Source organism: Sapajus apella, unplaced genomic scaffold (assembly GCF_009761245.1).
Source record: "Sapajus apella isolate SASKATOON/1434 unplaced genomic scaffold, GSC_monkey_1.0 scaffold23, whole genome shotgun sequence".
Lineage (NCBI taxonomy): Eukaryota > Metazoa > Chordata > Mammalia > Primates > Cebidae > Sapajus > Sapajus apella.
In genome coordinates, this window is record NW_022436963.1 from 30,065,174 (window position 1) to 30,137,262 (window position 72,089).

The following is a 72,089-nucleotide window of genomic DNA, read 5'->3' on the forward strand; positions in this document are numbered from 1 at the left end:
ACCCATAGGGACACAGCTCATAAATTACAGGGCTGGGATTTAAAACACTGTTGGCCTGGCTTCGAAATTCATATATTGGTCCCTGACTCATAGCATTCTCACAAAGTCTCTTCCAAAACCTGGAGGCTGTTCTAGATTTTGCCTCCTAGGAGCAGCTGTCACCATCATTAATTGCTCCAAATGCTCCTCTAAGACCTCTCTGTAAAGCTCCTCCTTGAATCTCATCTCTCTTCCACTCCCAGGAAGACAGGCTGGAAACCTAATGGAGACTCCCTAAGAAACCTCCATTCTATCTTTCCCTGACCATTCAAGTTCTGTGCTTCTACCAGAGGCCACCTTCTGTCAGACAAACTCCATGCTGTCTGCATGCTAACTCCACGGATAATCTGCATGAAAAGCGGGGAAAGAGACAAAATCATGTTACAAAACTTGGGTAAGGGTCTAGACTCAACTTGCTTTGAAAGGTCTTAAATCTTATTCATTTGTAGACAGCAGAGGGCTTTTTTCTCTAGCTGTTCCTCTGGTTTGCACGATGTTCTAGCCCAAGTGCTAATATCATCTTTTCTTATAGCCTTCTAAAACACAATGTGACCATTGATGTCTGCATAACACAATTTCAGGATAGCAAAGTATGTGAACACATAAGGACATCAAACGTTTATCAGACCTATGCGAGACGCCAATAAATGTTAGAACGATCAAGAATATGATTACTGACATTGAATTTATCCCGTGGCTTAGAAGAATCCAAAAGATTATTCTCTAGTAATATATCCTTCCAAATACTCCAGAAGTTTTAAGCTTAGACATCATAATGAAATGTCAGCACAATCCTTTCCCCAAAGTGGTTCCGTACTGAGGGTCTAATGATACTTTCGCTTAAAGCACATTCCCCCAGTAAAGAGTGCCAAGGCTTCTCCGGAGTCCTGCTCTGTGCTTGCTGGCGACTTTGAAATTGAGACGCCGGTTCACGTGCAGTTTCCGAAGACCCATTCCCTCCCGACCCTCCACTTAGGACTGCGTTCTCAGTCCTCTGCCGCCTATTTAAACACAACTTGTACACCTAACTAATCAGAAAGCTATAATTTCAAAGTTTCAGAAACGTTTTCAGAAAGCCTCCTCAAATGGGGAGCGGCTTTGCCACTGAGGTAAGCTTCCGAATCCTCCTTCCCGTGGCAAGGGCACCAGCCGGGCCAGGTCCGCGGAGGACGTCCCTGGGCGCGCACACACAGCGGAGGACGCGCCCTATATTTTCAGACGCAGGATCGGATTTCACCCGGAAACTTGGCTGTCACAATCCTGGGCCGAACTGTGTCTGCTTCTCAGCCCCGGAGCCCAACTTCTGCGTTGCACAGATATGTGGCCCCATTGTGCCTAGCTGGCCTCCTAGCATAGACGTTTTTTTCCTCTTGGTCTGTCTTTTGCTAAGAAACAGCAATGCGCCTCGCCTCCCTACCCAGACGCAGCCTGCTGTCCCCTAGACAAAAAGCGGCGGCCGGCTGCTCCCTGCACTGGCGACCGCGGCGGTGCAGCGCGGCCAGACCACCCGAGGCCAGCAGCGCTGCGCCTTTGTTGGCCGGGCTACAGATGGTGCCCAGCACGGGGCTACGCCGAGGGCGGGGGCGGGGGCGGGGGCGGGAGGGGGAGTCAGGGAAGGGGGTCGGGCGGGAGGGGAGGAGACGGCAGAGCAGCCAATCCGCGCGCGGCCCATCAGCTGACCGCCTTTGCTTACACCAGGTGCACGCCGGCTGCGGGGAGCACAAAGCGGGGCGCACCGAGGGCGCCGGCAGCGAGCCGGGGAGCGAAGCGAGCCCGTGCGCCCGCGGCTGCAAACGCCCGCCGGGTGGGGAGAGGGCCGGCGGCGTCAGCCCGGGCGATAGCCAGCGCGCAGCGGCATCCCTACGCGCCTGGGGCGCCTTCCTCCGGACCTGGCAGCTCGCTGCCCCGCCCTCTGCACCCCACTTCTCCGACACTCTTTCCCAATCCTGCCTGCCCCTGCCCTGGCCTCCAAGAGCCGACTGAGCCCAGCCCCGTGCAGCAGCTGTTGCTTGTGTCGCCGCCTCGCCTCCTGTCTTGGTGCTCTGCCGGGGGTCCCCCGAGGAGCCAGTGCGCGCTGCGGGCTGGGAAGGAGGCGCCGCTCAGCCTGTCCTCCTCCTCCTCCTCGTCGTCGTTCTCCTCCTCCTGCTGCTGCTGCTGCTGCCGCCGCCGCCGCCGCCGCCACGGGTGCCGGGTCCGTGCGCACCCCGACACCCCAACCAGCTGGGCCTGGGGGTAAGTGCCCTGGCCAGCCGGGCCGCGGCGGGAGGTGTGGGAGGCAACGAGGGGAAGTCGAGCCAAACTTGGTGGCGTGGGGGACCCTGCAGGGTCTGGGGAACCGCAGGGTAAGATCGCGGGCCTAAGGGGGACCAGGGGGCGCGGCTCATGGAGCTGGGGAAAATGACGAAGTGAGGAAACGGGAATATAGTGCCCGGTCTCCCCCTGTTTCCCCCCACCAAAAAGAAAAAACCAGGGTATGGGAGAGCGACAGTTGGGGAGGAAGGCTGGATAGAAACAGGCAAAAGGCAGTGGCTGGAGCCGAGCCCGCTGGATTTCAGGGGCCGACCAGGGGAGGGTGGTGCCCGGGACTGGGAGGGAGGAGGGCAACCGGGATGTGAACTGGGGAAGGCAGCTGGGGCTGGAGGAAAGCGCGGAAAGGGAGCCAGCTCAGGGAGTTGGAAAGACGGCCAAGAGGAGGGAAAGGAAGGTGGCGGATTATGGGGAGAGAAAAGAAAAAGGGTGTCTTGCCGGTGGCCTTGGTAAGAGAACGGGGCAGAGGGCATAATTGACAAGGCATTGAATGTACTGAAGTCAGAGCCTTGGGAGGAATCTACCTAACTATCGGCGGTCCACGCGGGGATAGACGTCAGCTTGTGAGCTTTGAGCCCGGAAGGAGTGGCAGCCTCAGGACGCTTGCCAGACAGCCCAAAATGTTAGGGAAGCCTCATCCCCGCCAGGAACCGAGCTGGCGCTGAGTTCTCGGCTCGGCCTGGGTCAGAAGCGAGGAAAGTTTGCCAGCGAGTGTCCTTTGTGCTGTGTGGAGAGGGGTGTGGGCAGCCGCCGACTCGGCGCTTCCCCGCCTCCCGCGGCGCCCGCGTCCCGCCCAGGGAGTCCCTGCCTGGCTGGCCGGGGCGGGGGGAGCGGAAAGTCCAGAGCGGGAAGGCCGCAAGTCCCGGGACGGCTCCGGGGGGAGCCCGCGCGGTTACGCGGACCGGGCGATTCGGCGGGATGTCTGCTCCAGGAGAAGGGGACCTTGCCTGCCGTGTTCACCGCTGTAGCCCCAACGCCAAGAACAGAGCCTGGCCGTGGGTGAATGACCAGCCGGGGTGCAAATGGTTTTGAAGCACTTGAACCTCAAAGGCAAAGGCAAAGGCTAAGAGTCTAAATCCCATCCCGCCGTAAGTATTTTCATTCCCAAACCTAAATCGTAAAGGAAGAGTAGAATTCTAATTGGGTGAGGGAACAGGTACTGCTGACTCGGGCTTTTGCGTGTAGGATTTTCTAAAAGACAACATGTTTTGTATTGTTTTGCCATGACAGTCCAAGTAATATTAGCGGAATAGACTCATTACTTCATTTGTAAAAGCTAGGGCTGGAGGAGTGGAAAGTTCAGGAAGGCACTTTGATCAGTATAAATCTAGAGTAAAAGTGTTATTGGCTCCAGGGCCATATGTGTCCTGAAGTCTCTGATTTGCATGCAAATGTGAGCGGATCCTGGCAGATGTCTGGCCTCATCCATTCACATGAAGGAATTTGAAAAGACAAGGAGTCTTCAGTTAACAATAGACCTTAAGAAAATAGAATAAAGAAGCAGTATGAGTTGTTCTGTTTGGGAATTCCATGGCTTGCTGACACCTTTATTCAAGAGCCAAATTCTTTAACTGCTATTGTATTGAAAGTTCAAAGTGCTGTTTGCTCTTTACCTGGCTGTATATATTCGTGCAATATTCAAGCTGGGTATTGTGAGCCAGTTAGGAAAAGGTTTATGTGAGGCTAACAGTAACTTTAATCCACTTCTGGCGACTTGAAGTGATTTCTGAATTGACCCCTCAACTTCTTGAGTTTTCTTTTAATAATTTGACTCTTGCTCAAATTTGGTCTTCATAGTCAGAGCTATTCATGATAGTTGAAGATCATTGTCATTGACTGACATAAAGATCTCGTGAGAATGTCCACTGTCTAGTCAAAGTCATTTCGGTTCTTAAGATGCCAAACTTGTAGAACTGCAGGTGATGCAGGTGTCCCATCCCGTTACCCGAGTAGTTTTCAGGTCACAGAACAGTGAATGGGGAGGCAGTCATGCAGTAGACTCTGGAGCAAGGGCCTTTCTGCCCTGTCTAACGTTAGCCTAGTGACCACACTGCACTGTTCACCTCTTGGCGTTGTGTGACAGCCGAACAAAAGGCCAAACGTGAGGCAGGCGATTATATTAATACCTAGGACTAACCAGCCCCAGTGGCCTCTTCTTTTGTCAACCTCAAACACTGCTGAAGGGAAAAAAAAACCTATTCACCGAACAGCATTTGCCCCTGTATTCTATATAGTCACTGAAAGGGACATTAAAATACAACACCCCCCACTCCCACCAGAAAAAAAGACAACATTGTTTTGGAGGACTCAGTGTTTGGGGGAGGGGTAGACAACAGATGTTAGTCTGCTATTTTACATGTTCCCTTAAGTTACTTTTTGCTGGTTCAGTGCCTTTTAATACATAAGGCAATATTTTCCCAGGAGGGGAAAAATGAATTGAATCAAATTTAAGTAAGAAAGTGTGATAGCCAAGTTTGCATTTTCTGTCTTAGAGCTATACAGAAGTCAGAAAGTAACAAATTATTGTAATAAGCTCTTAATTTGACTCTTCACACCTGGGATTCTGTCTCCCTGATAGAGTTGAAGGGTCACTTAAACTTGACATTTCTAGACTATAAAGTGGTTTGTTGTAAAGTTATCATCTGTGTATTTTTGAAACCTGGTAACTTAAAAATGACCCTCACATTGTGAAAACTTATCTTTGGCAATTAACCTCCCTGTGTGTAATCTTTATTCTGCAAGTCTCATGAAAGAAAAGATTGGAACACATTTCTTGGTAAATAAAAGTAATAAAGTGTTTAATTATTAGAAAAGGATCATTCTGCTATCTCAAGACCAGATCCACCTGCAGACTGTGGTTCTAAAAAATAACCTCAGCTAGCACTGGTTAATGTCTGAAATTCTGAAAAAGCAAGGAAAAAATCAACCATTGATCTCTCTCTGGTCAGCCTGTGCTAAGGCCTCCTTCTTGACCTGAACTGCTAGTGCTATTACCACGTATTCTAAAGCAGTGACACTCAGGGGAATATGCTAGGTACTAAAGAAAATCTGTCTCTACACAGTTATATTGCTACTTCTCAAGCCAGTGGAATAAAAATAATGATGACAAATAATCAGAATGGTGGGCTTTTTACACCAGCAGAAGTAGGCCATAAGTCATAAATAAAATATGGTAAATTATAGGATGCAGATGTCATTTTTATGAGATTTTCACAATGCTTACTTAAAATTTATTTTTAAGTTACAAAATAATAGTGCTCTGAATGATTCATTTCAGCACTAATGTCAGGTTATTCAAACATTGTATTTAATTTTTAAAAATTATGTTGAACATCTATTTTGGGTTAAGCTACTCTGGAGATAAAGCAAATTCCATTTTAGAATCATATGATCATTTAGAATCATGTTTCTGAGAACAATGAAAGTATCTTTACCTCATGAATAGAGCTCTGATTAATATTTAATTCAGGATGAAATTATATTTATACAGATGAAGTCAGAGAAACATTTATTCTCTCTTGTTTTGGCTCAAAGTACAGAATAGAGACAAAACTTAAACCATATCTGTAAAATTCAATACTTTAGTGACCAAGGGATCTATTTGTTCTACAAGTCTTTTTAAGTGAAGTTTGCTTTTTAATTTTTTGTTTTAGCATGTTACCATTCACCTACTTTATAGATTACAGAAAGTAGCTTTCCAAGTTTTGAAATATAGACAAATGCATGATAAATGGTTTATTGACATTGCATTATAATCCATGATAAAATGATAAAAGTTTCCAGACTTTACAGGCACCCTGTAGAACTGTGAAGTATAATCAAAATACATACTATTTTATGTTACAGTTTTTTAAAAGAAACAATATGCAAGCTTACTACTATTATATTTTTTACTTTTCGAATGTTTTCAAAGCTCTAGGCAAATGTCGAGCTTTATTAATAATTTTATCAGTTGATTGGTTGGTTAACAAGCTATTACCCAGTCATAGCTGGATGATCTTGGATCAGTTGTTTAACTCCATACCAACCCTCACTTTTGTCATGTGTAACATAATAGAGTTGCGAGAATAAGGCTGGAAGGACTAACTGCCATAATCAGTGAGATTACCAAAATGTTTATGTAAGCCATGCTTCCAGTACCAAAACGAAACATTTAACTTATAAGGAACCATTGTACCTAATAAACTGAAAATCATCCCTGAGATGCAAAGAAGCCAGGAGTGAACTTGGAATAATACATTCCCAAGTTCTTGTCCACTCTGCCTTCAGAGTACCTTCTAAAGATGCTGCTGTATCAGCTTAAGACACTTAGTTTTAAAATCTGTAGAGTGCAAACTGCTTTTAGAGTGGCTTATTGCTTTCCATTTACACTCTTTATTGCTCAGAGGTTGAGTGTTACTTGAAAGCTCTGATTAATATAAATGAATTGTAATTTTCCAACCCAGGCTGTCGTAGCTCACATCTATTATACCACTGGCAGACATGTGGACTCCACAGCTGTCCCCTCATTTGTGTATGAAACAGACACATTGGTGGCATTTTTTGGTTACCATAGTTACATTAACAATATACATGTGACATGACATCCTTCTATGTGAAAGGTTTCTGTGGCAGATATTTTGTAGACCTGGGAGTAAAGGACAACTATTTAAAGTTTGGGGAACACATAAATTAGTCTGCCATTGTATTCTGGAGCCACCATTTCAACCCAGGAAAGAGAGCCATCCTACAGTGGTATCTGGGAAAGGGCAATCTTGGAAAAAGATTTTCAAGGTAGGCACTTCCAGCAATGCCTAACCTCCTCAGGAGATTGTCCGTTGAATATTCATTTCAAAATATTTGCTCTTCCTATTTATGACTGCCCTTTGTGAGATAACATATTAGCATAGCCATATCAATTTGTGGGGGGACAATGGACAGCACCAATATTAGCATCTATCTCAGTAAGACCTAGGAAACAAAAAATGAGTTTGCACTATTAAGCAGGAAGCCGCAGTGAGAATCATCATTTAGAAAAACTAAAAAAGCTTTAAAAGAAAGAAAGGTAGCTTAATTGGTTTCATGCCTATGATTTTCCCCTCTAGAAAAAAAATGTTAGCATGGCAATAAAGAATTCATTAACCTGCATTGTTATTTCACGATAGTGATGTCTTAATTTTCATCCATAATAATCAGTGTAATCAAGTACTGTACAGAGAATCAGGAAGGCGCAGGCTCAATTTCCAGCATTGACACTAATGACTCAATGTCTGCCCTTCTGGATGTCCTGCAACCCTCCTGGTACTTCATGGCCCTGTGAGAGTTGTACACTAAAGGATCCAGGAACACTGGTAAATGATTTAAATATTACCAGGACAAATAATTTGATTTCTGCCCTAAGTGCTTAAATTAAATGGAGAGCTAATGGTCTGGGTACAGCCCCACCTTTCTGCAAGGTGATGTTTCTGGTCCCTAATCCCATAGCTAAGATATTTTGTTGTTCTTTTTAAAATTTTCTCTCCCTATGATTGACAGTTCCTCACCACCTCACCTGGGCCCTCTTGAAGGGAAAAATTTTGCCAGGGGTACAAGAAGCCATTTACAATCATTAAACATTTGTTCACCCCACAAGTATATATTGAGCACCTGCTGTATGCCAGGCATTACAGAAGGCAATAAAACCAAAAGAAGTTAGCTTGATTTCTCTGCAGCTTGTACATTGGAGCATTTTGTTTCCATCAACCTATGCATTCTCCTACAAATATTGAGTGCTCTGTACAAAAAAGGAACTCTGCACAGAGGATTTCAACCAAGGGTGATTTTTGCCTCTGAGGGGACATTTGGCAATATTTGGAGACCTTTTTGGTCAGTTGCTGTCACAAGCAAGGGTGGGGACAAGGGTGGTATACTGGCATCTTATGTGTAGAAGCCAGGGATGCTGTTAAATAGCCTAAAATGCACAGCACAGGACAGCCCCTATAACAAAGAATTATCGGGTCCAAATGTCAGTAGTGCCAAGGATCCTGCCTCTGCCCTCAGTGAGCTTCAGTTTAGTTGGGTTTATAGAAAGGAGACTGACAAGTGCAGCATGGTATGCTATGATGGCAACAGTGCAGGCTACAGACAAACAGAAGCAGCAGCCTTAATTCGGATGTCAGCTGCCAGCAAAGGCTTTAAGAAACATACTGGTTAATTCACACAACAGGCTTTCACCTGCCACACAAGTGCTCAGCAGGAGACGATTTTCGATCTAGCCTCATTGAACATAAGTGGGTTGGATGGTTGCTTGAGAGAGGGTAGACTCCTTAAGTTTGTCGAGAACTTTAAACTGGAGATGAAGTTGTTAATTCCTTGCAGCACTTGGTCAGAATTCAGTGTGTCCTGAGTAAACAGGAGAGGAGGCTGGAAACAGAAAGTCGATAGCAACAAACATAGGACAGCACAAGCTGCATGAAGAGAAGATGCAGCTGGGCTGACAAAGCTGACACTGCCTCATATTTTAGAGCTTTAAACTTTGCCGAATCCTTAAATATGTGTCTCATTTGACCTGTAACATCCTGAGATGCCAAATCTGATTGTTCTTTCTCCTTTTCCCCAATAACTGAGAGACCAGAGTCATGGAGAGGTTCATTGTGACTGTGGACAAGTCACTCGATCAAGTTTATCTGTAAAAAAAAGAGGTTTTGCAAGGCTCCTCTTCCTAACACTAGTTGAATTTGTCTAGGGTCACGCATCTAGGGAAAGACAGAGGTGGGATGAGACCTGAGACTCCCTGCCTATCTCAGACCTAGTGTCTTCCACTCAGATGGTAGCTGCTTCCTGGACTGTAGAGTCCAAACAGGTAACAATATGACAATGACTCAGGATTCTATCTAACTCTTGGGTTACCAAAGAAAGCAAGGACCTGTGATGCATCAATTAGAAAGTATCAAGCAGAGAAACTTAAGCTGGGATTCCCCTATACCTAAGGATTAACCACGCCCTCTCCCTAATGGCTTATCTTAAGCTGACCTTAGCCACTTAAAAAAATACTTGTGACATTCTGGGAAGAAAGGTTCATAAGAGAGTACAGCTAGAGTTAGAAAATGAGATGGAAAATGGCATAACCCAGAACATGTGGGAAGAATGGAGGATGTTCTGCCTAGAAAAGGTGTTATAGTGGTATCATTTTCCCTTTTTGTTGACTTTTGTTTTTTCTTTAGTAGGAGCATTTTAACTTTCCTATCAGAATAATGACCAATGTATGCAGATATGCACACATACATGCACACACGTCACACATATAGAGCAGGGGAGACAGATTTCATACAAGTTTGTTTGTTTGTTGTTTGTTTAGAAAGACTTGCCCATCAAAATGAGTTTTGGAGAGAGCCTTCCTTCAAGGTCTTAAAAGTATACTGAGTTCTGGTTTCTCTGGGAGAGTGTAAGGTTTCCTATGAGAAGTAAGACTGAGAAGCCACGTGACTACTCAAGGTTCTTTTCATTCTCTGTGGTTTCCAAGATCAGAGTTAAGTCAGACTTCAGCCATATCTGGAGAGTTTCCAGGACATATGTGGAATCTATATAAACTCATCAGACCATCAGAGAACCATGAGGACAGTGGAATAGCAATGACTGGCTTTTTCCAGATCATTATTCCAGCTCACTATGGTTCTGTGCAGTGAAGGACCAGTTAGCTTTGCTGTGTTATACAGGTACATAGCCAGCCTCCTCACATACTCAGAAACTCATCCTTTTTCAACAGGAGGCCACTTGAAAAACGTAGGTCACTTCAAAGCCATCTGAAGGCAAAACACAAAATATGTGGGCAAATGCTGGTGGAATAGTTTTCTCTTGCATTCATTCACAATGTCAAATTGGATTCCTGGTGAAGTTCCCAAATGGCATCACTACCAGGATTGGGCACTGGAGTGAGAGGTTAGTTCTATGCAAATGAGATGCTTTAGTGATTGAGAGGAAAATATTACATAGGAGCCCCAAATTCTATCCCCATAACCCACCATTTTTCCTAACATAGCATATAGTAGTAGCAGTAGAACAATGATATCCTACACTGTGCCTTTCCAATGTGTTGGGAGCCATCACCAACACATTATGTGGATTAGCTCCTTTTAATCTTGCAACAATTCTGTAATGTAGGCACCCACCTTATAGCTCAGGAAACTAAGGCAGACCACAACTAAGTAACTTGCCCAAGGTCAAACAACTGGTGTGTATGTAATAAATATTTGTCAACTGAATGAATGGATACACATCTGTTTTAGAGGAGAGAATCCTTTATTTGAATTCTCAGGTTATGGCATTCCTGCTGTCCAGGCAGGGCATTTTCAAGAACTGCCTCTGTGACTTGGGAATGATAGGAGGAGAGCTGCTCATTAGAGAAGCAGGGATTGAACTTGGGTCTGTCTGACTCTAAACCTGTACTGTTAAAGTGCTTAGCTATGTTTCTTCCTCTTTAATTGCAGCTATAAAACAAGAGGACTAGACTACGTTAGCTCTCTTAGCCCATGCTGCTCAAAATATTATATAATTCCATGTTAATGTCTATCTAAAATCACTTTTTTAAAAACTACTTTTAATTTTGAAATCGAGTTTGGTATGCTTATTTAACCAATCATTGAATTATCTTTTAAGATATTACAGTTATTAACAGAACATATTTATAAACCCTCTTTCAATCATTTTAAATGGATGAGAATGTATAGTTACAGATTACATTCTCCTAACCATTACCATCTCACTGCCTATTAAGTTATATCATCATTGTCTAAATGTAGAAGGTTTCTAAAATTTCAAAAGCATCTTTCTGTTACACAGGGAAAAGATAGGTAAAGTTATTAATTTTGAAAAAAATTACTGCCAATATTTGCCAAAATAAGTAGGTTGCTGACTCTAATGAATAGTACTGAATGATTTTCTTTAATATGGAGCCTTGTTTCTGTCGCCCAGGCTGGAGTGCAGGGGCGCGATATTGGTTCACTGCAGCCTCTGCCTCCAGGGTTCAAGCGATTACTGTGCCTCAGCCTTCTGAATAGCTGGGACCATAGGTGCCTGCCATTATGCCCAGCTAATTTTGTAATTTTTTTTCTTTTGAGGTGGAGTTTCGCTGTTGTTGCCCAGGCTGGAGGGCAATAGCTCTGTCTCAGCTCACTGCAACCTCCACCTCCTGGGTTCAGGCAAGTCTCGTACCTCCTAAGTAGCTGGGACTACAGGTGCATGCCACCATGCCCAACTAATTTTTGTATTTTTAGTAGAGATGGGGTTTCATTATGTTAGCCATGCTGGTCTCAAACTCCTGACCTCAAGAGATCCACCCACCTCAGCCTCCCAAAGTGCTGGGATTGCAGGCGTGAGCCCCCGTGCCCGCCCATGAAAAGCAGTGAATGATTTTTATGAGCTTCAAACTGCTAGTAATATTAAAAACTACTACTCGAGATTCACTTCTAAAGATTGTTTTGCTGTAAGGTATCCTTCTGACATGCAAGTGAAGCATCAGAACAATGTGTCAGTCATTGCCATAGTGTTACAGGACGTGTAGCCCAAGGCAGGGGAAAGAGTAAGTAACGAGGCATGTCCTAGATTTGGAAAGAATTAGTTTCAAAACTGCTTCTCAGCTCTGATCTATGGTGATTTCATGGAACCTCAGTATCTATATCTGCAAAATGGAAATAATAATAGAACCTGCCTCATAGAATCATTAAATGAGAACATGCATATAAAGTTCTTAGCACAGTTCCTGTTCCAAGGTACATGCTTAGTATACAATATCAATGAGTAGAAGTGATATTATTATGTTGACATCCGACATTTCTAACTGCTACAAGGTCTGCAATCTGAGGATGCTAATTCCAAGGCAAGCGGAGAGATTTTAAGGAACAGGAAGATTCAGACTAGATATTTTATGAAGTCAGTAGTTCACATGGTTGTCACCTTTTGTGGTGGACCCCTAGAGTACTTTATATTTGTCCAGACATGGGAAATTGGGATTCCACTCATGTGCTTTGAAAGAACTGGCAAACAGGTGAATACATTGGAGGCTTTTTTGTTTGTCTCTAGATTCTCTTCTGTATCCAACTCTCTCTTCTCTCTGAAAATATTATAATGCCCCTAAATAGTAATTCATGGAATCACATTTTCTAACTAAAAAGAGTAAGTTAGGTTCAGAGCTATCATTCCACCAAGAGGAGCTGAATTTAAGACATTTTAATGAATAAACGCAAAAGCTTCACCTCTCTGCATCCATTGTGATATGAAATTTGTTGGCTATGTAAAACTCAAAGTGGCTTAGAATAATGCTGAGCATCTTGTAAGTGGTTCATAGGCAATGCAGCTACCATTGTTATTGTTAATTGTTAGTATCATCATCATCACACAACATCGTCATCTTGTCTGACCAAACCACAAAGCTTCTGGTTAGGACCAGACTAGAACAGTGCAGTTTAACCACACATCTTTCTGGAAGCAAGAGAAAGTCACCAGCCATACCGAGCATGGTGGTGCACACCTGTAGTCCCAATTACTTGGGAGGCTGAGGCAGGAGGGTCACCTGAACCCAGGAGGTCCAGGCAGCAATGATCCCTGATTGTACCACATCACTCTAGCCTGGGTGACAAAGCAAGATGTTGTCTCTTAAAAAAAAAAAAGGAAAGAAAAGAAAAAGAGAAAGTCACCAGGCAAGCCAAATCAGGTGTGGCCCTTAGAGAGATTCCTGGTGAACCCACAGAGGCCAGTTGCTATGAGTTGTTCTCTCTGACACCTCCTCTGCTTCAGCTAGCTGATTTTCACTTGCACATAAAGGGAAGAGTTGAGAATACCATTAACCTGATATTCTTCGAATTCTTTGTGAGATGGAAATAACAATTGCAGAGAACTCCATATTCATTGTCTTGTATAATCCTCATTATCAGTGCTTCCCAATTGCTGTGACCACATTTACAGGTAATTGTAGATATTCTTACTCTTAGCTCTGGGGGAAAGCCAGTACCACACAGCTAGTCACCTGGGTACCCTTGCAGGCCAGTAAATGGAGTTTTCTAAGTGTGCTGAGAGGAACACATATCAATTCTGGGAGTTGTGTATTATCCCCATTTTAAAGATGTAGGAAAAAACCTCAGATAAGGATCTTGCCCAGTATCTTAAGCTAGTAAGAAGTATGCGTAGAAACAGTAATTCTGGTTTTCCTCCAGACTGAGTTAGTCACACTGTCCTTGATTTTCCCACATCTCCTTGTCCTCACTCAAGTCTAGCATGTGTTATCTTAATTTAGGAGCATTTATTTACATTCTGTAATACCACCACCACCACCAAACAGCTCCTTAAGGGAAAAGACTATGACTGAGTCTTAGGTCCCTGGCACCTATGAAAGCATTTGGCACATAGAAAATGTACCTAGTGAATATTCAGTCATTGAAAGAGGAAAGGGATTTCTGTGTCATATGTCTATTTCATTTTGCCACACTGCTTCTTTAAAATAATTTTTACAAAGTTATTTCCTTTGTATTTTGGTAGAAAATGAGTAGTTCATAAACCTGTATTATACTCAGAGATATTACTATGTTACTGCTTTAGAGAGGTTATTATAGAAAGTTGAACTCATTTGGGAATGCTTTTTGTGATATTGCCAAGGAAGTGTTATTAATCAAAAAGTATTCATTAAATGTATGTAGAATATCAAGTGCTATTGGAAAGGTGATATGAGGGTTGAAGAAAATGGACGTTGTGTTATTGCTGTCCAAATGAGCTTCCAGACTCATTGGTGAGATACAGTGAATAGAAGCAAATCAAAATAATTAAGTGATCATCTGTAGGAATTCTGCAACAAAGCAAAAAAACAGGAGCTCAGACCAGACAGGTTTGAAGCTCAATTCTGTCATGTAATAGCTGTGCTCAGTATTGGTTAAAAGACTCAATTTATTAACCCCAAACTCATCTGTAGAACGGCAGAATAATGTCTACCCATAGGGCTGCTATGAGAATATATGGGAAAGCACTTGGTACAATTATTAGAACATGACAGTCATTCTCTGCAATCATTTGGCAGATATCCACAGCCCCATTGTGTGCAGATCTTTTTCTATGAGGTGGGAGTATAGCGGAGAGCAAAACAGATGATTTGTGCTCCTTTCCCATGTGGAGCTTGCTGTCTGATGTGAGATAAAAGTAGTAATCCAATTATCACACAAGTAAGTGTAAAATGATGGCTGCATTAGTCCCGTGAAAAAGAAGTACACGAGGCCAGGATAATATAACACAAAGCCTTATAAGAGAAGACCTCCCCAAACAAGTGACATTTAAGCCAAAATCTGAAGGTCAAGGGAGAGTCAGCCAGGCAAAAGAGATGGAGAGGGAAGAGTTTTGTAAGACAAAGCCCAGAGGTGAGAAGGACTTTGGTATGCTTGATCAGCAGAGAGAAGACCAGTGTGGCTTAGAATAGAATAAAGTGGGACCTTCTTTTGTGCCTACTTCCAAACTGCACTTGGAGTTCAGCGAAGGCAGAACTTGTACAAAGTTCAGCAATGGAAGAGACTGCATCCTGTACTGAAGAGATGTGTCACCATGACAGAACGCTTGAACTGGTGGAGAGGGAAATTGCATGAGCAATTCTATGGAGTCTTGGCTGGTTGGGTGGCATGCCAGTGTCTTACATGTGTGGACCGGCATATGACAAGTCAGGCACATCAGGGAGAAAGTTTCTCCTCCATTTCTGTGTGGCCTTGAGCATGCTGATTAACTTCTCTGAATCTTGGTTGTAAAAAAAAAAATGTAGCATCACAGGTTTGTGAGAATGGGAAGATATAATACATGTGAACATGGCACATGGTGTCTAGTAAATTAGCTTACCATGTTTTATTTTCTGCTCTTCATTGCCCTTTTCTTCCCTATACTACATTTCCCTTTCATTGTAGATGAGCCGCTGATTAAGACACTTGCTAATTGACAACACATTACCTGTGTTGCCCACAGATGTAGATTTTTTATAGTAGTTTGGTGATAGCTAAAACATTTCTCTTGCTTGGCATGAAAATGCTCTGTGCATGTACTATCATTCTCATTCATGAACTCATTGTGTAAAATGCACTTAGCCACATCTGACTGGCGTTCACATGAACAGAGGTGACTAATAGTGGACAAGATCCTCCACAATCTTTAGATGTTGAGTAATTTCACTGGGGCTCTAATGACCATAACGCTTAGTTGTTATTGATTTATCTATAGTGGAGAGATGTACTTTTCTGCCTGATCTTAATTTTCATGGCTTATAATATGAGATCATTGCAACACTGAGTTAGCATTTTGCCCCTGTAACAATTTGTTTTAGTTCCATCTTTGTATTAACTTGTAGCTAAATTTAGAAACTATTACCAAATACGTATGAAGAAGAGATAGTGGGGGTAGAGTTGGCCATTTTTCAGCAAGATGCTGAGTTATCCTTTATTACATGCTTTACGGCAGTCAATCTTGGGCTCCCCTGCACCCTTTTATTATTAACGTACTTTTCTATGTCCCTTGAGATCTTAAGTCTTCTACTCACTGGATCATTATGAGAAAAACTCCCAAATTTCTCTCCATAACCTCACTTCCAAACTCCAGTCCTATATTTCCAAATGCCTGCTGGACATTTTCATCCTGAAAATCACAACGTCACTGAAGGAGCAAGAGGAAGAAGTGGTTTCCAGGATGCAGAGTGAACTGTGGCTACACAAGAGGAGAGAGAATGTTCCTTAAGCAGAGGAACGAAGCCCCTGCCTATTGGCTCAGCAGGGAGGGAACCAGGAGGAGAAGTACTCCAGCCTCTCTTTTCCCACCCTCTTCTAATCATTCAAACGGAAACTCATCCCACTCCCAAAATGAGCTCCTGCCCTTGCTGGCCCCTATCTTGTTTTGAGAACTGCTATCATCGCATCACCCAGGTTCAGTCTTGGCATTATTTTTAACTCGTCCCTCCCCCATCTGCACATCTAGTCAACTGCAGTATCCAAGAGAGCCCTCTCTAGTTATGGTTCCCTAGTGTCTTTTAAATATGGCGCTTCTTCTTTTTTCCTATCAACACCACTCCAATTCCAGCCCTCATTGCCTCTCTTTTAGCTTACTGTAAGTTCTTCTTAACCAGTTTCCCCATATCTAGTGTGCCTCCTCTCCAGTCTGTCTTACATACAGCTGGTGGATTCATCTTTCTGAATTATAGAAATTATCCCATAGTTCCCCTTAAACAGGCATTAAATGGTCCCCCCTGGCTATAGTATTGTGCTTGATATCACTGCAGTTCTGCCCAATACCCTTTCCACTTTGCGTTGTACCCTGGGAATCAGATGGATATGGACTGCACCCAGAAGCGGTCCCTTGCCAGCTGGCTTCTTGTTGGGTTCTGCATCCTGCAGTAGCTCACTCGGGGTTGCTTGCCCCTCTTTTGGGAATTGACTTTAACCTTACCCATCCCTCAGGCTATTGTTTGAACATATGTGTCCCTCCATAATTTGTATATTGGAACTTAAACCCCAAGGTGATGGTATTAAGAGGTGGGACCTTTTGGGAAGTGATTAAGTAATAAGGGCTCTGCCCTCTTGAGTGGATTATGCTTTTATAAAAGAGATTGAAGAGAGTTCTTTAGTGTCCTTTTGTCTATCAGTCTCCTCTGCCATGTGAGGATGTGAGGACATAGCCTCAGTTTTGTCTCTGTCCCCTTGTCCCATGTGAAGACACAGAAAGAAGTCATTATCTTCAAAGCAGAGAGCAGCCCTCACCAGACACCGAATCTCCTGGTACATTGATTTTTGGACTTCCCAGCCTTCAGAACTATGAGAAAATAAATTCATGTTCTTTATAAATTACCCAGTCTCAGGTATTTTATTGTAGTGACAGGAATAGAGTAAGACATCTTATAAATGGTCCCTTTTTAAAACCTTTCTTTTTTCATTCCCTTTTGAATGTACCATCTGTTTTCTTCTAAGTCTCTGACAAAGATGTGAAATTAGAGAAAACTCCTTAGTGAAGCATAAAGGCCCTCCATATCTAGGCACCATCCTACCTTTCTGTCTTGATTTCCGTTGCTGTTGTGGCATAACCAAAATCCCATTCAGAATGAAAGCATTTCTTTTCTGTCCCCTATTCCAAGTCTGCTGCCTTGCTACCTTTACACCAGAGGTATTCCTGTAAATGTTTAACAACTGGCTCTCCAAAAAGATAAGCCTTCATTTTTATGACCAATTTTAAGATACCAATGTGATATGTCTGAACTCAGATTTGGAAAGAAATGCTCACAACTGACTCAGAATACAAATGCTTTGTGAACAACTTCCCCTCCACCTGGGATGTTCCACAGCTCCCCCGCCTCCCCTGACGCTGCCCTCAGTGCCTTACGCAGAAGAGTCGCTCAATAAACTATCCCATTCATTTCTATCACTCCTGTGGGCATTTGGAACGGTACAAAAACCTAATTACCAGCCACATGTTGATGGTAATATTTGTGTACCCAGAATTTTTTGGTGAGTGCCAACATAGGTACTAGTTGGATTTTTGAGACTTGAAAACCCTGAAGTGAAAATAAACTAACTACTTGCTCACATTTTGTGCTAAGTTGCTGAAGCATACTACTTAATGTTGCTTAATTCCCTAATAAAATAATTCTCATTTTCTGGTCTTGTTTTCAAATTATGTCTTCATTATCCTTAATTAAATGTAATTTGAAGTAATAATAAACCACCATTAAAATATATTTCCTCACTATTATAACCATTTCAATGTTCTATAGTTTAAATTATGTTCCCTTAAACCAAAAGCTCTACAGGAATTTTTAAGGCACATGTTCATCCTAGACATATAAGACTGCACTGCAATTTACTCTAAAATGTATTTTATTAAGAAATAACCCCTTCTTAGTCTAAGAGATAACTTTAATTTTGCTTCATTTAAACAATAATTTCTGTATTTAAAGTTCAAAATGCAACTACTATTTCTATTAGAAAATTAGGAGGTAAACCAATAGAAATGATCTTATAACAGCATTGGATTCTTTTATATTTTAATGGTTATGAAGGACAATGTCGATATTCAACTAAAATTATTTTTACTTTTAATTTAATAAACATATTAGTTGAAGAGATACAATGGAATGCACTATGATTTATAATGCATTAAAATGAAGAATGCATTTAAAAGAACATTAAAATGTTCTCAGCTATTCCTTTGCACTATTTGATTATACAAGGCCTAAACTGTGCAATTAAGAACTATCCACTAATGTGCACTAGTGGATTTATGGTGTCCAGGTCATCGACGATCTGAGCACTTTGAGTACTGGACCATTAGTTTAAAATGCATACTAAGATAGGGGAACACATTGGCATCAAGGAAAATCTATAATAAGAAACTATTTCAAATTCAGGGAGGTAATTTTCACCTGATTTTAATTTACCAAAACAATTTAAAAACCTGATTAGCAGAAATCCTAATTAACTAGATCCCCTCCACCCTCAGTCCACTGTTAGAAAAAGAGGGAAGATTGGAAGAAAATAGTTTAACCAGGGCTTTCGATTAAGAAACAAAAAATTCCAATATGAGTTTATTACTAAGGCCTTGAAGAAAACTATGTCTTAGTAAAAACACATATTTTATCAAAGGCAAAAATATAGGTATTACAATTTGAAACTATAAAAGCTTTCTAAGAAACCTTCAGCCAAACAGAAAATTAAATTTGCAAATTCCCTGAGCCCTAACACTCCAGTTAGCCAAGGTTTCACTCTACAAGTTAATTTTCTTCTATGTGTCTAAAAGAAAGCTGCAATGTACCCTTGGGGTCCAATAAGACAGCTGAGGTAGGTGAATTCACAGAAAGAGCCCTGTGCAAAAAACTTGGCTTTAACCTCAGCTGCTTTACCCATAGCTGTGGGAATTGTGACATCACTGGAATTTTTAGTCATGATTCACCAAACAAAGAGAACGAATAGGATGGGCGGATGGATGATTGATAAGATACAACAGAGAGATTTATTGTAGGAATTGCCCTACATGATTATGGAGGCTGAGAAGCCCCACCACCTGCCATTTATAAGTTGGAAAACCTGGAAAACTGATATTCTTTCCCAGTGTTCTAAGAATGTAGGTAAAGCACCTTCCACAGTTTGTTTTGTATTCTGTACCCCTTCCCTATGACCACTTCCTTAGAGAGCCACTGTGGTCCCCAAGCCTTCCTTCAGCAGAGAGGTTTCAACTGGCAGGCACACCTCTACTTCATTTTCTTGCAGTGATTGAAAAGTCTAGTTCTTTAAATCTTTATTAGACATCGTCATAAAAAATAGTTTAGAAAAGAAATTTGAAACAAAGTTTTAGAGTTCAGGGACAGATGGCTTTACTTTGCTTCTTTAAAAAGATGGCATTCAATGTGGTTGGGTACTATCAAGTCAAAGGACAAGTACTGTCATTGACCCAAACACTGCTGTCTTTAATCTTAACTAGCAGGAACTTTTACGTTAAATGTATGCACACTTCTGTACATCTGTCTTCAAATTTTAAAGGAACACTTTAATGTGGAAGGGGCATGTTCTTGACATTTTCTCAGTCTAAAGTTTAAACAGCAGTTTGTCTTCTAATTAGCAAATCCTAAGCAGTCAGGTTCTTTAGAGAAATATCACTAGATCAGAGCTAAAGGCCCCCATCTTAAGGACATTGGATGTTAGATTTTTTTTTTTTAATAAAAATGTTAAAATGTCAGATAATTAGTACAGATTACTACTGGTTTAAAAAATATAACAAAAGATAGTTCAGAGCTCTAGATGAGCACAGAAAAATGCAGTCAATGTTCTGAAATAAATGTAAAAATGTTAGCCATTTTCTTGATGAGGAGAGAATTATTCTCACAATTACAAACTAAACTTTAATTCAATCTGGGAGCAAAAGCAAATCTGATATAGTCTAATGGAATTGCTTGACTTGGTCAGCATCCAAAAATCCATGGCTCAGTATTAGCCGCCTACATATTGGCACTTTCAGTGCCCACAGTGACGAGTCTATTTTTTCACTGGTGTATATGTGTAGTGTTGAATGTACAATCTGGAACCATTGTAGCAACCAGTTCCTTATGCAACATTTATTAACAGGACATGGTCAAATCTGTCCAAAGTGAGAATACCCAGCACTGTACTGTGAAATATTTAAACAGAAGTAATGAAACTGGGCCTTCCAGGCATATTAAGGCTGCCAAAGTAAAGATTTAGCATTTATTCAACATTTAATCATGCTGCTAATTACAAAGCAATTACTTCATATAGACATATTACAGGAAGAGAATTGAAATCTGTAAAAGACTAAAATTAATTGATTTCACGGTAGTTTTTATATCATTACGCTTGCTGCTGCTATAAAGAAGCAATAAAAATAGCCCAGTTGTTAGCTGATGTTTTGTTCTGTGCCGGCCTTCTGTCAGTTTCTCAATTCAATAATGTTAAATTGCTACTTTGTGATTCCAGCTATGCAGATAGTCCATTTCTTAAAAAGAAAAACAAACAGAAACTTTCTTGATCTTACAAGTGATTTAAATGAAAAAAAAAAAAAATGTTTTCCCCTGTCCTACTTTCTTTGCCTGTCATAGAATGTTGGGTTTAAAAGGGCTGTGAAAGACTAAAGGCTCAAGATTCTTCTAACTGTATCTACTGTGTGACTTTTCAAAACATGGGAGGAAAATGATTTGGGCACAGAGCAAAGGTAGTTCATGAATAACTATAAGTTTAGCCTGCTCTGTCCTAGAAGTTACAAAGATCACAGAGCTTACCACAGCTTTTAAAGTTAAGGAACAGGTACCTCTGTCTCCCTATCTGTAGGATTTACAGGCAGCAGTAGAAAGCAAACTCTTCATAATCAATTATGTGTCCTAAGAATGCAGTAGGGAGAGGTAGGGTAAGGAAAGTCAGGACCCTAAGTATTTGATAAAATAAGCATTCATATAAAAATAATTTAGAAGGTAATTAATACACATATTAACTACTTTACTTTTTTTTTTCTTTTAGAGACACGAGTCCCACTGTTTTGCCCAGGCTGGAGTGCAGTGGCGTGATCACAGCTCACCTGTAGCCTTGAATTCCTGGCAATCTCCTACTTTAGCCCCCTAAGTAGCTAGGACTGTAGGCACACGCCACCACACCCAGCTAATTTTTGTATTTTTTGTAGGGATGGGATCTCGCTGTTTTGCTAGGCTGGTCCTGAACTACTGGGCTCAAGCAATCCTCCTGCCTCAGCTTCCCAAAGCACCAGGATTACAAGTGTGAGCCACTGTGCTCAGCCCAATATGAACTACTTTAAAATATTACACTTCTTTAGTTTACTAGGTCTGTCCGGGCAAAGCACCACAAACTGGGTGGCTTAAAACAACAGAAATTCATTATTTCACAGTTCTGCAGGCTGGAAGTCCAAGATGAAACCATCAGGGTGTCAGTAGGGTCATGCTCCCTCTTAAACCTATAGAAGAGTGAGTCCTTGCCTCTTAGTTTCTGGCTGTTTGCTGGCAAACTTTGACATTCCTTGGTTTACAGCTGTGGATCCCCAGTCTCTGCCTTCATTGCCACGTGGCGTTTTTGCTGTGTGTCCTTGTCTTCACATCACTTTCCCTCTTCTTTAAGGATACCAGTCATATTGGATTAGGGGCCTAGCCTACTCCAGTATGACACCATCTAAACTAACTGCATCTGCAGTGACCCTATTTTCAAAAAAAGGCCACATTCTGAGGTTCTGGGGATTGGGATTCAACATCTCTGTTTTTGAGTCCACAGTCCATAGCTAACAAGCACTTTGACTCAGATCATGGGATGGACTCACGGTAAGTGATGTAGGCATTTTGTGCATATTAACTCATTTCATCTTTTTAACAATCACATGAAGCAAGGATGCCGACACTACTCTCAAAGGAAGACACAGAGACTAGAAAAGTAACATGTGTGGAGCTGGATTTTAATCTCAATCTCTTGACTCCAAAGCCTGTGTTTATTGTCATATTCTGAAGAGCTGCCTTCTCAGGGATCCTGTTTTCCCATCCTCGTTTTTTTGTTGTTGTTCTTTTTGAAAAATCTAGAGATAATTTCCTGAGTTCTCCAAAACCATATCTACCTTTCCCACAATAATATTAATCTGCCCTGCTAGCTTTTAGAATTACTTTTACTTTATATCTTCTACAATTATGTGGTCCAAGAATCTGATCTGGAAATGACACATATTTTTAATGAGAAGTAACTAAAATGGGTAAAGTACAAAACAAATTGGTATCACCTAAAAAAGCTTATGTGTTCATTCAACAATCATTTTCCAGTAACCCCTCTATGGCTAGCATTCTACTAGGCCCTGTCTAGCAAATTTGCCATCAAAAGCTCTTAATTTCCAAAAAGTTTCATTCAGCTTTTTCTTTAGAGAACATGGTGGGACTCATGGCACTTCATATAGGGCTAAACATTTTTTGTTTAAGTTATTTTCTATGTAAACTCTTCAGTTATATTTGAATACAGTAAGTAAGGAGAGCAATGGTGTACTCCGATACTTGAAAAGAGGAGCTCTATTCTGATGAAAACCTTTGTTTGCTTCATCCTAAGAGTTTAGGCAAAAAGAATTCTTAAGTATTTCCTTCTGGATTCAAATTATGTGAAATTTATGAGTCCATACACCTGTTTCACATAGCCTTTGTTCTCTCCGGTATAGCAAGAGAAGTCCAATAAATGAAGAACGGTCTGAATATATTTTGTGATGTACTCTGGTTGTTTCATTGAACACTTGCAGACTAGTCACTGTGTTAAGTGCAGTACCTACCAGGATGAATAAAACATAACTTTGGACTTCAAGAGTTTGAGTCACCTCTGAGAACACTAGGATGAGCGACTAGAGGAACGAAACACTGTGGCTTAGAGCAAGCCACAGCTACCTGTATCTTTGCAGTTACCAAGCCGCAGCTGACATGCCTGCTGGATCCTCTGAGCCTGTGAGTGGTGGCAGGGCAGAGCCATAATAAGGCTGGAGTCTTTTAAATGTACTCTTCATGATGAGACTCTGGTGCTTTTAAAAATATACAGATATTCCCAGACCCCATCCCAGACTTACTTAATCAGAATCTCCATGAGGCATGAGAATGTGCCTTCTTAAAAAGATCTCCAGATGAATGAACAACTAAGTTTGGAGATCTTGGACTGTGCTGCCTAGTGTGGTAGCCACTGGTTACATCTGGCTATTTAAATGTAATTCCAGTAAATTGAAATAAAATGTAAAAATTCCGTTTCTCATTCCCACCAGCTACATTTCTTATGCTCAGTAGCCACTCAGGAGCTGCTATGCTGGAGAGTGCAGACAGAGTATTTCTGCCCTTGCAGGAAATTGGATTAGATAGTGCTGATAGAGCAAACACAGGTTGGCAACTCTCAATCCTCCTTCCCAGAGATCCACGTATCTCTGTATTACTCCCTTTGACATGTACCTTTTATTTTTTTTTAGAGTCACTTGTGTACTTGTCTTATTTATACCCCTTAAGATTAGAAGCTTTATAAGGGCAGGGTCAGACCTCCCTGACCCTGTGACACAGTAAACACTCAATGTATTTTTTAAAATTAAATTAGTGTGATTCAATTTGTACCTATTGGATCTCTTTTGCATTTTTACAGACACTAGATTTCATCAGAGCCTTGAGAAAAGGATGGATCACAGAGCAGGTTTTTCTCAATCACAAATTGTAGGATGGATTTGTGCTAAATTACAAGGTTTTCTTAAGCACAAAATGCAGCAGAGACCCACCAGGGCTGTGAGTATTTGCAAGCCTAAACTTGTTGTTGTATTTGTATACCTGGAAAGCACATTTGAATTGATTCAGATAGCCGTTTGATTTATTTATTGAGTACCCACTATGTAGATGCCAGACTCAGTGCCTGACCTTGGAATGACTCAGAGTGAACAAGACAGAAACAGGTTCCTCGTTCCATGAGATGGACACTCTTATACTGGCATACTAAAATATTGGCAAGGACTCTCCATGTCCAGACGGATTGGGATAAAAAAGGGACATGATTTGGGTTCTGGCATCAGATGCCTTTATTCACATAGAACCTCAACCACTCTACTGTACTGGTTCCAAGACCTTGGGTAGTTGATTTTATTTTTCTGAGTCTCCATTCCACTACCCATAAAAATAAGAACATGATAGTATTCACCTCATAGGCTTGTGAGCATTCCATGAAATAGTTTATGTAAAGGATTCAATGCAGTACATGTTACATAATAAGAGCTTAATAAGTACTAACTGCTGTTACTCTTACAACTCCTACTCAGTCAAAACTTCCCTGTAATTAACATTAAGATGTAAAAAATGAGGTGTATGCAAGGTTAGAAAAGAATTCATTATTTGGAAAGGGTGTTTCCTGTCTTTCTTGAGCTAGCAGTTTAATTTCCTTAGCTTATTATTTACATCCTTGCATCTCGAATGACTGAAATGGATATATAAATGTTTTGGTAGATGCTTATCTCTTGTTTTATTTTTTGTATTTCTTTGGTGAAGGATTTAACTTGTTTGAAACACTTTTTTCCAAGACAATTAAGAACATGGAAATACTTCAGGTATCATTCAACCCATCTTAGTGTAGAGAGATAACAAAGGAGAATTCTTTAAAGAAGCTCAGCATTAAACTGCAGAGCTGAAATCCTAATAACTAGAATGCAAATATTTAGTTAGCATTTATCTCATTATAATAAATGTGTGAGTTTTTTCTTAACTTCAAAAATGACATGGCCTTTGAAAATACATACTAGAAATGAGCTGGGAAGAGAATGATTGGATTTTGAAGGCAGCCACTTGAAAATACATACTGGAATTGAGCTGGGAAAGGAAGGATTGCATTTTGAAGGCAGCCACTCCATACTGGGGAGTTTGCAACTTGAGCCTTCCTGAGTCCTTCCTACTCTTGTCTGTGGGAGAACACTTGCTTATGCACCTGTATATAATAGTGAAATTAATTTCAAATCCAGAACCTGCTTCATTCTCACTTCAAATTCAATGAAAACTGTCTTTGCTTCAAACTTTTTCTAGTATTCTAGAAATCTACTCTAGAATCCTTACCCAATGGATAGAGAGTGTTTCTGTGGCACCCAGGTTGTTCAGTGAACAGATGAACTACCCCAGGTTCTTCACTGTGATTGGTTGGGCTCAAATCATTTGGGGAAAATCTGTTGCCTTCAAGAGCTATAAATGCTCCCAGGAAGCCAGTCTATATTGTTGATACTTTATTTCATTCAAAATTGGGGGTTCTTTAGGATGCTTGTGTGGCATGTGGGAGGTGATACTTAGAGCAAAGGCTTTGAAACCAAGATGATTCCATTTGATTCCTTCCTTCGCCACTTTCTAGGTGTGTATCTTGAGCAGGTTATTTAACATCTCTATCCATCTATTTCCTAAGTGCAAAAAGGGGACAATAATAGTACCTAGCTCCTGAGGATGTTGTTAAAAAAAAAAAAGTAAAAAACCAAAGAAGTTCAGGTTAAAAACAGGAGGAAAAGTTCCAGATAATTTCCAGATAAAATTAATATATTTCCAGGAATTACATTATTTATTACATTAATTACATTAATTTTATGTGGAAATTATCTGAAACTTTTTCTCCTGTTTTTAACCTGAACTTCTTTGGTTTTTCTGAATCTACTATACACTTCTGAAATACATTAATTTTCTTATTGGAAGAGTAAATATTAACTTAGGTTTTCAGCACCTGACCCTAATTGTGTAAGTTGACACCAAAGAAAATTTGTTGAGATCCTGTTGTGATCCACTGCTTGAGACATGTTCTCTCATTTAATCTTCAGAACAACCAAATGAAGTAGGTATAACTATGCCCTTCAAAAAGAGGGGTAAGCCAGAGCCTAGAGAGGTGGAATCATATGTCCCAGGTGGCATAGGTAGTGTCAGCATATGGACCCAGCTCTGTCTGCCTTTAATTTTTTTTAAAGCTAAACACAGCTTCTCTTTAAAATCTGAGATCAGCCGGGCGCAGTGGCTCAAGCCTGTAATCCCAGCACTTTGGGAGGCCGAGGCGGGTGGATCACGAGGTCAAGAGATCGAGACCATCCTGGTCAACACGGTGAAACCCCATCTCTACTAAAAATACAAAAAAAAATTAGCTGGGCATGGTGGTGCGTGCCTGTAATACCAGCTACTCAGGAGGCTGAGGCAGGAGAATTGCCTGAACCCAGGAGGCGGAGGTTGCGGTTGAGCCAAGATCGCGCCATTGCACTCCAGCCTGGGTAACAAGAGTGAAACTCCGTCCCAAAAAAAAAAAAAAGAAAAAAAAAAAAATCTGGGATCAATTATTTTGCTCCCAATCAAGAAGTGCTGCTTACATGGTGTGTTTAAGAATAGAAACTTGAACAAAGCATCAAATACCCAATATCTTGGAACTGGAGCCCTAATTTCAGCCCAACCTCATCATTTAGAGGCAGGAAAGGTGACTGACTAACAGGCACTGAGCTGAAGGCAAGACCAGAGGTAAGAACTTGGGTCCCCTAACTCTTGGTGCAGTGCTCCAGCCCCTGTACCATGCTGCTTCTCAAACTGCCTGAGAACCAGATAGGACTCAGAGCCAGACAGCATTCAGGCATGGTCCCTATGTCCATGACTTACTAGCTCACTTGGAACAAATGAGTTGACTTCTTTGTAAAGAATAGGGATGACCATACCATATTACTTTACAAAGTCAAGTATAGTGATTTAAATCACTGTGGTAATTAGTACATAGTTGTTTTTTTTTTAAAGTAAGCTTACTAGTATAGTTAGTTTTGTTCATATTATTCATGAGGGCTTTCCTATCTTGAATGTCCAACTCCAACTCCTAGTTATTTAAAAAATCTACTATACACTTCTTTCGATTTTTTTTTTTTTTGAGATGGAGTCTCACCCTGTTGTCCAGGCTGGAGTGCAGTGGCATGATCTTGGCTCACTGCAACCTCCACCCGCTAGGTTCAAGCGATTCTCCTGCCTCAGCCTCCTGAGTCACTGGGACTACAGGCACACGCCACCATGCCCAGCTAGTTTTTTGTATCTTTAGTAGAGACAGGATTTCACCATGTTGGCCAGGCTGGACTCAAACTCCTGACCTTATGGTCCACCCCCCTCAGTCTCCCAGAGTGCTAGGATTACAGGTGTGAGCCACCGCATCCAGCCTCATTTGAATTTGTGTGCCCTCACAGACTCTGCAGCACATGTTCTATCACCAATTAAGAAAAGTTTAACTTATGCATTTTACAAATTATACATGTAATTTGGCTGTGCATATACAGCACACATCAACATTATGATCAATTTACTGCCATGTTAAAAAAAATCAATGAACATTATTTGACTGACCTGACTAATATTTTGGAATAAGTTTGCCATCAGTGTGATTGATTAAGCTAGCTACACAACACCCCCCCAACTACCTAAAGCAAAAGTCAAAATAGAGGTTATTAAAGAAAACCAGCCACTGAACGATCCCTAAATTGAATGACATTTTCCTATGCTACTTATAAATGGTTGATTAATGGAGCACTAAAGACTAATGTCATTCAAAGAGTTGTAGACCCTGCCCTCGTGGTAAAGAATCTGAACTTAACCCTAGACAAAGTGAAGCGATGTAGGGTTGTCTATCTAGAGTACAGGACAGGATGCTTGGAGGCTGGAGCTTGGCCTCCAAATATACAACCTCACCTCCTGAGGTGTCCTCTGCAAAATGAGAGTTTATTGTAGATGTGTCAAGTGATCTCTAACACCATCTCTCCCTTTCAGTTTGTGCTTCTGTGAATTTCACAGGGAGGCTACCCTGTTTGCCTTTGATCAGTTGAAGTCAAGTCAGATTCTGAGGTCAGTGTTATTCCCTAGGGCCCTTTCATAGACACCCTTCCCATCCATCCCAAGACACCTTCCTGGGTTTGGATTCATGCCAGCTAGCATTGGCTTTTCATTTTTCTTTTGCTTTTTACATTTTCTGTTGTAACTCTCAAGTCCATCCAGTCCAGCCCACCCTGCTTCCCATGCCTGGCCAACCCTCCTGAAAGGGCTAAAGTGCCATCCATGCCCAGTTCCTCTTAGGAGCTGAATGAATTGTGACCCCAGTTTTTATGCTCGACTTGGAGGCCAGCTGCGCCTTTGGGCTTTTCCCAGGGATGTCGGCTGAGACTGCACCTGCAGTGCGGTGGATTCGCCCTCGCCTGACAGAGGACGGAAATGAATCAAAAGATCACTTGTATCCATGCCCTTCTTTGTACACTAGTACATTTATATCACCCAAGCACACCAGAGAATTTTTGTCTCAATTAATAGTAATAACATACAAGAACAAGGAGAAAAGCAAAATAGCATTAGGGGGAGAACAATCTCATTTTCTCTGGGAGCCAGTAAAACCACCTCAGAAGTTTAACATGACCAGATTAGGAAACACTGAATTTGGGAGCAAGGCTTTTGGGTTTTATTTTGTTCCCTTGGCAATTAACTGGGTCAATTTGGATCACTTAGGGGATCTCTAAGGTCCTGAATACCTTTTAAAGTAGGTCTTCTGAAAGAAAGGAGTGTAAAATGAATTTTTAGAAATGTAATGCTTCTTAAAAAAGCACCAAAGTAGTTTTCATCTGAGCAGAGATTCACACCATAATAAATTCAGTTTGTGATTCTAGATTTTCACATATGGAGTATTTGCCAATAATATGAAAATTTATATCTAATCCTCTAGTTATATATTCCTTTTAGCTCAGCATTATAGGTCCTATTTTTATACTTGCATAATTCAGAGGTTACAAAGTGGCCTGTAAAGGACCTCCGAAAGCCAACAGTTTCTGTTTGGCCTCCGCTGCTAAAACATGTCAGGATGCCTTTTGGAATTCATGTACTCTCCAGCCTTCTACATGACTAATACTTCTCACTGTTTTAGACTCAGCCCCCTACACCTGCCTGGACCTAGAAAGCATTAAGTTTGAGATACCTGCCACAATCAAACTCCATCCTTTGAAAACAATTTAATAACACAAGAGGAAGAAAAAAAGAAGGGAAGAAAGGAAGAGAAAGGGAGGGAGGAAGCATTGCATCTCTGAAAATGGTTGGAAGTAAAGTTTTTTTCATGACACCAAAGGAATGGGTTGATGACTTCCTGAGGTTCCGTTAGGCCTAGGAAGCTGTGACTACTTAAGGTAGGATAAATAAAATAGGATACAAAGTTACATGACCAGTTCAAGGTCATCCAGAAAGTTTGCGGTGAAGCCAAAATTAAGAATTCCTTTCCTGGCAGACATCCTTGTTCTGTTGCCTGCCCCACTGAGATGTGCGGTCACACTGCTTGCTGATGAATAATGTGGGCTTTTAGGAAGAGTTCCTTATGCAAAAGAGCCTCAGGAAGGTCTGTTATGTCCTTGCAAGGGGATATACTTTATTGTTTCCTTAATGCAGTATGGAAACTATTATAGCTCTTCCTTCCATAGGGACTCTCCATCTGTGATCACTAACATACACTACAGAGTGTTTGGCTTTGGATAATGTGTGAACCAGGAACATAATTTTGGAAAATGGCTGGAGAAAGAAATCTGAGAGTCGGAAAGGGTCAGGGGCCAGACAAAAGTCTAAGAAATTAATGTCTTTAAAAATAGTCTGTGCAAAAAAAAAAAAAAAAGTCTGTGCAGATTCAGCATTCAGAATGTATGTGTAAGGCCCTCTTTCCTTCCCAAGAGGAATAAAATGTACCCTCAATAAAGAATTTACGGTAGTTTCTCTCTTTGGCCCCACCTGTATTGGCTATCTACATTATTTAAGGTACAGAACTTTTACCTGATCACACCACAGAAGGCATCCTCTACTCATTTCAGCTATCCACATCTTACTTTCATCTTATGAAAAAGACTCAGATTCAATAGGAGACATCAATCCTGTGAATAATAGTAGCTAACATCTACTGGGGAGCCATGTGCCAGGCCCTCTGCCAAAGGCTTTACATTTAAACTTTCACTCTAATTCTCTCACAACCCTTGCTAAGCAGGTTTTATATTCTCCATTTTCTAAAAGAGGAAACTGAGACTTAGAAAGTTTTAATCACTTACCCAAGGTCACAGAGCTGAATTTGAAACCAAGTCTGTCTCTCCAGAAGCCACATTCTTAACTCTAAGCTATACTCTTGTTTCAGACAGCTGAAAGTCCTTGTTAAGTATCACAATCTGTACTGGGACTTGTAGCAGAAGGCAGAGTGGCCTTCAGGGACAGGAGGATCCTTCTGCGAGGTCATTCCACACAGAGGAGTTTGGGTCCACCTTGCCCCATGGAGTAGCTACAGGAAATGTTTGTGTTGAGGCAATCTATTTTTTAAACATGTAGGGACAGAAGGAAATTTGCTTGAACAAAAATCCCATTGCCCCATTATTCAAACCATTCCTAAAAGAAAAGAAAATTTAAATGCTGCGTTAGCCCTGGATCTATTTGGAGCCTGAGAAAGAGCTAAAAGAGTAATTTTTTAAAAATATTATCTACATGATATGAATTTGGCCAGTCTAGAAAGGATACATAAAAGCACATGCCCTCAGAAGGCATTTTTTTTCATTTGGGGATTGAAATTTTAGTTCTTTGCTGTGACTACACTATCTATGAGATGGTGATAATTTCCAGGTTGGAGGTTGTGTTTTATAATTTGTCTGGATAAGGCTTCAATTTAGCTCCAATGCAATATTTGATGTCTGGATTTCTAACACTATTAATTCCGATGATACTGGTTGAAAATGTAATGGAAATGGCAAATAATAAATATAATGACTCTTTATCAAGCATCTTCCATGCTCAAGGTCCTTAAAGAGATTATTCATTAACTCCCAATGACAAGATGAACATAAAATTTAATAGCAAATCTGACAGGTTTCCAGAGGTTCAAAAATAAGTATTTGAGGACTCACTATGTGCTGGATGTTTTTCAAGTGTATTAGTCAGGTTCTCTTAGAGGGACAAAATAGGATATATACAGACACACACACACACACACACACACACACACTCATATACATATATGTGTATATATATATACACACACACACAGATATATATATATACACACACCATATATACATACATTTTCCATTAATAAATGTGACTATTATATATATAAAGGGGAGTTTATTGAGAACTTAACGATCACAAGGTCCCACAATAGGCTGTCTGCAAGCTAAGGAGCAAGGACAGCCAGTCCGAGTCCCAAAACTAAAGAACTTGCAAGTCTGATATTTGAGGGCAGGAAGCATCCAGCACTGGAGAAAGATGTAGGATGGGACGCTAGGCCTGTCTCTCTTTTTCACATTTTTCTGCCTACTTTATATTTGCTGGAAGCTAATTAGATTGTGTCCACCAGATTAAGGGTGGGTCTGCCTTCCCAGCCCACTGACTCAAATGTTAATCTCTTTTGGCAACACCTACACAGACACACCCAGGATTAATACTTTGTATCCCTCAATCCAATCAGGTTGATACTCAGGATTAACCATCACAAGTCCACCCCTTATCAATTTGAACCCATACACATCTCCTGAGATCATACATTATGTTCAAATAAAGATAATAATGAGGTCATAATTATACCTAACATACAACTATCCTTCCTACAACTGGAAACATACCAGTCCCCAAGCCAAATACTATTATATAAAGTTAATAATACTTAAATGCTGATATGATGTCAATAAATCTTATGTCACATGACAAGGAAAAGGAAGTAAAATTGTATTTTCTTAGTATAAGTGTATGCGTGCACAAACCTGTTTTTACCAAGGAGGAAATACTCATGACAGTTACAGTCCTTGTTTCTGCAGCTGGTCACATGGTCGTAGCTGGTATTGATGACTACCTTCTTGTATTACACATTCTGTGTTCCTTTTGCCTTTAGCAAGCACCTCAGCGGGTTGTGGGTTTTTTTGTTTGTTTGCTTTTTCCTGGAGTGACTCAAACCTTCATTTCTGAAGGGTCTGGGTCATTTGTAGTCCTGTATGGATTGGGCTGTTGTAGTTTCCCACTGACCTTAATCACAGGGCATGGTAATACTAAGAGATGCCCAATGGATCTCCTGTGTTCCATGCATACTCCTCCTTACATACATTGTGGAGTAGTAGACTGATTTCATCTTGATAGTCCAGGTCAGTCACCCACCCAACACTGTAACTCCCTTCTTAGCCTGTTGACTTAAAGGTAGTAGAAGCCCAAAGTGTCCAGGTGGCAATCTTATCTTCCAGTTTAATGGAATTGTTATTGTGTGTCCTGGTGGCAGCGTTCCTCTCTCTGGAACTAAGACCTTTAGGAGAGCAGAATGTAATGTGGGAACAGGAAGCAAAAATACTGCTAGTGGATCACTAGGGGTGATGATGAGTGGCGCCACTTCTACCCCTTAATTCCTGGACCCGTGAATCCTAGCTATGGGAGAAACAGTACCATATACTGGATGCTGATTCAGAGCATACACAGCCTTCTGGAGAACTTTGCCCCAGCCCTCCAAAATATTGTTACCCAGTTGGTGTCATAATTGTGACTTCAAAAGGCCATTCCACTGTTCTGTCAATCCAGCTGCTTCAGGTTGATGGGAAATATGGTAAGGACGGGCCCGCTGCCACACTTCCTTAGCCATAAAGTCCGTGTCTTGGTCAGAGGCAATGCTGAATGGAATATTATGATGGTGGGCATTCCATGAGTCCACTGATGGTAGTCTTGGCACAAGAGTTCAGTGCAGGATAGGCAAACTCATATCCAGAGTAAGGGTCTATTCCAGTGAAGACAAACCTCTGCTCTTTCCATGATGGAAGAGTTTCAATATAATCGACTTACCACCAGATAGCTGGCTGATCATCCCAAGGAATGGTGCCTTATCGAGGGCCCAGTGTTGGTCTCTGCTGCTGGCAAATTGGGCACTCAGCAGTGCTGGAGTCAGGTCAGCCTTGATGAGCAAAAGTCCATGTTGCTGAGTCCATGTATAAGCTCCATTCCTGCCACCATGGCCACTTCGTTCATGGGGCTCACTGAGTGACAAAAGCATGGCTGGGGAAAGCAGCTGAGTGATGTCCACAGAACGGGTCATCCTATCCACTTGATTATTAAAATGCTCTGCTGAGGTCACCCATTGGTGAGCACTCACATGGGATACAAATATCTAATGATCTTTTTCAAGATGACTTTGGCAATTTAAAATCCCTTGATTTCATATGAGTTTTAGAATTTTTTTTCTGTAGAAATTACCATTGAGATTTTGATAGAGATTGCATTCATTCTATAGATTGTTTTGGGTATTATAGACATTATAACAATATTAAGTTTTCCAGTCTATAAACATGGGATGTTTCACCATTTTTTTTATATCATCCTTGATTTATTTTGGTTATTTTCTATAATTTTCATTGTACAAGTCTTTTGCCTTCTCAGTTAAGTTTATTCCTAAGCAGTGTATTATTTCTGATACCTTTGTAAATATTGTTTTCTTAATTTCCTTTTCAGATTAGTTATTCTTAGTTTATGGAAATACAACTCATTGGTGTGTTAATTTTGTATCCTGCAAATTTGCTGACATCATTTATTAGTTTTAGCAGTTTCTTTGGTGGAATCTTTAGGATTTTCTATATATAAGATTATGTAATCTGGGAACACATAATTTTATTTCTTTTCCATTTGAATGCCTTTTATTTATTTTTCTTGTCTTATTGCTGTGACTAGGGCTTCCAGTACTATGTTGAATAGAAATGGCAATAATAGGCATTCTTTGCTTGTTACCATTCTTAGAGGAGAAACTTCAGTTTTACACTATTGAGTATGATTTTAACTGGGCTTTTGATACGTGACTTTTATTATGTGTGGGCACTTTCCTTCTATTCCTCATTTGTTGAGTGTTTTTATCATGAAAAAGTATTGAATTTTTTCAAATAGCTTTGTGCATCAATTGAGATGATCATGTGTTTTTACTTCTTCATTCTGTTAATGTGGTATATTATACTGATTGGTTTTCACATATGGAACCTTCCTCGCATTTCCAGTATAAATCCAACTTGCTCATAACATATCATCTTTACTTTTGAACTTGTTTTGCTACATTTTGTTGGGAAGTTTTGCATCAATATGCATTAGTAATATTGGTCTGTATTTTCTTGTGATAATAGATTTACTTGTAAACACTCTTAGTGAGTAGCTCCTGGGAAATGCCCTACATTGTAAATATTTAAACTGGTTTAAGGACTCTATGAAGTTGTTTTGTGTATAACGTTCAAAAATTTGTCGGTGAAACTTGAGAATTCAGAATAAAATACAAATAGAAATATCTTAAACACCTCCTTTTGTGCTAAAGAAGTTTCCTTCCTTGCTGCTAAAGGAATGTGTCATAGAATGTGGAGTGGAAATTCTTATACATACATTCTTACAGAATGCAGGAGAAAAAAAAAGTCTTTTCTCTGTGTTTGATCCGCTATCTAACATTCTGGGTTTCTGTGGTTGGTTGGTTGGTTGGTTGGAAAAGGTATGTATGTATGTCAAAGAAAAAATTGAACATTTCAACACAATTATCTCAAATCATATAATTTAAACTAAAATGTGGGTATTAGCTATAATAATGTTCAAACTATAGCCCCATAAAGGCAATTTCTTAATACTAATAGATTGTTTTGGAAGTCTCTCATACAACTTTGATATATATTTTACTTCTCGGTACATTTCCTTACGTTCAATCAAAACATAAAAACTAGTTGAAATTCTATCTCAGTTTTGAAAGGTAAGTTTATTCTTTTGGTTTTCTACTTTGAGTTATGATTGAGAAATAACCTGTGGCATAAGTTTTCTTAACAGTTTATTGTGGCCACTGCACCTGTTTCAGGATTACTCTAAACAGAAACAAGAGTGAAATAAATTTGCGGTGTTAATAATAAAAATGTTATTCTCTGCAGTATGTTTTCTTTCTTTCTTTCTTTTCTTTTCCTTTTTTTTTTTTTTTGAGACTGAATCTCACTCTGTCACCCAGGCTGCAGTACAGTGGCGTAATCTTGGCTCACTGCAACCTCCGTCTCCTGGGTTCAAGTGATTTTTCTGTCTCAGCCTCCTCAGTAGCTGGGATTACAGGCATGCGCCACCATGCCCAGCTAATTTTTGTATTTTTAGTAGAGACAGGGTTTCACCATTTGATCAGGCTAGTCTTGAACTCCTGACCTTGTGATCTGCCCACCTCTACCTTCCAAAGTGCTGGGATTTCAGGCATGAGCCACTGTGCCTGGCCAGTATGTTTTCATTTTATAGAATTTCCAGTTAAAAGCCAGAGTCAGCTATTTTTATAATATTGAAAAGTTTTGCAAATACAAGCATGTCACTTAATGATAGAGATATGATCTGGGAGCTGTGTCATTAGGTGATTCAATCATTGTGTGAATGTCATAGAGTGTACTTACATAAATTTAGGTGGTATGTAGCCTATATGATATATGTAGCCTATATCATATACATTATTGCTCCTCAGCTGGAAACCTGTATAGCATGTTACTTTCCTGAAGGCAATATGAAATTATAACACAATGTCAAGTATTTGTGAATTGAAACATAAAAATATAGTAAAAATATGGTACTATTAATATAATCATATGGGACTACCATTGTATATGTGACCCACCAATGGCCAAAATTTCCCTATGGTGGCACAAGACTACATAATAAACCGTAAAGTAACCAGACTTGGAGATGGGGAAGAGGAAGAATGCCAAATGTTATAGTACTGGCTACTTATATTCTTATACTTCTTAGTCACAAAGATAACTGTTTTACAACGTGAAAAGGTTACTAATAGCAGCTAGCATGAATTCAGAGCTTGCTATGTGTTGAGCACTGGATTTAAACACATACACTCTATTTTATTAGCTCCTTATAGTAATCTTAGAAAGTTAAAGAAAACACTAGTCACTGAAGTTCCTTCAGTTCTCAAGACTCAAGTGCACTATAGCAAGACAAACAGCAGAAAACACATAACTCTGCTTTGAATACTTCAGCAAGTAAATGGCCGAGTTTGGGAAACCAAGACTAACACTGGATCCATAATGGCTTTTTACACCTGATTGCAATGCAGAAAAATAGAACCATTAACTACTAATATTGTCTTTATAAGCAGGTGAGTAGTACATATCTGACCTCAGAGGATTTTATTGAAACCAATTGATGATGGTTAATAAAAACCAGTTTCCTTAGCTTTCGTGCTTTCACTTGTCCTCTGACAACCACTATTTAGATAAAACCCAAATGGATTAGAGATATAATATGATGAATAACAAACATTAATTTTTGTGAGCATATAATGTGAGTTAGCTACTACACTAAGAACTTTACCTAGATTCCTTTTATTTTCTCAATAATCCTGTGAGAGCTCTATTTGTATGAGCAACCCCATTTTGTAGCTGAAGACACTTGAGGCTTCAAGAGGTTATATAAACATGTTCACGGACAACAGCCGTTAAGCAATGCCTGACATACTCATGTGATTAATGGAATCATCTATGTGAGATACAAGTACATCTATTGTGTATGTTTGTGTTTTTAATGGAGACCAGTGGTATGACAGAATGAAGTCCTTTTGTTATTCAGTCAAGATCTGATGTGGCTATTCAAATACAGGAAAAAGTGATGTTTTCCTGTTTTAGTTATGTTAAATTAACTTTAAAAATAATAGCTTTGTCAAGATATAATTCACATAACAATTTGCTCATTAAATTGTTTGAGTCAACAGCTTTTAGAATATTCACAGAATTGTGCAGCCATCACCACAATCTTTAGAATGTTTTCATCATCTCAAAAAGGTACTTTGTAGCCTTTAGCACCCCTCCCACTGTGCCCCGCATCCTCTGGCCATAGGCAACTGCTAAATTACTTTTTGTCGCTACAGGTTGTTCTATTTTGGATACTTTATATATGGAATAATACAATATGTCATCTTTTATTACTGGCATCTTTCAAGCATGTTTTTTATGTTTTCATCCACCTTGTAGAATATTAAATTACCTTTTTGAATAAGAATAATTGAGTTAGAAAAGCATTGGCTGAATATATCTATAGAATGTACCTTTTAGAAAGAATTCCTGGAGACAATTGAGGTATTAACTAAAATGTAAATAACTAAAAATTAGCTTTGAGTATTAAAACACCTTTAATGTTTTGCTTTTCCTAGGCATAAACGTTTTAAGTTTTTGGAGCTATAAATATATTTTATATCTAAAGATAGAGTTTCTAAAGACATCTTTATTTTTAAAGAAATGGCATCCGTAGGCTTTTAGTATTCATAGTAAGTGTGTATGAGTATGTGCATTTGTGTGTGTGAGCGCATGTTTAGTGACTGTACGTGTGCATACATAGAAATGTACACAGTCATATATGACTAATAGTATGCGTGGAGTCTCAATTGTAAAAGTGAAGGAGTTCTAAAACTAGGTTTAGTATAATAAGTGGGATACAGTAAGAATGTTCTACAATTTAAATGCCTGTTTGGTTATTTTGAATGAATTTTGAATGTTTCTGATCCTAGATTTGCGAGTGACTGTGCCTTTTTAGTAAACAAAAGAAAGGCTATCATGTAGAAAGTTTATGGAATAAGCATAACATCTGTCCTAATCTAATTTTCAGGCACATCTCCAGACTTCGATTTGGCTGAAGTGACTCATGCCACGGCCCTGTACACATGCCTGGAATTGAGAGACATAGTTAAAAGACTCCACATTGCTTTCTGCCTTTGAAAACTCCCCAAAACCATCCCTTTGGACTGGAATTCTACACAGCTCAACCAAGACTTTGCTTGAATGTTTACATTTTCTGCTCGCTGCCCTACATATCACAATATAGTGTTCACATTTTGTTAAAACTTAGGGGTGTCGGGAATTTAGCTTGCTCAGCAAGCCAGCATGGCTAGGATGAGCTTTATTGTAGCAGCTTGCCCATTGGTGCTAGGCCTGCTAATGACTTCATTAACTGTGTCTTCCATACAGAATAGTGAGTGTCCACAACTTTGCGTATGTGAAATTCGTCCCTGGTTTACCCCACAGTCAACTTACAGAGAAGCCACTACTGTTGATTGCAATGACCTCCGCTTAACAAGGATTCCCAGTAACCTCTCTAGTGACACACAAGTGCTTCTCTTACAGAGCAATAACATTGCAAAGACTGTGGATGAGCTGCAGCAGCTTTTCAACTTGACTGAGCTAGATTTCTCCCAAAACAACTTTACTAACATTAAGGAGGTCGGGCTGGCAAACCTAACCCAGCTCACAACTCTGCATTTGGAGGAAAATCAGATTACAGAGATGACTGATTACTGTCTACAAGACCTCAGCAACCTTCAAGAACTCTACATCAACCACAACCAAATTAGCACTATTTCTGCTAATGCTTTTGCAGGCTTAAAAAATCTTTTAAGGCTCCACCTGAACTCCAACAAATTGAAAGTTATTGATAGTCGCTGGTTTGATTCTACGCCCAATCTGGAAATTCTCATGATTGGAGAAAACCCTGTGATTGGAATCCTGGATATGAACTTCAAACCCCTTGCAAATTTGAGAAGCTTAGTTTTGGCAGGAATGTATCTCACTGATATTCCTGGAAATGCTTTAGTGGGCCTGGATAGCCTTGAGAGCCTATCTTTTTACGATAACAAACTGGTAAAAGTCCCTCAACTTGCCCTGCAAAAAGTTCCAAATTTGAAATTCTTAGATCTCAACAAAAACCCCATTCACAAAATCCAAGAAGGAGACTTCAAAAATATGCTTCGGCTAAAAGAGCTGGGAATCAACAATATGGGAGAACTCGTTTCTGTCGATCGCTATGCTCTGGATAACTTGCCTGAACTCACAAAGCTGGAAGCCACCAATAACCCTAAACTCTCTTACATCCACCGCTTGGCTTTCCGAAGCGTCCCTGCTCTGGAAAGCTTGATGTTGAACAACAATGCTTTGAATGCCATTTACCAAAAGACAGTCGAATCCCTCCCCAATCTGCGTGAGATCAGTATCCACAGCAATCCCTTGAGGTGTGACTGTGTGATCCACTGGATTAACTCCAACAAAACCAACATCCGCTTCATGGAGCCCCTATCCATGTTCTGTGCCATGCCGCCCGAATATAAAGGGCATCAGGTGAAGGAAGTTTTAATCCAGGATTCGAGTGAACAGTGCCTCCCAATGATATCTCACGACACCTTCCCAAATCGTTTAAACATGGATATCGGCACAACAGTTTTTCTAGACTGTCGGGCCATGGCTGAGCCAGAACCTGAAATTTACTGGGTCACACCCATTGGAAATAAGATAACTGTGGAAACCCTTTCAGATAAATACAAGCTAAGTAGCGAAGGTACCTTGGAAATATCTAACATACAAATTGAAGACTCAGGAAGATATACCTGTGTTGCCCAGAATGTCCAAGGGGCAGACACTAGGGTGGCAACAATTAAGGTTAATGGGACCCTTCTGGATGGTACCCAGGTGCTAAAAATATATGTCAAGCAGACAGAATCCCATTCCATCTTAGTTTCCTGGAAAGTTAATTCTAATGTCATGACGTCAAACTTAAAATGGTCATCTGCCACCATGAAGATTGATAACCCCCACATAACATATACTGCCAGGGTCCCAGTAGATGTCCACGAATACAACCTAACACATCTACAGCCTTCCACAGATTATGAAGTATGTCTCACAGTGTCCAATATTCATCAGCAGACTCAAAAGTCATGTGTAAATGTCACAACCAAAAATGCCGCCTTCGCACTGGACATCTCTGATCAAGAAACCAGTACAGCCCTTGCTGCAGTAATGGGGTCCATGTTTGCTGTCATTAGCCTTGCGTCCATTGCTGTGTACTTTGTCAAAAGATTTAAGAGAAAAAACTACCATCACTCATTAAAAAAGTATATGCAAAAAACCTCTTCAATCCCACTAAATGAGCTGTACCCACCACTCATTAACCTCTGGGAAGGTGACAGCGAGAAAGACAAAGATGGTTCTGCAGACACCAAGCCAACCCAGGTTGACACATCCAGAAGCTATTACATGTGGTAACTCAGAGGATATTTTGCTTCTGGTAGTAAGGAGCACAAAGACGTTTTTGCTTTATTCTGCAAAAGTAACAAGTTGAAGACTTTTGTATTTTTGACTTTGCTAGTTTGTGGCAGAGTGGAGAGGACGGGTGGATATTTCAAATTCTTTTAGTATAGCGTATCGCAAGGGTTTGACACAGCTGGCAGCAACTCTAGGCTTCCAGTTGGTGTTTGGTTTTTATTCTTATCATTATTATGATTATTATTATATTATTATTTTATTTTAGTTGTTGTGCTAAACTCAATAATGCTGTTCTAACTACAGTGCTCAATAAAATGATTAATGACAGGTTGGGGTTCCCCTGTGCTTTTACCAGTAGCATGACCCCTTCTGAAGCCATCAGTAGAAAGTACCTTGTCCTGCAAAAAGCTAACATACAGTTTTGAAGCAGCATTGAAACTTTTGTAGCAATCTGGTCTACAGACTCTTAACTCAAGAAGCTAAGGCTAGACTTGTTACCTTCATTGAATGATGTTAGTTGACTGTACTGTAATGTTGTATCAACTGAATTGAATGTTTGCCTTTAAACAATGAATTTCCTTTTTCTTTCCTTTTTTATGTAATAGTTAAAGAGGCTTAGAACAAGCTAACAGGCAATAGAAATATGTATATCAGATTTTTTAATGTAACAAACTACATGTTAATTGTTATCTTATTCTTTTTATCTTTAGTAGACACTTTTAAAAGAAAAGACAATTTTGTTGTGTTTAACTCACCAACTCATGGTGTATAATGAAGACAGAACTATAATAAATTAGTTTTGTTCTGGTTTTTTAGAACACTTGCAATAATGTATCATTTATAGTTCTTGCTAGTTGCAGTGGTAATATTTTTCACATCCATAAAAACCACCCCCAAAATAAATCAGATGTAGCATGTTGCTTTTTAAAGCTAGGCCCTAAAAAGTTTTAATTCTTTTTCTAAGGGAAGAAATGTCTATTTTAATTAAGATATTTTAATCAACAGGATTTCTGTATTTTAAATAGTACTGACTAGCACCTAATGGGCAGTGGGAGGGTAGTTCACATGAAGAAGAAAAGGTATATTGTTATATCCCATGTGTAAAGGTAAATATATATACACATATATTTACCAATACATTTATATACACACACATCCCAACTTGTCACATACACATAATGTGTGTGTGTGTATATATATATGACTCTATTGGGTATATAGTTCTTTTTCCATAAGAGTTTTGTTAAAACCTGATTTTCCTTTGTAGTATCCACATTTTTCATCAAAGTACAAAAGCATCTATGGAGTGTCCCAAAATGTATTACATGTTATTTCTTTTTAACAGTTGTCTATATGCTTCGACCCATTATTAGTCTATATTTGTGTGGCAATATCTGCTGAGACAAGTAAATGATTCATAGAAAACAAAGCTTCTGTACAGTTGACACTTTTCATCCAAATATATATAGACAGTTTTGGAGAATTGTTTCAAGATTACAGAGGAAACGTGTGTAACATTTAGAGCAGATGGAACTAGGTTTAGGTAGAAGGCCAGTTCCACAAAGGGTAGAGGAATGGGATTTTAAAGTATAGGTAAAGAAGAACCCATTTGAAAATTTAGATTGATAAGTCAAAGAAATAAAGAAAGGTTCTTTCAAACACACCATTCCATCAGACAGGTGCCTGACAAGCAAAAGCAAAGAAAAATTGGCAGAAAGAAAATCCAGGTAATGTAGGCTGATGGATTTTTTCCTTTGGCAATATCCTGGTTTTGTGAATCACTTGAAAAAATTATCACTTTCTTCCCATTCATAAGGGGTCTTGGCAAACAGAATTTCAGATCTTGAAACAAATGAGCTGCAACAGAAAAGTAAGAAGTACCTGAGCTCAAAGCATTCCTTGCCAAAGCCTTCATTTATTGGTGAGAAAAACCTGGGCCCAGGGAGGTCTTGCAGCTTACCCAGGTCAGACTCCTGCTGCTTCAGCACTCTGCACTCCATCTATTGTTCTAGGCCCAGCAGCCTTTTAAGTTCCGGTGCAGGGCCCCTCTTTTACAGTTCTGAATAACGTCTGGTGCCCCTGCTTCAAAAATGCAGTACATCCTTAAGTTCCTATTTACTCAGGATAAATTTTAGCACAGGGCAGATCAGAAGGTGTCTCTATTGTTAGTAGTGCCAAGTGTGTATGGGAAACACAGAGAATTGGAGCAGCACTGAATGCAAATTTGGTGTGTTTCCCGTTGAGGAATTGTTGTCTTCAAATGTCTGCAGAGAGTAGTGGACCATGTTACAACTTTCCTGTTGATCTGTGGACCATGAAAAGGGGGGGCACTGATGCGTTAGACCCTCAAGAGCCTGCAGTTGCAAATCTGTGAGACTTCATTCCACCCATAAAGCACATATTTGAACTTACACAGAATGAGCACTTAAATACTGGTGCAATAAATGATGGGGAAAACCTCAGCCATTTCTCCATTCTGAAGATAGAGCAAGCACCAGGAAATCCAAAATTTTTCATCAACAATATCTTTTCCCAGCCCAATTTGGGGGAAAAAATCCCTTTTACATGTTTCTTCAGCAAAATACTGGAGCATACTTTTCCAGTATGTCAGTGCTAATGAGTTGATTTTCAGCTGACAGAAAGCAAAATGATAGAGTACTTTTTTCCTTGGCCAAGTATTTTCTCATTTGTATTTAATTTAATTTGATAAATTAGACAGCCAGTGAAATTAGATATCAAACCGGGTCCTGACTGATAATGAATGTGATTATCACCTTTAACAGTGAAGTGGTTATTATAGGTCACTTTCTAATTTCTTATTTTCCCTTTTGCTTTCTCCTGCCCTCAGGGCATATAGTGTATCTGTAACCTGAATTTTCAGTTATTTTTGGAGCAGTTTCTTAAAACAGGCATTCCCTAACTTGTTCATTTAATTAATGAAAAATTGAATTGATTCCATGTATATAAAAACAAATGCAATGTTTAATTGTCAGTGTTTCTCATTCGGCAAAAAGGAATCATTTCCTTTTTTTTGCAAACAATATTAGAGTGCCTATTTTCTCTCATGCGGTTTCTATTTATTCAATCATTTGTTTGTTTGCTAAGGACACCATAGTCAACCCTTTACTTGGTGTTTGCTTTCTATCTCTTTATTCATTTTCCAAGGCATTTTCTTTTGTTTATTACTGTTTTTACCATTGATGGCATGGAGGGAAGCATTTTATATCTCCAGCACTTTGCTGGGAAAAACCATACTTTCTCCCTTTCTATTTATTGAAAAGGGAAATGTAACTACTTCTGATGCATTCTAAGTACAATTGAAAATGCTTTCTTCACCTCAGTTCTTTCACTCTCACCTTGCTTGCAAATAGACTTTATTATTATTATTCAAAAGGAATTAGCTTGGAGGGAAAAAAATGTTTCTTTAAAGATTGGTGATTCAGAATCACCATCTGGAGGTCTAGAATAATTTTGGTCTGGCATCTCTGCAGGACTTGGTCTAATTTAGTGTGGATAGTTCTCTTGCCCTTACCCCCGATTCCCCCATATGCACTGATACCAGTTTCTTTAGTAAAAATAAGGAGATGCTGAGGGAACTCATGATTTTTATATCTGCTGGTTCAACACTGCCCAGAACAGGTAAACAGAACTAAATGGGTTTCCCATAATAAAGAATTCCTAGGAGACTTGATGGCGGGAGATGATATTGAAGGCTTTATGTCTTCAAATTTATTTATCTTTTCCTCTTTAAGAAAGCATATATACTGGGAATCTGAGGTGCATTCCAAAACTATACTTATATCAGGCTGAATTTTAATTCGAATCTTGAACTCCCCCATACTATTCTCTGTTACACACTCCTAAAATTGTTAAATGTATACTGTATAGATTTTTGTGGAGAAAACACCACTTTCTTTTCTTAGCAGGAAACCATGGAAAGCTTTTATAAAATTAATGACAAACTCAAGTGTTTAGCTTCAGAGCTTAAATGGGGAAATGTGAAGTTCATATAAACTGAGCAGTTTGTAAGGGTATCTGACATACCTGAAAACATAGAGAATAGCCAGACACAATTGATCTTGGATAATTACCAAATTATGTGTTTTATGGATATGTTTATATTTAGGAAATCATCTAGTCCCCCTCTCAAGTTTATATGAATGCCATAAGACATTAAAGTGGTAACATGCAATTTTCCCTCCTGACAGCCCATTATGTCAGTTACATATTAAATATGAAGCAAATCCAGCATCATGCACCTCATAAAGTAGTCCTGGTCACAAAGTGGTTCAGATCATGCCTCTCCTTTCTACCTTGGCCTCCCTGTCTCTCTCCCATAAGATTAGTTGACAAAGTAAATTTCAGTCTGGGCTCTAGACAGAATGATCATGAATTCCTAATAAGGGGGGTTTATCCCGAATTAATAAGGTAGCATTTTAATGCATCAGTCTGCATATTAGTATGTCTCATTCATACAAACAGAAGACAGTGGTCATGAGGAAAAGGAAAACCATGTAATTGGGGCACACAGGACTACATTTTTACAGCTATGACTTAAAGAGGGAAAAGTGGGGAGAAGCATTTATTGTGCCTCTAGCCCTCTGCTAGGAGCTTCACATAGAAACTAGTTCTTCTTACTTACATTGAACACCTGCAGTTGCGCATGTCGTCCCTATGTTAGAGAATAGTGTTTACTCAGCGCCAACCAACTTGCCTGAAATGTCACAGCTGGTAAGAAACAACTAAGACTTAAATCAGGACTATATGACTAAAACCAGTAGTTTTCCAACTGTATAATGGCCCACAAACTAAATCTAGGTCAAGAATAGAGAACACATTACCCCAAAATATTCGGCATTTGAGTCAGGAACTAAGTAGTAGAGGGAGGGTTTAATTTAAGACTTAAACCTGAGATCAGTATACGGAAATCACAAGGCAGAGAGGAAAAAGTAAAGTACAACTTTTCCATGGTTGTGACAACAAATCCATACAATGAACTGGAAGAAACTGAGGCTACAAAAAAAAAAAAAAAAAAAAAAAAAAAAAAACTAGTCAAGCAATCAGTCAAAATAAGAGTAGATGGGAATAAAAGTAGGTCCCAAATATGGCCATATTTTGAGCACTTGTTATGCTTCAGATGCTGTGCTGAGCACTTGGCCCGTAATATCTTGTGGAATCCTCAATAACTTTGTAAAGTAGGTATTCATGTCCCCATTTTTCACATAAGAGAAACTGAGCCTCAGTTCATCACTTATAAGTAATGAAGCCAAGCAATCCTGGGTGTTAGACTCCGAGGCCCAAGACTAACCACAAAGCTATTTTCTGGCTGAAGAGGCACTCTGCGTACCAGCTGGCCATCTTATTGCCCTGGTGGATTTAGTTCTTTCTCAGAATGGGAAACAAAGAAAAGGGTAGGTGTCATCATCTTGCAAGGAACCTCCCCACAGAAGGTTTGTTAATGTGGCATTTAATGCCACAGCCTTAGATAAGAAAGAAAATGCTACATTACCCTTTTTTAACTATTAAGGCTAGTCTCCCATTTTAATCATTTATCTGATCTACTATTTAAAGCTATACCACATTATCTAGAGCAAAGATGTGTTCCAATGCTGTAAGTAATGTCAACTTTCCTATAGATCATTCTGGGGGCTGGGGGTGCTAGGAGGAAACACTCGCTGGACAACTTTATGAGTTTTATGTCTAATCCTATATCTTTCTAATCTCAATAGCCCTTAATTTAAAAATATATTACTTTCAATCTTCTAAAAGACAGACTGGTTTAAGTATCTCCTGTGCTACTGAAGAAACTATGAAAAGAAGGCCACTGTGAATATTAACCAAAATACATGCTTTCATGTTATTTTTCCACTTATCAGAGCACCACACGCTTATTATCATCAGCACTTGATTTTACCAAATTTTATTCTAACTGGCTTAGAGCTGTCCCTGTCATCATAAGATGGTTCGTGTTTGCAACTCATTTAAAAATTGTATTTTTTTCTTCTAACAGTAGTGTATGTTTACTATAGAGAATCTAGAGAAAAATATTTATTAAAAATAGCCTATAATTCTACAACTGAAAATCAGATAAGATTTTGGTACAGTTCCTTCTAGTCTTTTTTTCTCTGTATACATTCATATATATGTATATATACATATAATTATAAAAAATATATACCTTTATAAGTATAGAATTAGAATCATGGTATATATGGCTTTGTACACTTTTCTATCGGCAAAATGTAAATGTATTTTTATATTATTAAACTATCTTGGAAAGCATAGTATTAAAGGCTGTATAACCATCTATCACATGAATATTCAGTAATGGAACAAGTGCTTTTGGAAGCATTTTGCCTCTTCCATGTCAAGCACCAGGGACATAAAGCTTAGCTTACCTTGACCCTGCTCTCCAGGGTGTAGTCACAGAAGAAGATAGACATCCACATGAAGGACTATCCACTATGATGACTACACTGAGAAGATGAAATGGCACGACAGCACAGGGAAGAAGAGCTCTGGTCGGATTGGGGAGCTCAAACTTCAAATCTCACTACTTAAGCTCAGAATGAAAATATGAGCTGAGGCCTCACAAGCAAGAGTCCAGAGGGAGGGTATCCTAGGCAGCGAACAAATTGCTGTGATCACAGGCTTTCTAAGGATGTGGAAGAAGCCTTCTCGGAGGACTTGGGGATTCTGGAGGCCTTCTGATAAATGGGAAGGGGTTCCTAAAAATACAGAGAAACTACATTGGAAGCTAAAGTAGGAAAGAAACTATAGCAAGCTTTTGTGCAGAGGTGAGAGGGAGAGGCTGGGTTGTATAAGGAACCGATGGTCCCCAGATGTAGCTTTATTCCCAGTTTAAATTTTTAAGCCATTCCACATAATCACTGCAGGGAGTTCCTTCCTGGTGAGATGAGAGAAGCTTGCAAGAGCAATTTGATAAACCTTCCAAGCCCGGGGGCCTCAGTGCGGAACCTCAGCTGTGGTAATATGTAAGACACAAGCATGTGAGATTGTCCTAATTGCTAAAGACTATCCCAGTCAGTGGCCTGCACTTAGTACAGGTTTTCTTTGGTGTCTGTGGTATCAAGAAAATAGAAAGTGCATGTTTGGAAAATTAAAACTGATTATGTGGTGTTTAAAAGCACAAATAAATCCTCTGTTCAGCTTATCCTTTGCCCACTAAATACAATATTTCTAGTTCACTTGCTTAGACACAATTCTGATCTGTGTGTGTGTGTGTATGTGTGTGTGTGTGTATAACAAGGCTTTAGATAAGGAATAGTAATAAAGAACAATCTGTACATAGAAACATGTACCCCCAAACTCACAAATTGCACCCCTCCCTTTGTTTCCAAAAGTAAAACAGGTGAAAGACATTGTAGCATAACAATGCAAAATACTTCTGAATCTAGATTCTATTCCTATGGGATTTTCCTTGGGTTTTTAATTGGATTGACTTCTGATCACAGAAATTCCTGACAGCAAGAAGAGATTGATAGAGAAGGTTCTTTTCCCCAATTGTGTTCTTAACAAGTATATGGGTGGACATCATACTTCTTACTGTTTTGATCATTAGATTTGTCCCAGGCAGATTCCATCAGCACCTCTTCTGAATTATTGGTCTCTCTCTGGAGAAATACTCAATTGACCATCTTACAAAAAGCTTAATTCCAATTCATTTCCCCAGAATTACAAGTTTTAGTTAGATTCCCATTAACTACATAAATTATGAGTATTCTGTAAACAATGAAAAACACCGGACAATCCAAAAGTCACTAGAGGTTGGTTGAATGAATGAAGTCATTCACAGCTTTGACTTTGGAGTGAATAATACGTTTTTGCCATAAGCAAATGCATTCATCTCCCTGGTTATAGTTTGTTTTGCCTCGTAATAGACTTTTGGACTGTTGCTGAGAGCAAGCTGGCATTTGGTTGATTCGGAACAGATTGCATTTCTTAAATTTGCTTTCCTTTTTTTCTTCCATATTGAGACCTAGGAAAATTTCTCTTAACTTCATTCCAAGTTTGTGGAAATCATACAACCCAGGATATCTTGCCTGGGCTGAGCCACTTGTAATGATCTGGGATTGTTTGGATTTATGTTTAGCTCCCCAAGGTGCTATTCTGAACACACAACAGCTTACATTTTCTGGACACATAGCAACTCTCAGCAGATTTGGTAACCATGCAGATGAATACCTATTCTTTATAGATCAGTGGGTACACTTTCACAGTTCCTCAAACTCTGGAAGCCTTATTCAAAAAAGAACAGCCATCTTTTTCTATCCCAGCAAATCTTGAACTTTGGAGATGACTACCAGGAATTAACACACAATCTTCCCCTTGTAGCACAACTCCCAAAGGTCAGGTTTAGGGAAAAGTTTGGGAAAGAGGAATGACACCAGAGGAGGAAGGGAAAGAAAGCCATGCAGCCACTGTGGAAATGTCAAACGGTGGAGATGGTGTTGTCAGAAAATACCACTTAGAGGCAGAGTGGTAGACATCAATCTCTCTCCCTAAAAGCTCTGTAACATGAGATCCTGGTGGGAGTGGACAAATTATAACTCAAAGTTTGCTGAAAGAAGAGCCTTTTATAAACTGGCCTCTTAGGAAACAGTCTCTCCTTTTCCCTGTCCTTTTTCATTTTCTCTAAGCAAAGCTGTTCAGAATTTCTACAATTACTCCTAACACTTCTCTCATTTGGGTTCTCTTCTTCTCTGTAGGCAACATCCATTCTGGGGAGTGAAGAAAACTCAAAGCTGGATGTAGAAGAGTGGAGGCAGAGAGGTCTGGACCCTGAGGATCCTAAAGTTTTCTTTTTAAGTTGTCCTGGCCAGTCCCCCAGGGAATATGGAAAGAGACATCCAGAATAAAAGCTCTTTCCATGCATTCTAAAAAAAAAAATTGCATATGATTGGCTTGAGCATCCCTTGGTTAGTCATCCTGAAGGTGAAAGAGTGATGGATAAAGTCTAGAATGGCTAGCGGTCAGAGCCAAATGGGTTGGACATTTCCACTCCAACCCTAGTCTTTTCTCTTCCTCCATTAAAAGTATTAAGCTATTTGTCTTTTCTAATGTACTGGCTTATACTTCCACATCCCTGCTTCTTGTTCTCTGTATTGCAGTTCCAGTAGGCTGCTTTTCAGAACCTTGGTCATAACTTCTCACATTCACACAGATCCTCTCACTGAAAGGCCTCCCCCTTTTTTCCCTGCTTAATCCTCACTCTTTCCTTGGAGCTTCTTAGACAAGGACTTCAAAGAGCCCAGATTAAGTTAGGTTTGCCTGTCACACCTTCTCATATCAGGCTGTTAGCAACTGTCATGGCTGCTGATTTTATTCACCACTAAAAGGTATTTGCCTTATTCACTACTGCATGCCAAGGGCCTAAGACAGTACCTGGACCCAGGTAACTTCTCAATTGTTTTCTCCCCCATTTCTAAATAGTGAGTAAATGTATGTCCAACTTCTGACCCAAGGACTGGGCACTTAGGAAACAAAGTTTTGGGAGCAGCCTTGCAAACACTTTTCTCTTACCCCAATTTTTTTCTGGCTATTCTTCCCCACCACAATAGCATTTATTCTCTTCCTTAGACAGCACAGTCCTTGTATTTATTTTCTGGGACTGCCATAACAAAGTACCACAGATGTAGTGGCTTAAATAACAGGAATCAATTTCCTCACAGTTCTCGAGACTAGAAGTCCAAGGCAAAATGTTGGCAGGGTTGGTCTCCTCTGAGGTTCTTCTCCTTGGCTTGTAGATGGATGTCTTCCCCTATGTCTTCACATGAGCTTCCTTCTGTGTGTTTGTGTTCTATTTTCTCTTTTTTATTTTTTTCTTTTGGAAACAGAGTTTCTCTCTTGTTGCCTAGGCTGGAGTCAGTCCAATGGCGCGATCTCAGCTCACTGCAACCTCCATCTCCCAGGTTCAAGTGATTCTCCTGCCTCAGCCTCCCGAGTAGCTGGGATTATAGGCACTCGCCACCATACCTGGCTAATTTTTGTATTTTTAGTAGAGACGGGGTTTCACCATGTTGGCCAGGCTGGTCTCAAACTCCTGACCTCAGGTGATCCACCCGCCTCGGCCTCCCAAAGTGCTGGAGTTACATGCATAAGGCACTGCACCTGGCCCTGTTTCCTCTTCTTATACAGACACGAGCCCTATTGTATTAGGGTCCACCCTAATGACCTCATTTTAACTTGATTCTTCTCTAAAATAAACCCCGTCTCTAATTATAGTCACATTTTGAGGTATTGGAGTTAGGGACATCGGGGGGAAAATTCAACCAACAATTGGGAGTCTTTCTTGGATGAGTATGTCCAGGTGGTCGACTATCACTGTGAACCCTGGGTAAGTCACACCCTTTACAATGACATATGAATAGACTTCTGCTTTTCTCACTCACCAAATGGGTGCCCCCAACCTGATATGTCTCATCAAGGCATATTGATAAACAAAAGTTGGAGGAAACTTTATAGACTATTTAGTTCAATGCCCTTGTTTTGCAGATGGAGAAACTGAGGCCCAGGGAAAGAGAATAATTTAGCCACGCACTCTCAACCCGTGAGTGGAGAAGCTGAAACTAGAACTAAAGCCTCCCACCATTTAGAAATAGGAAAACTTAAGCTTTCTCTCCAAATTTTCTCACCCTGCATTATGAGGAAAATTACCGAAGGCTAATTTAATTATGTCTATTGAGGAGGAATGATCTACGGTTGTATATATTTCTGGCTGTGACACTCTTGCTGTTAGCTTCTATAACATGTGTGAAGTTCCATTCTGTTTTCACCCCAACACCCTGCCTACATCAATTGCACTGAGCAAAACCACAGGCAGCAACCTTCAAGCCCATTTCTATTCTTCTAGATAAAAAAGACTTTTGGTTTTTTTCTTTTTTTCAAAATATAGGGGATGCCATTGTTTTCCCTGCCATTTTATAAGGGAAGAAGATAGCAAGACAGATAACTCATCATAATCTTTTCAAGTACCAAGGCATTCAACTTCCCATGCAATCATTTTGAACCTCTAACATGAGCAAAAATGATAGTTGTCTTAGAGAAAAGAACTCTTAGTTTGAAAAGGTCGAGTCCTAGCATAGAGAATCCCCCAAACCAGTTTAAATCCATGAGTCATACGATATATCTGACATGTCACTAAATCCTCCCCAGACCCAAGGCTAATGGTTTTTGAAATCTCAGCACACACTTTCTGAGGAATTCCAGTTTGGGATGAAACTAGGGCTTCTTGTGGAGCGATCTGTACAGTAGTCATGGGAAGCTCCTTTCACTGAGTAAATACTTTTTGAGCATCTGTTACGTGTTGGACATAATTACAGGTAGTCCTCTTTACTGGTTAGAGTCAGCATGGTAGAGGGGACTGACATTACCTCATCACAGAAGCCCATGGAAACAGAAGACACATCCCCCAGACCTCACCTAAGCGGGAGTCCAGAGAGCCTCTTTGATGTAAGTGGCTGCGGCTTTCACCTTGAAAAAAGTGTCGTGGGAATTCAGAGAAGGGAGAGATCCCTTAGAACTCTAGAGGAAAAACGGGGGGAAATTTTTCTGTGGAAGGATTTAGAGATGAGGTAACACTGTGGCAGGGCCTTAGAGAATAGGGAACATTTGAAGTTGGGAAAGTAGGGAAAGGAGTGAAGAAAAGCATGAACCAAAGGAGGTCTGAAGGAAAATGTAAATTACGGGGTACTTGCAACAATAATTAGTTCAGTTGCTGGATCAGGAGGGAGAGGTGGGAAAAATAACAAACTTTTATTGAGCTTTACAATGTTCCAGGGACAATGGTGAGCACTTTAAAGGAATAATTTCATTAATCTTCAAAACAATCGTATGAGACAGGTTCTCTTGTTTTCTCCATTTTATACGTGAGGAAACAGTAGGCTTAGAAAAGTTAAGCAATTTGTTCAAGGTCACAAGAGGCAGAATCAGGTATTTAACCCAGAATCGATGCTCATCACCATGACACTATCCTAGAATTAGATTATGAGGAAAACTGCGTGCTGAAGTGAAGGTCTGAGACTATATTTTCCAAGTAGAGGGGAGCCAGTGAAGGACTTTGAACAATGAGAATGACATAATCAATGTCATTCTTGAGGAGGGCCAAGGCAGTAATACAATGATGAAGGATCAAGTGTCCAAAATACATACAAAGAAGACCCCCACCAAGACTTCTTACGGAAAGTAAAAAAAAAAAAAAAAAAAAAAAAAAAGAAGAGGAAGAAAAATGTGTGGCTTTCAAGCACCAATGTCATTTCCCTGCTTCAGCTACCATTAAAGAACTGATGCAGTTGAGAAAGAAGAGACAGACAGTCCTCCTCCTTCCCCACCTGTATTTTATGAATTGTCTCAGGACATCAGGCTACAAGGCACCAGTACAGAGGAGGCTAAAGAGACATGTGAAGCAAATTCTCACTGGTGACTGTGGGAAGGTGTAACACACAAATTTCCTCATCTTTAAAACCATCATGGAAGCAAAGATCAATACCCATAGAAGTATGGAGACCAACTGTGACAAATGATTCATCCCAGTGTCTGGCCCTACTGCCACCCTGCTTCCTTTTTGCCAGCAGTGGTATAAGCCCCTTAGCTCCTTGGATATAAAGAGATGGATATAAAATGGATGATGTGCTTTTTATAGTGATGTAACACAACAAAATGTGACAAGATATGGAGCAGAAAAAATAAACAGATATAAAAATTACCTCAAGGGTGCAGTGCTCACTCTTGTAATCCCAGCTACTTGGGAGACCGAGGCAGAGGAATGCTTAAGGCCAGGAGTTTGATATCTGTTTGAGCAACATAGCGAGCTCCTATCTCTAAAAACATTATTTTTAACTTAGCTGGAAGTGGTTACACACACCTGTATTCCCAGCTACCCAGAAGGCTGAGTCAGGAGGATCCCTTGAGCCCAGGAGTCCAAGGCTGCAGTGAGCTATGATTATGCCACTGCACTCCAGCCTCAGTGACAGAGTTAGACCTTGTCACTAATAAAAATATTACTTTCCAAATTAAAAAAAAAAATCCACATTCTCAATTATCCATTTCACTGATACTAGGTATGCATGCTGAAGCTTCTTAAGAAGACTGTACTGACATATGAAGTTTTTAAAGGAGCATCACTTTTAAAAGCATCACTTTTAAGCATCCCATGCCAACTTATTTATTTGTTGTCTACAATTGGCACCTTAAAAATCACAAGCATGTGAAATTACCTATTTGGCTATGGAAATTCAAATTCTCATGGGCAATTATAAGTATATTGACAAATGTGCTCAAATTCTGTCATAAAAGAATAGCAAAATTGTATCATGGATTTTCTAATTCATTCACTCATCTCTAAATTAGTCTTCATTGAGCTCCTACCATTTGTCAAGGGATACAAGAAAACAAAGCCGACTTATTTCTTGCCCTCTTTGAATGTATGCTTTTGAAGGGCAACTAGATAATAAATAAGTTAAATAATTAGTTAATTGCGGTTTATGATAAATGCTATGAAAAAAATAAGAGTACTGAGATAAGGATACTTGGTGTCAGAGAGGGAAGGTAGCCTATTCCCTCCCCCACCCCCACAGCTATCTACAGCACATTCTAGATCACACTATTATGAAAAGACTCAGTCCCCTGGTACTGGCTTTGTAGCAATAGCTGACTATACTCTGATGCGGATGCTTTGTTACTTAAATATCTCCCTAGCAGAGGACTCACAGTAATTTTCAAATGGCATTTCCATTCATCACTGCAGCACTCCTGAGAGGCAAGAGAAGTTCAGGCCTCATTACCTCTATTTAAGAAAGAGGAAGGGCAATGGCTGGAGAACTACCCTCTGCCAAATATTAAGGAGCAAAGCAGCTGTGGGGTTGATGTAGCTCAGCTCAGGTCCCCTGTTCCTAGCTTTCTACATTAGACCATTTATTCTGTCCTTCAGTGTAAGTTGGGAACATATGCCCAGAGGTTTTAGAAATAAACAAACTCAATCCCAACTCAACAAATAGGACGTATTTGTTACATAAATTGTTTTCAATAATTGTTAATATGAAGTTTGTTTGCCTAAACTCATAATATTTCCTATGTGAGAAAATCTAGTCAACAGAATCACAAACTGAATAATTCTGTTGACTGTTTCAGCTGGCTTTTTTCTCCTTTAAAACACAAACTAATAAACTTACAATGGAGATTTCTTTCACATGAATTCATGGGGACTGCATCAAGTGGAATTTGTTATAAGGCAGCCATCATGAGCCACATTCAGAAGAATAGACTCAGTTATTTAAATACCCAAAGGACATTAGAGAGTCATAAATTAATGTTCTGGAAGGGTTAACATTCCAGACATTCCTTAACGTTCCATACATGGTTTGAAGCCAAGAAAAGTGAAATCACTTATCAAAAGTCTCACAACATTTGAGCAAGACTCAAATTCTGGTTTCTTTAATATAAATTCTGTGCTCTGGTACAGGTATTAGAAAGTCTCCTTAATAGTCAATGCATCCTTGCACTTTCCAGTGGACATATATAGACAGAGATATTGGCTTAAGAATTCTGAGAACACTTCCCATATCTCATGACAAGACCCATCATGGAGGTAAGCAACCACAAACACCCAATAACTCAAAACACAGTAACATTTTTGTGCTTTTAAAATTTTATCATAATTTTAAAGACATTCAGGAAAATTACAAGAATAGCACAAGGAATTCTCAGATACCTTTTATCCAGATCTTCCAAATCTTGACATTTTACTACATTTGTTTCATGTCTCTCTCTCTCTTCTGAACTCTTTAAGAGCAAGTTACAAACATGATGTCCATTTATCCTTAAATACCTCAGTGTGCAATTCCTAAAACTAAGAATATTCTCTTACATGACCACAGTATAATTTACAAAATCAGGACAATTAATATGAATAAATTACTATTATCTAATCTATAGCCGTTATTTGGATTTATCTAATTGCCTAACAATGTTCTTTTAGCAAAAGAAAAATCTAGGATTAAGTGTTTCACTTAGTGGTCATATCTTTTTAGTTTCTCTCAATCTGGAATAGTTCTTGAGTCTTTCTTTGTATTTTATGAAATTGACATTTTTGAAGAGGGCAGGCCAAGGATAAAGAATGTCCCTCAATTTGGTTTTGTCAGATCATCAGATTTTTTTTCAGGATTAGATTCAAGTTACACACTTTTGGCAGGAATATCACAGAAGTGAAGCTGAGTTCTTCTCAGTGCATCATATCAGAAGGGACATGCTAAAGGTATGTTCCATATCCCATAAGCCAATTAGGTCATTTGGATAAGGTGGCATATCAGGTTTCTCCACTATAAAGTTATCTTTTACCCTTTGTAATTATCTCATGAGGGAAATGCTTTGAGACTATGTAAACATCCTGTTACTCCTCAAACTTTCACCTACTAGTTTTAGGATCCAATGAATATTCTTGTCTGCATTAGTTATTATTATGTTGGCCAAATAATGATTTGATAATTTCATCTTCCTTTCTACATTGATTAGTTGGATTTTGACTATAAGAAAGAGTTTTCCATTTTCATTTGTTTGTTTTTGGTTTATCTATAGATTCATGGATTCTTACAATACTTTATTCAATACATTGTAATATTTTATGATCATTATTTATTTTGGTTCTCCAGTTGTCCTAGATTTGGCCAGTGGGAGTTCCTTCAAGTTGGTACCTGTGTCCTTTTGACCTGTTCCTTTCTCCATCATTATTTGAGCACTCAAAGAAATTCACTTCACTCATAAGAATTTATAGAAGTTAAGCAACTAAGCAATAGGAAGCAGACCCTGAGAAAAGGATTCAAATACAAGTATTTGGATGTGGGAGGTAATTCTGGAAGCCATTGGGAAGGAAATGAGGCAGTGAAACTAGAAAGGGAAGGAAACCAGGAAAGGGTATTTATAAATTGAGCAAGTAACCAATATGAGCAACTAGGGCTAAATCCCATTGGGAGACTCTGAAAACAGTAGAACATGCGCTTCAGTTACCCCTCTTAAAGAATGAAGAAACTAGAATATTTACACATTGTGGTAGGCAGAACAATGTCCACACGCCAACCCAAAAGATGTCCCTGCCCTAATCTCCAGAGCATGTGGATATGTTACAAGACCAAAGTGACTTTGTTGGTGTGATTAAGTTAAGGACATCGATACTGAGATAGGGAGATTAGACTGGATTAACTGGGTAGCCCCAGTGTAACCATAGGGTCCTTACCACAGGGAGGCAGAAGAATCAGAGTCAGGAAAGGATATGTGACCAAGGAAGCAGGGTCAGAGCAATATGGAGCCACAGGCCACAGAATTCTAGAAGCTCGAAAAGGTGAGAAGACAGAGTCTTCCCCAGACCCTCCAGAAGGAACACATCCCTGCCAGCCCATTGAGATAGCCTGGTGGGATCTGTGTCAGACTTCTGACCTCCAGAACTATAAAATAATAAATTGGTGTTGTTCAAAGCCACCAAATGTGTGGTAATTTGTTACAGCAGCAATAGGAAATGACTACATATACCAGCTCTCATTAGCCATTTTTAAAGGACTGTTCCCTGGGGTGTTTATTCACCAGCACTTCCACTCTGCAGGCTGTGATCGGAGGAAGCCTCAGGCAAAGAGACACAGGTGTAGATACCTATACTCAGATGGTGTAAATTCAACAACATACAGGCAGATCACTGACTGCCTGTACTACCAAACTTTCTAATCCCCTCCACCCTCTCTTCTGTGGCAACAATTTAATCATGAAAAAAGCAATGAGGAGCATTACCAAAAGAGGCTAAAGCAGCACACTTTGATGTGTCTCTCTGTGGATCTTATCTCAACGTGTTACTTTCTTGCTGTGGGTTCTTGGCAATTTAAGATAGTGGACCTTGTCTATTATGATTGAAAAAAATCCCCAGAGAAAGACAGAGGCTTATTAAATTTTGGTATCACTGGTAAAACTTGGCTTCATTATATATTCTGTAATATTTAACATATTTAACAAGTATCACAGATATGACAAAAGGTCAGTTTACAAACATCTACATGGCAAGCCCAGGGAGAGTGAATTTATGCTAGAATCACAAAAGACTATAAAAAATTTTTTTAACTTGGAGAATGTTATTTTATGGTACTCTCTTTAGAAGGAAATACAGGATATAAGAAATAGGTAAGAAAACAACTCAAGGAGAAATGAAGGCCAAGATAGGTTTGAAATAATTACTAATTCCCAACCTCTGAGCACTAAGTTAGTGGTCTGAATGTGAACCCCTTAAGTTCCTTTTGAGGATCCTCTGCTTATCCATTGTGCCTCCTTCTACATTTTGCCTTCATTTTCCATGCATGCCAGTAGGGAAGTATAATAGTGAGACAGACAGAATAGGCAGGCTACTCCTTTATTTTAAAGGCTGTAACTTTTACGGCAACCAATATATGTATAAATCATTGTACTTGTCCAAAAATGCCTATAAATTTTAATAAATAAAGCATGATGACTTCCAGAAATTCCTGAATGAGAAAGTGCATATTTGATTGGAAACTTACTGCTGAGTCAAGCTTCTGTTTTTAGGTCAATTAAGTTCATGTTATTGTATTAGTCTGTTCTCACACTGCTAATAAAGAGACTGGGTAATTTATAAAGTAAAGAGATTTACTTTATAAATTACAGTTCAGCATGGCTGGGGAGGTCTCAGGAAACTTACAATCATGATGGAAGGGGAAACAAACACATCCTTCTTCACACGGCGTAGGAAGAAGGAGAGCCAAGCAAAGGGGGAAACCCCTTATAAAACCGTCAGATCTTGTGCGAACTCACTAACATGGAATAGCATGGGGGAAACTCCCTCATGATTCAATTACCCCCATCAGGTCCCTTCCACAACACATGGGGATTATGGGAACTATAATTCAGGATGAGATTTGGGTAGAGACACAGCCAAACCATACCAGTTATTATCTACCCAACACCAGCCTGACTCTACATGGGGGTTTTGGAAAAGTAAAGAGGATATTGTCCAATCATATTATTCTCCTGCTTAAAAACTTGTAGTAATTTACTACTTTTTATAGGATATATAGTCTACCATTCTAGGGATAACATATTATGCCCTTTACAATTAGACCCTGTCCACAGTCATCAGCCTTACTGCTCACCACAGCCTAAGTGGCTCCCTCCTTCTTCCTTCCATCTCATTATCATACCTTTCTTACCTTGCATGTTCTCCCCTCAGCCAAACCATCTTCCTTCACGCACCATGCCACTGCAAATGCCCATGCCGCTGCTGGTATGCTCTTTGTCTCCCAGCTCCTACTTGGAAAGTTATTTGTACACAGAGAGGTCTGGGAGGATTCTGTACACATCTTCATTAATGCTCATGCCTATGAGGATGAGTTTTCAAGGGACTAAGGAAAGAATGCCTCCATGTTCTTGAGATGGGGACATATTTCTCTTCCTACTTCAGCATCTAGTACATGTGTGGCACTTGGTAAACATTCTGTCAATGTCTGTCATATGAAGGCAAGAATAAATATTTGAAGGGATGTTTAGAATCTAATTTAGAAGGCAAGAGGCAGCTTGATCTAGTGTCCAAAGTCTTACTTTGAGTGTGAGCAGATCTGCCCTCCAGTTCTGGTGCTGCCACTTACCTGCTGTGTAACTGTAGGTAAGTCATTTACATATTCCAGGCCTCAGTTTCCACATTTTAAAATGATACACTTGAACAAATGATGTCTACGCTGTCTCTCAGCTTTCTAAAATCTTGGAATTTTAGAAAATCGTGCAGCCCAAAAACATCTAGACACCACAAAATCAAATACTAAATTGTGCAATGTAGATTCCTATGTCAGGAGTTCAGAGGAAGAGAGAATGGATGAGGAATTTTGCAGAAATACAAAGAAAACATCAAGTGAGGCTCTTCTATGACCTTCTAGGATCTGCTTCATACCAAATCATGGGATACAGAGAGAGGCTCAGCTGCACACTGCTCTTTCTAATTATCCTGTTTTTCCAATTCTGCTTTCATGTATTGTTTCTTTTGCCGCCTCTCTCTTGAAACACAGTAGCTCTGGGAGTTGAAAATTAAGTTTCCACAAACAGATTAAAAGAAGTAACTTTATTCCTAAAGAAATAAAACTGGGAGACAGCAATAACTGTAGTGATGTAAGAATAGATGGCAGACTTCTGCACTATACATTTTCAGCAAATCCTATTTTTCTCAAAAACAATTTGCAAAGTTGGCATCTTGAAACACGAGGGATGCTCAAAATGAGAGTTCTGTATTTAAAATCCCCATTTTAGTAGCTACATTCTCAGGATTATGTGCTCTGGAGTCAAACTATCTAGGGTCAAATACAGGTTCTGCCAGTTACTGACTGAGACCTTGGGCAAGAATTTAACCTCATCTGCGAAGTTGAGATAATAATAGTAATTATCCCTATGGGATACTACTATAGAAATCTAAAAGAAAACGCATGTAAAATAACCACCACAGAGCCTGCTGATAACGTATGCACTTAGCCAACATTTATCAGGCATGCTACAATTCTGAGGTACTGAGCTAGCCTTTGGAGGTACAATTGTAAGGAAAACTCATCTTTGCCCATAAAGAATCCATCCTGTAATAATGAAAACACCTATATCCCCTACTATAATGTAACATTATGGTCAATACAAGAATAATTCTATATGCAGCATGCCTTGGAGAGGGAAAGCAGAGACTGAACAATTCAATGAAGACAATGAGAAGGTTCAAAAAGGAGTTTATGTTATCATTGGTCCTTTAAGAAAAGTAGAATATTGCTGTTTGGAAATGCAAGGATGAAATTCCAGTTGACAGAGCAGTACAGCCAAAGACAGAGCGATAGAAGTAAATGGTGTGTTCTTGTACATGAAAATAGTCTGGCACAACTACAGCATGGATTTCAAGGTGGGTAGTGTTAGAAATAAGGCTGTAAAGGTAGGCTTCCTCCAAATAGTGATGAATTGACTGACTGATTGATTGATTGACTGAGCAAATATTTATTGCAAATGTGAGTTAGATCAGAGAAGTACTATTATCTCAATTTGCAGATACCAAAACTAACGTTCAAAAGATTAAATGGTTTGCTCAAGGTCACAAACAAATTCTAATTTCAACCAGTTTTTTTAAATTTCAACTTTTATTTTAGATTCAGGGAGTACATGTGCAGGGTATATTGCGTGATGCTGAGGTTTAGGGTATGGTTGATCCCATTACCCTGGTAGTGAGCCCAATGTCATATAGTAAGTGGAGAAAGGAAAGCTGGATATAGGTTTTCTGATTCTACAACTGAGGACTTTCACCAATGGGCCATGTTCCCTCTGGCATCTCTGCAATCATGTGTCTTCACAACCTTGAAACCCAGGAATATTACAAGCACACAATTTGTTCTCAACTGACAAAAATCATGGGCAGTGCCAACTCTGCCTGGTGCCAACCCAACTCTTTCCCCTGACCCAGTCGGGAAAAGGTATTTGTCATAGTTAGGTGAAGACAAGGCATTTAAGAAAAAAATAGGGTTCTGAAGCATCCTACGCTTCATTCTACTTAAAGACCTTTCTTCTTCCCTCCTCTATAAACACCCCAAGATCTGGCTTTACCCCTACTACTAGTTCTTGTTACAGGCTTTTACAGATCCGTGTCACTCACCATTATTCTTGGAGATCTTAGGTCCTGAAAAACTGCTGCTTTCTCCAATGCTACTCCTGTCATCATTCTTGATGACTTTAATATTGACGTACACAATCCTTCCAGTTGCATAGTATCTTAATTCTTTGACTTCCTTCCTGTCTTCCAGTGACCTTGTCTCACACACAATCCCAGCCACTTAACCCACAGTTATTTTCTGGACCTCATCATTCCCGTTAGGAGCCCTCCACACTCTCAATTTCAAATATTCCATTCTGGAAAGCAGAGCCATCACCTCCTGTGATTGTTCATTCCCAACCAGGACAAGCAGTCCACTAGTGCTAAAGCCATTTTCCTGTTAAATCTCCTATGTCCTCACTTCCTTATTACCCATCTTCCATGCCAGGTGTGTCATTTCTTGATGTGCATACAACCCCCACTTCTTTGCCCCTTATTGTTTTTACACTCTCCAACCAAACCCTACCCTAGGTAAATCCAACTTTTTACCAACCCTGAATTCATACCTGTGTAGCTGAAATGGCAGGGGGAAGAAAACTACAACCATTAGAAATGCTCTGCCTTTAAGTTAATGACCATGAACCTCAAAAGGGTTATAGCAGTACCCAGTAATCCCACTGCATCCCCCAGTCCATTCCCTCTCTCCCTTTCCTAAAAGAAGTATTTCATGCTTTCTGTTTCCCCTAACATCCCAACTCCTCCCATACCCTCACTCCCAGCTAATGAATGCCCTTGTTCCTAATTTCACCAAGCAAATAGACACAATTGGAGAAGAAATTCTGTGTGTTCTCATAACCACATCTACTCTCCCACCTGCGTTTATGTCCATATGCCCTGCCTTCCCTCCTGCCACTCCTGTTTGCTTCCCAGACTCACTGTCCTTGCTTCCACCTAAATTCATTCCCCACAACTATGCAGTACATTCCATCCCCTCTTGCCTACTTTAGGATATTTCCCTAACAATTGTGCCCTCTCTTTCATGCACAATTAAATTTTCCCTTTCTACTAAATTATTATCATCAGCATTCAAGTGCACTGTAATTTCTTCCATCTCAACAAAACAAAACAATCTTGACCCACTTTTCCCTCTAGCTACCACCTCATTTCTCAGCTGCCCTTTAGAGCAAAACTCTCTAGTTTATCCCCTCCCATTCTCTTTTGAATCCACTTCCCTGAAACTGGTCTTGACAAAGACACCAATGACTTCCATGCTGCTAAATCAAATGATTGCTTTAAAGTCCCCATCTTACTGAAGGGTGAGCGGCATTTGACACAGTTGATTATTCCCTCTCCTGGAAACAGTTTCTTCCTGTGACTCCTGGAACACCACACCCTCTTCATTTTCCTCCTGCCTTACAGACCAGTCTTTCTCAGCACTTTTGCTGGTTTCTCCTTCTCTCTCCAAACTCTTCACTGTGGAGTACCCCATCATACTTGCATCCACACGCACTCCAGTCTGAGGGCTTTGATTGCCATCCGCGCATTCATGGTTGAAATTTCCACCTCCAGTTCACACCTCTCTCCTGAGTTCCAGTCTTTAATATGCACCTCTACCCTAATTTCTAATACGTCTCTTAAGGTTAACATGTTTGAAACTGAACTCATAATTTTTCCTCCAAGTGTACTCTGCCCCAAAATTTCCCGTATCTGTTAAGAGCAACTCCACCTTCATTTATTCTGAGTCCCACATCTTGGACTCATCCTGGCCTCCTCTGTTCCCCTTATACCATTCATTTGTTCTAATGGCAAATCCTGTTGGCTCTACCTTTGGTACAAAATCAGAATCCAACGCTTTCACTCCAATGACACAAACCCAATCCATGCCACTATCACCTCTCACTTGAAATGTTGGCAAATTCTCTTGGCTCTGCCTTAAAGTATCCAGACTCTGATTAGTTGGGATCAATTCATCATCATCTCTTGCCTGCTTGACTTCAAGAGACTCCTAACTGGTCTCCTTGCTCCTGCCCTTGATCCTAGGCTAGAGTGATCCCCTTAAAGGTAAGACTAAGGATGTAAGTCCTTGGCTGAAAACCCTCCAGTGATTTCTCACCTCATCCAGAGTGAAAGCTCACATTCTTACAACTGTCTTTGAGGCCCAGTTATGCTCCTATCATTGCCTGCTACCTCTGAGACCTCGCGCCCTCCTATTCTCTAAGTCAGTTATCTACTCCTGCTGTGCCGGTTTTTGTGCCATTATTCAAAGACTACACCTCCTCTTTCCTCTACAAGTCTTTGTGCACTGACTAGTTCCTCTGTCTGTCCAGTAGAATTCTGTCATGATGGAAATGTTCTAGATCTGTACTGTTCTAGATCTCCTCTAGATCTGTTTTAGGTACAGTAGCTACCAGATACTTGTGGCTATTGGGCACTTGAAATATGGTCAGTGCAACTGAGGAACTGAGTTTTTAGTTGTATGTGTTTTATTTACTTTAAATGTAAACAGCCACATGTTGCTAGTATCGTATTAGACAAAGCAGGTCTAGTGTGCTCTTCCTTGAGATACCTGCATGACTCATTTCCTTACTTCTTTCAGGTATCTGCTTACATGTCACTTTAATAGTGAGGCTTTCCTGATCAAAGTACTTAATGGAGCAAGTCACCCCGACCTGGCACTCTTCATCTGCTTTCCCTGCTTTGCTTAATCTCTCCATAGAAATTAAAAATATAAGCATACTATATGTTTTCTTTGCTCATTTATTTGTGATCTATATCTCCAAACTAAAATTAAAGGTCCATAGAGGCAAAGATTTTAGTCTGTGTTACTTTTGCTGCTATACCACCAGTGCGTAGAACAGTATCTGATACATAGTCAGAGTTCAGGAATTACTTACAGATTCTAAAATCTCCTTTCCACCACTAACTTCTTGGCTGGTCTTGGACAAGTCGTGGTCCATCTCTTGACCTTAGCTTTCTTCTGTTTCCTAATGGGTCCTCTAATATTAAGCTATGTTTGTTTCCTTCTTAGTACTTAGACAACAATTTAAATTATAAATTCTCTGTTTGTGTACTTGCTTATTGCCTGCCTCCTCACTAGACTGTAAACTCTCAAATGACAGTGACTATATTATTCTTATTCATTTAATGCCATTTTTGCTCAATAAATAAGAAGTCTTTCTGGGGTATGAGGCAATAAAATCTGCCACCCAATAGGTGCTCACTCAGTATTTGTTAAGATTTGCATTAATTATTTAATATTCAAAATGAAGAGTTTTAACTACTTGGAATGTAATTAACTTGTTGGATTAGAGGCCTACAAGCTACCACTGTATCAGTGGGAAAATGTAGTTATGTTAATCCATATTTGGATATTTTTTTAAGAACCATAGGATGCCACTGAATAGGCATCCAATAAGGATTTGTTGAAGATTGTATTAATTATTTCATCTTCAAACATGGGTCAACATAATGGCACAGACAGCAGAAAAAGCCAACTCTAGAGTGTCATACTCTTGTAGGATTGTGGAACCCAAGGAGCCCTGGAGGCTGGGAGGGTCCTCAGGAAGGGTTGGCATTGTGCCCACCTGTCAGATGTGATTGGGGTCCTACCATCTGGGGTTTCTCCATTTTTTGACTGTCCTGGCTGGTTTTTGTTGTGGTGGTGTTTGTTTTGTGGCAGTGGTTTTGTGAAAAGGCTCTGGAGGACATTTCTGTGCTGTTAACATAGCTGTCTTCGTAATACCTGCCACTTGTGTTAAACGGCCACTCCTGCTCAGTCCCTTGCCCTTATTCAGCCCCCATCCATGGCTCCAAAGGGGCAGTTCCTATGATAAGGTCCTTCCTTCCTTTACTACATGAAGCTTTAGAACTCGGCAGAGACAGGACACTAAATCGGCAGTAAACTTGTCCATTCACCTTTAACATTTCAAGTCCATAAAGTATGCTTTACTGCTAGCAGAGAGTGGGGAGTTCTCCTATTGGCTTGACAGAATTTTTTACAGAGATTTAACATTTTCTAAAAGACATCCACTAAGCTCTCAATAGATCTTCCATAAAATAGAACTGGTTCCTAAGATTATCACCTTTGTTTAAAAATCCAGTTTATCAGGATCAATATTATCACTTACTTAATTGTTTAACAAAAATATATGATCACCTCCCACTCATTTTACTTTAGGGAAAGTTACACTGGGCTTCATTTTGATATCTTCCAAAGTTACCATTCTTCTTATGACCTTAATACTTCTAGGAAGAATCAATAATTAAACAGATATGTGTGATGTGATTTTTTTAGCATCAAAATTAAACTTTACTTTATAAATTGCTAAGTTATGTTTCTAATTCTGAACTGAAGCTCTCACTTTTTAGTGTTAAACCTGTCTATCAAAAGCTCAAAATTTCAGGGAGCCTAAAATTTGTCTTTGACACTGTACTGATGAATGGCAATGTAAATTCTCAGAGACAACAGAAAAGGGCCATCACTTATACAAGTCCATTTTCAAAGGGTAATTTCTGCAGCTGTCCCTCTTCACTCTGAGAGTCTGAGTGACAGTCTGTGCCCTTGGTTAACCAACCTCAGGGATGGTTGTTAGGACTTTCAGTTATTTACTGTCATTAAAGTGAAAGCCATCTTTAAAAACGTGTCCTTATAAATCCAATAGGAAATCCAAGTTTCATATTCTTCCTCCTTCTGATTCTTCTCTAATTTCTTATTTTGAGAAATTACTGACAGCAGTGTGCTAATTAAGTTTTGAGGAGGGAGACCCTTAATGATGAATTAAGACAGCATTATTGCAGTGTTGCTAAGTGGCTTTAGTCTACAATGGACTCAGTGATCCCAAAATAAATGTAATCTTCTTTCTCATTGAAATAGTTGAAATCTTGGTACACAAAGTAAATTTGGAAAAAGAAAAATACCTGTGGTATCAGCTACTTGGGAGGCTGAAGTTGGAGAATCGCTTGAGCCCAGAAGGTCGAGGCTGCAGTGAGCTATGATCATGACACTGCTCTCCAGCCTGGGTGATTGAGTGAGAACCTGTCTCAAAAAAACAAAAACAAACATAAGACAGAAAGAAAAATAAATTATAGAATATAATTAATAATTAGGATCTTCTTATTTTCAAGGGTAGTAACATAAATTGAAGTTCTAACAGTATTGCCAGGCAGATAATGGATCAACCTTACTGTAATGAAAACTCAAAAACCACTTGTAATTAGAAAACCAATTTTCTTATATCACATAGACAAATTTTTTCTTTTCCAGGCACCACAACTCATCACTAGTTCCTTACAGCTCATCACAAACTGTGGGGACAAATGCCTAAGATTTAATGCTTACTTTGCATTAACTTCTTGGTGGGTTTCCTGATTAATTGGCTACCCAGGAGACATTTCAACCCCCTTAGCCTGACCCGAGAAATAACTGAAGTGGTGGGGAAAAAACATTGGGGAGGGGGAACTAACAATGAGGGAAATTAGCATCTGGCAGACTACACTTTTTAGCATGTCTCAGGCTTTTGGTAGTTTATATTCATGTAATGCATCAGGACAGGGTCAAAAGAGATGGTATAGTACAGTGAAAATCACCCTGGCTTCATGAGGAAACCTTGATTCTAGTTCCTGACAGCTCTCACTACCCTGTGACTCAGTGTCAACATCTGGCTGCCCTCATCTACTAAATTAGAGAGGTTGGAAAATCTATTCTCTAAAGGTCTCTTTTGACCCTAACATTCCATGATTCAATGAAATATAATGACTAATATACAGATAAAAATCCATTCAATCAAGTTATATTACCTCAATCTAAATGATTTTAGGTTTCAAAGTTCAAATGTAATTACAAGAAGTGAAGAGGACAGAAACAAGTTGCCACTGAAAGCGAACAGGCATCACAGGCAGCAGCTCACTTTCCTGAAATGCTCATTGACAATTAGCAATTAACGTCTTCTGGAGACAAGCAAATGATCGTGAAGCCTCTTGGCAGAAGGGAGTCATAAAGTTTCATCGTACCACTTAACAGATATTTTATCACACGATAAATTAGGTACCTTTCCATCCACTGTAATAATATATTTCCTACAATAATTAGAGGTGATTCCAGGCCTGATGCACTATGTCTGGGCATGATCCTGAAGAAACTGCTTGTTCAATCAGATTTTGGTAGGTTTGTGCCAAAAAGAAGAAAAGAATCATGATTTTCTCTTATCTTTTGGTGCTCAGAAACAGAAAACTGAACCCTGCAAAGGGAACACATTGGTTCAATTATCTGCAAACATCAGCCTTAGACCTGACCAAAGACAGGGCTGGATTCAGGGGATCTCACAATGTCACTAAGACTCAGTCCTTCCCTCTTTGGGCTCTCCTCTGTTCTGTGTTGGTTTATTCCCAGGATCCACAAGCAGCAATGTGGCTGGCTGCTAGGAGTTCTGAGTCTCCATCTTTCCAGATTCAATTTCAACGCGAATGAATACTTGTTTTCCATCAAAGTCAGAACAAAAATCCTGAGCCTCATTACTATTGGCCTGAAATAAATCATATGGTCAAATCTGAACCAAGCACTGTGGCCCAAGGATACAACAAGCCTATCAGCCTGGCCCTTGGTCCCACGGCAGCCCTGAAGGTTGTAGGAGGAGCAGAGGTCAGCCACCCCACCACGTGCACCCTGCAAAGTGAGAATGAGAGACTTTCCTCAGGGAGTAACCTTAGCTAGAAGCTGGATAACGGCAGAGTTATAAATTACAGATCTCTATTTCATACCTGAAATAACATGAGATCCTAGAGTACAGTCATAAACTTAGAAATCATCCTAAAGATCTCAGTCTCATCTCTTTATGTAAGACTGAAAATGTCTTGAAGAAACTGAGGCAGTAAAGCATAGTAGTTAAACTCATAGGCTTTGGAATCAGATAACCTGGGTTTTGAGTTCCAATTCTATCACTTAACTAGTTCTGTGTCTCCGAGCAGGTTACTTTACTGACTGGAGCCTGATTGTATTCATCTAAAATAGGATGAGTCGTGGTACCCACCTCACCGGAGTGATGTGAAGATTGAGATGATTAATGAATGTATTGCACTTAGCAGAGTGCCTAGCACTCAGTCAAATAAATGACAGCCATTACTAGTAAAGAGAGGAAAACACTGGTCCAAATGCACACAGCTAATTCATGGCAAATCTGGAACTAAAATGGGATATCTTGACTTCTGGTTCAAAGCTTGTAGTAAGTCAAGGCGAAATTTAATAGCACACAAGACAATTACATCCAAAATATCAGAGAGAAAATCAGTCTTTTTCCCAGATTGCTATCTGGACCTTCATGGATCCCATTTCACAGAGCCATATAATGTTAACATCACCACCTTCTTTAAAGAAGTCGAGACAAGCCTGTTATTTAATTCCACTGACTATGACCTGGTGCATTCGAGAAAGACACAATCGACCTAACAAACACAAGATGAGAACCCTGGGAAGACATGGCCACTGGTCTTAGTGGCCAAATATTTGCTAAGAATTCTCTGTGAATTCAAAATTGTGTGGAATATTAAAATAGAAAATACATTATCTGCATTGAAAGACCTTACTCTTGTGAAATGGGTCAAGCGGATGATAGAGACTATAACTGTTGAAAGTGCTAAGGCAGAAGAGATTGCTGTGGGAAGTGCATGGCTGGCTGGGGCAGATGTGATTAAGGAGGATGCAGCTGGGAAAGGGGGCTCCAGGTGAGGAGTTCAGCATTAACAAAGACTGGCAAGAAGACAAGTAGGAGAGTAGGAAGGGGAGCTCGCAGGACAGAGGAAGGAGAAGGAAATCAAGGCAGGCAATACAATGGTGGCTCTGGATTCACGCCTGAAGAGGCCACACATGAGTGGATGACTTCTCAGGCGTGCAAACCAGTGAGAGCAATGACTCCAAGTCACTCATCTCTTCAAAATGTTAATTGGGTCTCCAGATCTTTACCTTGTCCCCAAGATCATCCCTGTTCTGATGCCATCTCCCACTTAGTTCTTCCTCCTCCTCCTTGTACCCACCACTCTGCTCACTCTGCAAAACATGCCTGAGATACGTCAGTCTTTTCTCATTTCCATGTTCCATTTCTCATATTTCAAATGCATTTCCTCTTTTTGTCTGCCTCCATAATTCCACAGACTATAATGTTCAAGTCATGTAGCCTTATTTATGATTAATCATACCTTGAAATTGATGATGGAAAGTACAGTTAATGAAGGACCTCCATATTCACTACCTCATGTCAGGACACTTCTTAGACCCTTTCACATTTCAAACTAGTTGTGATCTCTCCTTCCTCTGAGTCCCACGTAGGAGTATCAGCAGAAATAATAATAATAGTGATAATACCACCATTTAATAAGTACTAAGCACTTCACCCGTATTGTCTAACTTAACATGTATACCAACTTCATGAACAGTTCTGGCATTCCCATTGTGTAGATGCGAAAACTGAGACTCATAGGGAGCAAATAAATTGCCCAAGCTCACAAAACTAATAACCAGCACAGCAAAGGTTGGAACTCCCAAGCCTGGTTTCCTAATCCATTGTACTAACAGAGAAATGTTTTCCTCTCCAGTGGCATGGATTACATATTATCTTTGATAGTTGCAGTAGTCACCACTTATCCATGGGGAATACATTCCAAGACCCCCAGTGGATGCGTGAAATTAGGGATAGGACCAAACCCTACATGTGCTATGCTTTCTTTCCCTGTATATACATACTTATGATAAAGCTTAATTTATAAATTAGGCACAGTACAAGATTTACCATAATAACTAATAATAAAATAGAACAATTCGGGACAATAAAGGCTACTTGAACACAAACACTGCGATACCATGACAGTTGATCTGACCACTGAGATGGCCACTAAGTGACTAGCAGATGTGTGACAGCTATAGCGTGGATACACTGGGCAAAGGGAGAATTCATGATCTGGGCAAGATGGAGCTGGATGGTGTGAGACTTCATCATGCTACTCAGTACAGTGCACAATTTAAAGCTTATGAATTGTTTATTTCTGAAATTTTCCATTTAATATTTTCAGACCGTGATAGACCTTCAGTAAGTAAAACTATGGAAGGTGAAACCAAGGACAAGGGAGAACTGCTGTATTTATTTACGTTTATGTCTTAACTCCATAAGACTTCAAGCTCCTTGGCAGTATAGAGCATGTGTCATTCATCTGTATTAATAATAAATAACATTTGTCTAGCAATTTAGTAATTTACAAAGCCCTTTAACACACTAGTGCATGGAATTCTTACCACAATCTTGTGAAGCAATATTCTTGTTTCCACTTTGTTCTTAAGAAAATCAAATTCAAAGGACTTAAGTGATATAATCAAGGACTTACTGTAAGTTGCACAACATCCCCACCAGCATTTCTCAACCAAAATCTGATGGTTTGGGAGTGCTTTATAAATACTCCAGCTATCTCACTCGTCCAGGGAGAGAGTATGGAGGTGTGTTCTACACTAGTTCCCAGAGTTCTCCAGTAGGAATAAACTCCAGTTACCCACAGCGGCAATTTGTTTGATCACATAAGTTTTATTGGCTCCCTTTTCTCTCTTCCCCACATCCAGACTACTGTTTCCTGGGATCACCTTCCAAATCAACTACTTGCACTCAATTCCTTTTCTCAGAGTTTGCTTCCAGAGAAACCAAAATGAAGACATTCTTCTAAAAGCACTGTTTCTCCCAGTGGGTTGGATGAGTGAGGTTAAGGAGGAATCTAAATAAGTCAGGAATTTCTGACTATGTAATTTCCATTTTTAATTTTTCAAACAAAAGGGAGTGGGAGCCGTTATAAAGAAAACAGTCATTTTAATAGCCTGCAGCCTATTAAATTCATGGCAAGTCAAAACTTCTGCTTAAAGGACCCCAGGTATCAAATTGACATTTGCCTTGGAATCTAAAATAGAATTGGTTAGAATGGACTAGAGAAAAATATTTTGCATTTCTCTGGTTATTTCCATTACAGACAGAAATACTCTGACACTTGTTCCTTTGCTCTGATTACAGCTTAAGGCAATTTCAGAAATTCTTAAATTGAACTGGAACCTCCGCTTATACCAAGACGCATAGCTCCTTCTCAGTGTCTCATAGCCTTAGCATGAAATCAAGAATTTAAATGTGGTCAAGGGGTATTAACAGAAAAAAGTGAAAACAATTACATTTGATGAAGGAGTGTTCAGGAAATAAAGATAAAAATAAAGATAAAAACAGAGATAAAAATGCATGTGCATAAATGCATGCACAGCAACTCACAAAGTCCGTTGAATAACTAATGTTATTTTGGGTTCAGAGGGCATTTTTATTTTTGTCCAGGAAATTATCTGAATCCAGTGGTGGCTTCATTGTTCTCATAACATTTCTGGCCCTCTCCCCAGAGGGGAAAACTGTAACACAGACATTTTAAGTCAAGTGGCAAAGCTACGCTAATGCCTTCAGATGGCTTGCTTATGAAGATTACTTCAGGTTTTGGGAAAGCATACTCCTCAAAATCTTGGCCTAATTTCCTGTTAATGAATGAGGAAGTACTTTTATATATAAAAAGGCTCTATATAGCTATAAATATTTTTATTTTACATGATTTGTTAAATCATCTGTCCAGGTAGAGTCCTATTCTAAATTGGAGGTCAGGAATTGGTTAGGAGCTTTGGTTAAGATGTCACAGTTGATGGTGACTACTTTGGAGAAGAGAAGGCTCAGCACAGACCTGAGACGTGATATTCACCTGGCCCTACAGATGAGTCAGTGATAGAACTGAGTAAAACCTTAATATCTTCAAAAATCCCTGGGATAGCCTGGGACTCTATTAAAACTCTGAATGGCATCAGATTCTAAGAGATCTTTGTTCAGAGAATTATCTCAACATGTGATGGTTCCATTTATTCTCGGGATATCCCTAATGGGTACACTACGGATAAAAAACACAACTTTTCTCCTCCAAGGAGGAAACAGGGAAGAGGACTTGCAAGAAAACTATCATGGTCCCAAATGGGAGTGTTAATTGATGGATGGCAGAGTCAGGAAGGTCTTTTTTTTTTTTTTTTTTTTTTTTGTTAACTGCTGACACTCCATGTCACCAAAAGCCAAAAATTCTT

General features: G+C 39.7%; 1 protein-coding gene across 5 annotated transcripts; it reads left to right on the forward strand.

Moving 5' to 3' along the window:
• Window positions 1–2,192: 2,192 nt before the first annotated feature.
• On the forward strand, window positions 2,193–41,791 carry LRRN1 (leucine rich repeat neuronal 1). Of its 5 annotated transcripts, XM_032290523.1 has the most exons (4): window positions 2,199–2,271; window positions 12,150–12,346; window positions 22,083–22,129; window positions 37,937–41,703. In XM_032290523.1, the coding sequence occupies exon 4, from the start codon at window positions 38,212–38,214 to the stop codon at window positions 40,360–40,362; it is 2,151 nt and encodes a 716-aa protein (XP_032146414.1). In that variant the 5' UTR covers window positions 2,199–2,271; window positions 12,150–12,346; window positions 22,083–22,129; window positions 37,937–38,211; the 3' UTR covers window positions 40,363–41,703. The 5 variants fall into 5 exon arrangements, with proteins under 5 accessions (XP_032146413.1, XP_032146414.1, XP_032146416.1 ...); XM_032290525.1 differs by lacking the exon at window positions 12,150–12,346 and having other exon boundaries at window positions 2,202–2,271; XM_032290522.1 differs by lacking the exons at window positions 12,150–12,346; window positions 22,083–22,129 and having other exon boundaries at window positions 2,193–2,271.
• The last annotated feature ends 30,298 nt before the right edge of the window (window positions 41,792–72,089 follow it).

Bases quoted from the DNA above. Each gene is read 5' to 3' on its own strand.
- LRRN1 (XM_032290522.1), top strand. From the start codon at position 38,212: ATGGCTAGGATGAGCTTTATTGTAGCAGCTTGCCCATTGGTGCTAGGC.